At 38.3% G+C, this 51,788-nt stretch overlaps 7 protein-coding genes across 9 annotated transcripts; 3 read left to right on the top strand and 4 right to left on the bottom strand.

Moving 5' to 3' along the window:
• Positions 1–6,902: 6,902 nt before the first annotated feature.
• Positions 6,903–8,869, top strand: LOC125205179 (xyloglucan endotransglucosylase protein 34-like). 2 transcript variants are annotated; one of them, XM_048104003.2, is made up of 5 exons: positions 6,913–7,020; positions 7,107–7,300; positions 7,403–7,503; positions 7,636–7,829; positions 8,214–8,869. In XM_048104003.2, the coding sequence occupies exons 1-5, from the start codon at positions 6,953–6,955 to the stop codon at positions 8,611–8,613; spliced, it is 957 nt and encodes a 318-aa protein (XP_047959960.1). In that variant the 5' UTR covers positions 6,913–6,952; the 3' UTR covers positions 8,614–8,869. The 2 variants fall into 2 exon arrangements, with proteins under 2 accessions (XP_088918112.1, XP_047959960.1); XM_089061986.1 differs by having other exon boundaries at positions 6,903–7,020; positions 7,403–7,829.
• A 3,213-nt stretch (positions 8,870–12,082) lies between these two features.
• On the top strand, positions 12,083–13,860 carry LOC125205178 (UPF0481 protein At3g47200-like). Its single transcript, XM_048104002.2, has 2 exons — positions 12,083–12,739; positions 12,896–13,860. The coding sequence occupies exons 1-2, from the start codon at positions 12,125–12,127 to the stop codon at positions 13,610–13,612; spliced, it is 1,332 nt and encodes a 443-aa protein (XP_047959959.1). The 5' UTR covers positions 12,083–12,124; the 3' UTR covers positions 13,613–13,860.
• Positions 13,760–18,421, bottom strand: LOC125205177 (heparan-alpha-glucosaminide N-acetyltransferase-like protein (DUF1624)). 2 transcript variants are annotated; one of them, XM_048104000.2, is made up of 14 exons: positions 17,612–18,421; positions 16,990–17,127; positions 16,819–16,900; positions 16,556–16,632; positions 16,295–16,401; positions 16,003–16,077; positions 15,451–15,565; positions 15,226–15,342; positions 15,052–15,143; positions 14,779–14,845; positions 14,605–14,683; positions 14,416–14,507; positions 14,192–14,335; positions 13,760–14,112 (listed from the first exon to the last, which is right to left on the bottom strand). In XM_048104000.2, the coding sequence occupies exons 1-14, from the start codon at positions 17,846–17,848 to the stop codon at positions 14,077–14,079; spliced, it is 1,458 nt and encodes a 485-aa protein (XP_047959957.2). In that variant the 5' UTR covers positions 17,849–18,421; the 3' UTR covers positions 13,760–14,076. The 2 variants fall into 2 exon arrangements, with proteins under 2 accessions (XP_047959957.2, XP_047959958.2); XM_048104001.2 differs by lacking the exon at positions 16,003–16,077 and having other exon boundaries at positions 17,612–18,419.
• A 3,628-nt stretch (positions 18,422–22,049) lies between these two features.
• Positions 22,050–25,781, top strand: LOC125207887 (ARM repeat superfamily protein). The gene is made up of 8 exons (XM_048107392.2): positions 22,050–22,414; positions 22,519–22,610; positions 23,254–23,404; positions 24,102–24,229; positions 24,381–24,539; positions 24,639–24,824; positions 25,112–25,318; positions 25,391–25,781. The coding sequence occupies exons 1-8, from the start codon at positions 22,177–22,179 to the stop codon at positions 25,436–25,438; spliced, it is 1,209 nt and encodes a 402-aa protein (XP_047963349.1). The 5' UTR covers positions 22,050–22,176; the 3' UTR covers positions 25,439–25,781.
• A 648-nt stretch (positions 25,782–26,429) lies between these two features.
• LOC125207889 (UPF0664 stress-induced protein C29B12.11c-like) lies at positions 26,430–28,737 on the bottom strand. Its single transcript, XM_048107393.2, has 5 exons — positions 28,517–28,737; positions 28,027–28,138; positions 27,098–27,169; positions 26,817–27,022; positions 26,430–26,723 (listed from the first exon to the last, which is right to left on the bottom strand). Exons 1-5 carry the CDS (start codon positions 28,624–28,626, stop codon positions 26,627–26,629), a joined length of 597 nt encoding a protein of 198 aa, XP_047963350.1. The 5' UTR covers positions 28,627–28,737; the 3' UTR covers positions 26,430–26,626.
• A 336-nt stretch (positions 28,738–29,073) lies between these two features.
• On the bottom strand, positions 29,074–31,725 carry LOC125207886 (G-type lectin S-receptor-like serine/threonine-protein kinase At1g34300). The gene has a single exon (XM_048107391.2). It carries the CDS (start codon positions 31,708–31,710, stop codon positions 29,257–29,259), a length of 2,454 nt encoding a protein of 817 aa, XP_047963348.1. The 5' UTR covers positions 31,711–31,725; the 3' UTR covers positions 29,074–29,256.
• Positions 31,726–32,474: 749 nt separating this feature from the next.
• NTMC2T5.2 (Calcium-dependent lipid-binding (CaLB domain) family protein) lies at positions 32,475–37,223 on the bottom strand. Its single transcript, XM_048106615.2, has 9 exons — positions 36,170–37,223; positions 35,220–35,461; positions 34,653–34,671; positions 34,360–34,565; positions 34,089–34,198; positions 33,893–33,991; positions 33,128–33,578; positions 32,903–33,028; positions 32,475–32,756 (listed from the first exon to the last, which is right to left on the bottom strand). The coding sequence occupies exons 1-8, from the start codon at positions 36,973–36,975 to the stop codon at positions 32,940–32,942; spliced, it is 2,022 nt and encodes a 673-aa protein (XP_047962572.1). The 5' UTR covers positions 36,976–37,223; the 3' UTR covers positions 32,475–32,756; positions 32,903–32,939.
• Between the last annotated feature and the right edge of the window lie 14,565 nt (positions 37,224–51,788).

A 51,788-nucleotide genomic window follows, 5' to 3' on the forward strand; every position in this document is an offset into this window, starting at 1 on the left:
GATCCATTGACTCTTGCTAAATCATTATTTTGATACGTTACATATTAATTTATTTGACAAGCATGCAGTGCCAATATTATTTTTAGACAAACTCCACTTAATTAGGCTGGAGTAGTGTGCTTAACACATCGAATTATTAAGAATTTAAGATTCTAATCCCTTGATTTATTTCCCAAATGCATAAATAGATTACTCTTGTTAAATCAACATATCGACCATATCAATAAAGAGATACACATGTAATACTGCAAATATGGTTTTTGACATGATTAATTAAATTTTTTACCCATAAAACTTTTGTAGCTGAATTTATTCCTTTTTGTTTACTCGAAATTAAAGAGAAAATAACAAATAAAGCTTTAATATTTAGATAATTTGTACGATTAATGATGCCATATGACAATTCCTGTGATATTAGAACTAAAATAAATACTCCATCCGTCCACCAAAAATAATCCCATAGATGAACGACACGAGCTTTAATGAGACATTGGTAAAGTAAGAAATACAAATAAAAAAATGGTTAAAGTATGAGGAAACAGGAGAAAAATGTGCATGATTAAAGTATGAGAGGGAAATAAAATGTTTGAGAATCCTTTCCATTTTTTGATGAGACTAATTTTTTTGGACGAGAGGAGTATATATGAAATAAAAAATATAATAAACATATACTGAACGTGAATTATGCTCAATGACGGATCCAGGTCGGGGCTCATCCGGCGGTCACATGACCGTGTGGTAGTACGTTTCACTTTGCCCATTTTCTTTCTTTTTACATGCAAAAATATAATTTCGACCATCTAAATTAACTTTTTATTATACTAAAAAAATGGCAATTTCGTCCATCCGTTCATAAAATACTTACTTGACATCACACTCCTCTGTCTTTTGATATGAAGTATGAATATGATTTTTAAACCAAAGTGAATCGATTAGGGTGGTGGGTTTAATTACACATGAAAAGTGAAGTGATATGTGCTGGTGAGGGGTTGGGTTGTGATTAATTAATGATAATAATAATGGAGGCGGCATTAATGAAAGACAGCTCAATAAACATCAAATAATGGGATTCGCCAGAAACTTTGAAGATTTGAGTTATGAGCACACAAAGAAGCACATGATATTTGGTTTTGAAATAGAGGTTTGCATGAGCATTTAATAAATCACCCCACATGACTCTTACCCAAACAACATCCCTTGTGTGTTATCATTCTTATAATCTACTTGGATATTTGTTGCATGTGTGCATGCATATGAACTTTCAATGTCAATTCTATACAATCAAATAAAATTTGTCCCTTCATCTATCATATTTCATCATGTTATACTTCTCATTTTACCCTTATCATCCTCAGTGCAAGTATTTGATTTCCATGCAATCATTAATTAAGGATCATCATGTTATACTTCTCATTTTACCCTTATCATCCTAAGTGCAATATACTGAAGTATTTGATTTTCATGCAATCATTAATTAAGGAAAAATAAAGAAAGGTATTCGCTTTACTAATACAGACCAAACAGGAGAACTCAGCCCAAAAGACTAGTCTAGCCTGTTAGGTGAGATAACTCATTTAGTCTATATACCCTACACCAGTTGTTCTCACAACCGATGTGGGAATTGAGTCCGTAACATTTACCGATATATGATTTATGCTAGTATGAAAAACTTATTTGATGGAAGTTATTTATATTTATGTTATTGTTTTCATTTTGGGTCTTTTAATAAAACGTGTTTGGATAATTCTAGCTCAGTTACATTCTAAACTGATCTAGAAAATTACAATTTACACATTCACACACATATATTGATAACTTTTTTAATAACAAAATATTAGTAAAGATGGTAGTCAGGTAGTTCACTGCTTGACATCAATTCGTCGATAGAGTATTATAGTTAAAATATACTCCAGATTTACTTGAATGAACCATCCATCGGTAATCAATGACCGTTGACAAATAACTGGCAAAGTGGTCGGAATTAATGTTAGTGGATTATGAAGCTCACTTTATAAGGGCGTAAAGATTTTCAAAAATAGAAAGTTTGAAAGTTGCTATTTTTCAGAAACAGACTAAAAACAAAGAGTTGTTATTTTTAATAAACGGAGGGAGTAGTGCAGTTTTCAACCCAGCTTGGAGATGTAGTCACCAACCCAGCTGAGGTTGACGCGTTCAATGTATACACCCAAAAGGCCATAGCATATATGGGCTGCGGGACCACTCTCCCCTTGCCCAGATCAGTTTTTTTATTTTAATTTTCTATCAAAAACTCCTAAATTTTTAATTCAAATCATACTCTTATAAATATAGTTATAGGGTCCGTAAACAATTATTTGAGCTGTCGATGTTATATTTTTCACTACAATAATACCAATACATCAATATCATCTATTATTGGTGTTGAAATAGGTCAACCGGCTGAATGAAGAAATTGTCATATACTACTGCCATTCTACTTCGTTATTTAAGGGAGATTTGCAATTCTATCACATCTTAATTATAATTAGAGAAACCATTAAGTTAAAAAAAACTAGGGAGAGATATAGGAGAGGGGGAAGACTGGAGAGAGTCACGTGAGATCATGTGAGAAAAATTGGTATGGCCTTATCTTTTACTAAAACTCAGTGTATTCAACTTTATCTTCCTCACTCCCTATGATACATGTCCCATCTTTTACTATTCTCTCGTACTAATAAAAACTACTTGTACTAGTATTTTTCTGCAATCTCGTTTTAAACATTATTTTTCTACTACTACAATTGGATTTATCAACAGCCATTTTCGTACACACTGGATTTTTAATTCAATCTTACAAGAATTCTATTGTATTTATGATATAGTTAAACGTCGTAATCAAATAAATTATACTCTTTGGGTCACCAAAAAGTGCAACATTGGAAATAAAAACGAGTATTAATAAAATGCTAGGTACATATTTTGTTAGTGTAGAAAATGTCACCTAAGTAAGGCAAAAAGATAGGTCATGTGTAGTATTTTTATAAAGAAGTATTATAAGAGTGAATTTTATTAAAAAATATTATGTAGCATATTTATTTGCGAACGTCTAATTGGATGTTAATAATTTTATTAAAAAAATAATCGTAATTGATCATTAATTACTTCTAGTTGATTGAGTACATAAGTTTGTCCATGAATCATGAATATTGTACTGTAGTACTAGTTCAGAGAGGAGAAATCTCACAATTGGTTTTATAGGGTGACCAATAAATTTGGATAAGTTTCAAGAAATGAAAAATACTCTCACACTTAATTTTTATTTTAGTAATCAATCACATATTTTATTATAAAATTAATGCTTCTTTCAAGTAATATACTCCTTCCGTCCCGGAGTATTAGACTTACTTCTTTTGGGCACATGATTTAAGGAATTGATATTTAAATAGTTAAAGTGGAGAGAGTAAAGTATGAGAGATGGAAAAAGTAGGGGAGAGAAGAGAGAAAAAAGTAGATGGAGAATAAAATAAGATAGATGCTTTTTGCTAAAAAAGGAAATGAGTCTAATATGTTGGGACATCCCAAAAGGAAAAGTTGGTCAAATACCTTGGGAAGGAGGGAGTATTTTTTTTTGGATTGTCTCACTTAACATTTTCAAAAGTAGAAATATCACTCTATCACTCTATCAGCTTTTTCTTTTTATATTATCTTCATCTAATTCACAAGATACCATTACTTAAATCTTATGTCAAAATAAAAATGCTCCACTTAAAATGGAACGAAGTGAATAAAAGTATGTATGATTCACATTTCATTAAATTTTTCAATTTACTTTCTAAGAGTATCACATTTGGTAAAATTCGCATGTGATGTTTAACTGCAGGTCAAAATGTGATATTTAAGGGTGAGCCAAAGATATATCTGTCATAGAAAACATTACTCATTTAAACCAACTAATCTGTCAGTCTGTCACTGTATTGAGCATAGATATGCAGCCCTCACCGGTGACACCTTGATCACAATTTAATACTCCAATTAATATTTCATTTCATAACTCATATACTCAAATTAATGCAAAATAAAAAAAATGATATCCGGATGGTGAACAAGTGGAAGTTTTGAAGAGAGAGCGGTACAGTAATAATTACGAGCAATAAATTAATTATAGTACTAGTATAAACCAACCCGGCCCGGCTGATTGCTTAATATAGCAAAAATAAGTTAGATTCGGGCCACCGTCGAATTTGACGGGTTGCGATTGGTCCCTCGAACCCGACAAACAGAGCATGGAATTAGGTGGTGCCGACTGCCGGTGCGGGCCCGGCCCGCTTTCCCATGCCTTTTTTTTCACCATACTGATTAACTGCTCCTGCCAAAAAGATAGAATTGGATAATTTGATTTTAAAGGATTTCTCCTTTTCAATAAGGACAAGGACAAGGAGGGTAATCCAATGAACCCAATCCAGTACAATTTTCTTTATAAAATAGACCTAATAAAATTATTATACTTCATACTTTTAAGAGTGAACTACACAAATGGTCCCTGGACTATGGGTTTATCTCGCCCATAGTCCCTGGACTTTAAAAATATCGCCAGTAGTCCCTGGACTAAGGGTTTATCTCGAAATTGATCCTTTTGGCTTTTTTTGGTACGAAAATACCCTTTGATATTATTTTGGGGGATTTGGGCAATTTGGTCTTTTTACACTTTTAACATTTTAAATCTGATATTATTTTAGTTATATACTAACTTTGATATTATTTCAAAATTATCATTCTTCTTCCATTTTGTTATCCTTCACTGAATTTGTTTTTTTTAATTTCAATATTAGATTTAATTTTACAAAATTTTAAATTTTATTTTTTAAATATCAATAAATTTTTTTAATTATAAAAATTATTAAATAGCAAAAATTAATAGTTATAATCAATATTTGATAGTGTATAGTACTATGTAATCAATAAGGTATGACAACGCCTTAGTTTTAATCAATATTTAAATAGCTTTAATCATAAATAGATTATATAACACAATTTATTCTGAAATAAATATGCATCTAATGTAAGACTAATATAATTTTTGTTTATTAATTTGAAAACAATCAAAATTTACTAGAAAATTTTAACAAAAATACTCCTATATAAAAATTTTAAGTAGGATCAAATTTTTGTCAACTTCATAATATTTAATCACAAGCAATTATAACAACCGCACGGAGGCTAAATAGAATAACTCTTATTTTTCCATCATGATTAATATTATTTTTCTGTACTTCTTCAATTCAATTGAATATTATATTAAATAACAAAAATTAATAGTTTTAATCAATATTTATAGTGTCCATGAATTAATAGTTTTCATTAAAAAATTTATTGATATTTAAAAATCTAAATATTAAATTTAATTTTATAAAATTAAATCTAATATTGAAATAAAAAAAAATTCAGTGAAGGATAACAAAATGAAAGAAGAATGATAATTTTGAAATAATATCAAAGTTAGTACATAACTAAAATAATATCAGATTTAAAATGTTAAAAGTGTAAAAAAGACCAAATTGTCCAAACCCCCCAAAATAATATCAAAGGGTATTTTCGTACCAAAAAAAGCCAAAAGGACCAATTTCGAGATAAACCCTTAGTCCAGGGACTACTGGCGATATTTTTAAAGTCCAGGGACTATGGGCGAGATAAATCCATAGTCCAGGGACCATTTGTGTAGTTCACTCTTACTTTTAATTATCTGTGAGTAAATGAAAGGCATTGTGATGTTAAAATGGTCTATGGATGCCTGCAAAGTGCAAACACGCCTGATAGCTGATATATATAGTTTTTAATTCCTTCACTGACATGTGTCTAGCTATCATTAGTTCAATAGAACAAATAAATTAGATTAAAGCCTAAGTTATTCACAATTCACAATTAGATTAAATACTACTCCTACAACACAGAAATATACATACAATTAGTCAATTACCACTCACAATTCACAATTCAAAAGGATATGCGTCTAGCTACATAGTCACGTACCTATCCTAAGTTATTCATTTATTGTACTGACAATAAATGTGATATTCTATAGATAAGAATTTAGAGTCGAGATGTGTCGATATTATTGAAAATAGGTCCAACAAGGCTCAACATTTTCGTGCCTCTTACTACTATTTTGTTACGATAAAAAGCTTCTTTAATTATTTATCTACATGCATAGGAAGTACTCCCGTACATGAAAACTTCTCTATACTAACATTGTCAAATTTATAAATGCTACTCCCTCCGTTCGGCATTTTTCTATTTTGGAAAATTTCAAGTTAATTGAATCATTTCTATTTTTGGCAAAAAGTAAATATCATTCTTACTTTATTCACCATCCACTTAAGACATAAATCTTAATCTCTGTGCCAAAAGAAAAGACGTCTCAACTCTCAATTAACAAGGAATGGAATGAGCAGTATAATCATAGTTTAGTTACTATTTTGCTCGTTTGTTTGAAGTTGAAGAGAAGAAAAGTTGATGTATTCAACTCAAATTTTATGTACTAACTTGTAGCTTAATGCTAGTAATAATTTATGAGGTATAGCACACAATATCTACTACAAACATAGTCAAAGAAATTATATCTGGATACTCTTCCAAAAGGACCAAAACTTATCCATATGCATATACACGCATGATTGTAATATTTACTAAAAGAAGTGATCCCTCAGTATTCACCATGTGGTGTAGTATAGCCATGTGACCTCTCTAAAAGTAAAAATTCAAATATTATAACTCTCCTTTTCCACTATTAGATGTTGCGATGCTGCCTAATAAAATCCCTCTAGCATGATGAGTGTGTGTGTGAGAAAGAGAAAGATTAAAATCTTATGTCCACAGGTAAACATGTTTTATAAAATTAAAACACTTTAGCCCACATATAGTTACCCAATTTCCTATTATATGTTGCACATTCTATTTTTTTAAAAAAAGGAAATACCAGTTGATTGATTAGTAGGCAATGGCCGTAGCCCTATATAAGGAGGCCTCCACTCTCTTCTTCCCAACACCATCTCATTCTATCCAAAGGTAAGCCAATCCTTGAACCTCGTTCCACTATTGTTTTGTTTTCCTTGGTACTCCTAATAGTACTAATAATAAGACACATTCTGCAGAAACATGGGTGATCAGTCCCTTTGGAGTCTGTCATTAGGGCTGCTGATGCTCTTCGGCGGAGCACTAGCGGCTGCACCTAGAAAAGCGGTGGATGTTCCCTTCGGCAGAAACTACGTCCCAACTTGGGCTTTTGACCACATCAAATACCTCAATGGTGGCTCTGAGATCCAGCTCGTTCTTGACAGAAACACTGGTATGTACTAGTATGCCTCCCTCTGTGTGTGTGTGTGTGTGTGTGTGTCAAAAAGAGAGAGAAAGAGACTAATAGTAATATTGTTTTGTTTGTTTGGCTTAGGCACTGGATTCCAATCTAAGGGCTCATACCTATTTGGGCATTTTAGTATGCATTTGAAGCTGGTTGGTGGGGATTCCGCTGGAACCGTTACTGCTTTCTATGTAAGTAAAGTTTCCCTTTTTACCATTTTTTTTCATTCTTCAACCTTCCATTGGATTGGAACCACATTGCAATCAATAAATATAAATGATACCCTTTTTTTTTGGAAATTAAAACAAATTATTGGATTGCAGCTATCTTCCCAAAACTCAGAGCATGATGAAATAGACTTTGAATTCCTGGGAAACAGAAGTGGGCAGCCCTACATATTGCAAACAAATGTGTACACTGGTGGCAAAGGAGACAAAGAGCAAAGAATTTATCTTTGGTTTGATCCAACCACATCATTCCACACCTACTCTGTTTTGTGGAATCTCTACCAGATTGTGTAAGTTCTGTTAAGCTTCTATGCATCAATCCATTTTCTACTATTTATTCAATGAACGAGTTAGATTTTCTTGGATAAGAAAACATGGTGACCAATCTTGAAATCTCCAAATTGCAAGACTCAAATATGTTGGGTACTTGATAATGGATATATAGCTGTCGAATGTGGTCATAAAATCAACATAATTTGACTTAAAGTCGGTTGGCACGTGAAATTAAGGGGACCAACATTATGAAATCTATTTAATTTCACATTTATAGATAGATAGCTCTCCATCCATGTGTCTGGTTGGATACAATTTACTATACTATTTATTCAGGACCATGTGTGAATCCATTTGAAAAATTCATCTTAAACATAGCAATGCATATGATTGTTGTGCAGATTCTTCGTGGATGATGTCCCGATCAGGGTGTTCAAGAACAGCAAGGATCTCGGGGTGAAGTTCCCGTTCAACCAGCCGATGAAGCTGTACTCTAGCCTGTGGAACGCGGACGACTGGGCCACTAGGGGAGGCTTGGAGAAGACTGACTGGTCCAAGGCCCCCTTCGTGGCCGCGTACCGAGGCTTCCACATTGACGGCTGCGAGGCCTCGGTGCAGGCCAAGTTCTGCGACACGCAGGGGAAGCGCTGGTGGGACCAGAAGGAGTTCCAGGACCTGGACGCCTACCAGTGGCGCCGCCTGCAGTGGGTCCGGAGCAAGTACACCATCTATAACTACTGCACCGACCGGACCCGCAACCAGACCCCGCCACCGGAGTGCAAGAGAGACAGGGACATATGATCCAATGCAATGCAATGCAATATATACTATATTTATATGAGTATGTTGTATATTTATATATGTTGGGGGAAGAGAGACAGAGGAAGCCTCAGCTCAACATCACATGATATCTCACTTTTGTGGCTGCTGATTTATTTCTATATACTCTCTATTTCTGATTTGTTTATGTATGAATATGGAGCAAGCATTGTCTTGATGTTGATTTTAGATTGTGAGCCCCATCATTATATGAAATTCCAAAATGTTGCTTGATTTCTTTCATGTGTCCTGACAAAAGTTTTTCTTATTTAATTTTGAGTGCTACACTTTTCACCTCAAATTAACAGTCGGTGCCGGGACCAGCTCGATGCCAGCAATTCACTGTCTTATGGTTAACAGAAGGTTATATTTTATTGATACTTTTAAAATAAAGAGGATTAAAATATGATATGTGTTGATTATCGGGCACTATTTATAGAAAGAAAGCACAAGTAAAGTCGCAATTGGTGACTAACGAGCCAACCCATGCAGCGGCAGGGCTACTGTGGTACAGCATGCAATATGCAATCAATATGCAACCACTTGCAATCAACCTACCATGAACTCGATTGGATACTAAAAAAGACAAATTGTTTGTTTGCCCTTATTATGTAAAATATGCACCTTTCCTACGTTATATGGACGGAGTACATATTTTGGACATAATAATTTTATTCTTGTTAAATAAAGTAACTAAAGTATTAAGAATAAATTTTTTACTGCTTTTCTTGCTATGTTGGGACCACCTATTTCCCAACCCGTCGAAATTTGACTTAACATAAATATGTTGTGGAACTTTTTATCAAACCTGGATTATGGTCGAGATACCTGGAAGAGACAACACACAAGTGAGATGGGGGGGGGGGGGGGGTGGTTTGATAAATTTACTTCTTTAGTACTACTAATTTTTTGTTATCAATTTTGTCAAAATTGTCCAAAATTATTTTTAGTCAATACTAAGCTGAAATTAGATATAAAAAAAGAACAAAACTTGCTGCAAATGATTGTTTGTTTTTTTTATCAATTTTGTCAAAATTGTCCAAAATTATTTTTAGTCGATACTAAGCTGAAATTAGATATAAAAAAAAGAACAAAACTTGCTGCAAATGATTGTTTTGAAAAAAATTGTTAAAAAAAGAAATACTAAAGTTTATAAAAGAAAATGTCTGACATAAATGCAAGTCGTGCGGATTGGGTTGTTATCGGGTCGGGTCAACCTGATAACGACCCAACCCAATAAGGCCTAACATGAACACGACCTGTTAAAGACACTGTAAATCCGAACACGAACCCGACCTGCTACCCTCAAACCTGAACATGACCCGAACCCGACACGAATCCGTTAATGACACGATAGATATGGGTTGACACGACACGATAACGACCCGAATCCGATAATACACCATTAAAACCTAATCTTACATGATTAAACCTAATATTACACGATTAAACCTATTTTTTAAATTTGGTTTACATGATACAAAGCGAAATGCATAACAACAACGAGTCTACTCCAGCGACGAGTAGGACTCAAACTCCCATTGTACCCGCGGGAGCTGGATGGGGGCCGATGGGCGGGTACTACAACATGTACCATTGGCAGCAGATGATGCCCGGGATGGCGGCCGGGGGTACTATGGCATCCGGGGGGATGCAGATGATGCCGCAGGGCGGCAGGTAGGGGGTACCGGGGATGCAACCCGGTATGCAGATGATGCCTGGGTGGGGTGCCGGGATGCAGATGATGCCGGGGTGGCAGGCGGGGGTGTAGCCCATGATGCAGGGAACACCGGGGGGGACAATGTCTATCGTCCCAGTCTTGATTTTTTTACTGCTTCTTCGCACACATCGACCCCATCGGAGACACAGTTCACTGGGGTAGAGATTTTCTCCTTAGGGGAGCTGAGGATAGATCTCGAGGAGGCGGACACTCCCGTCCCCGGGGGAGTAGGGCGGGGCCAGGGCGAATCGAAGAAGAAGAGGAAGGGCAAGAGGGTGGTCGGCGAGTCGTCGCAGCCGGCTGATGACGGCAGCCCGACACGGAGGAAGTGGACGGATGATGAGAACGTCGCGCTGTCCAAGGCTTGGGTGTCTGTTTGCGATGATCCCCTCGTTTTGAACAATCAGAGGATCGTCAACATATGGGCTAAAATTGCAGTATCCTACAAGAGAAATTGCTCGCATGGGAAGACATACAGCGTGGAGGAGTGTCGAAAGGGGTGGGAGCGAATCAGGGCTGCAGTCTCCCGATTTGCGGGCTTGTACACCAACGCCCTCCGCATGAAGACCAGTGGCCAAACTGACGAGGACTGCAGGAGGATAGCGGAGAAAGCCTTCCTCGTATCGGGGGCTGTATAAGGAATTCACCTACTGGAACTGCTATCTGGTGCTGATGGATTCCGAGAAGTTCCGGGCGGGTGTCGATGCTGGCTGGCCGAAGAAGCAGCGGCTGAACTATGGCGGTGATTACAGCGGCAACAGCAGCGGTTCCCACGACCTCCCCGAGGATGTTCAGGAGTTCCCGTCCCCTCCATCGTTTACTCGCCACACTCGTCCGGTTGGTCAAAGGCGGGCGCAACGGGCAGCGAGGGGAGTCGCCCAGGGTCCCAGGAGGTCCAGTCGGCATCCCCCTGCTGGCAAGTCGCCAACCGAGCTCGCCTTCTTCGCGCGTCAACAAACGCGTAAACAGATGCACAAGATTTTAGCTGAATGGAGGGAGGCAACTGACCCGTGGAGAAGAGGTTTCTTCACTCAATGCTCAAGAGTATGCGAGTCGATTTGGATGCTGCCGTGGCACAGTTGGGGGGATCAGACGCCGGCTCAAATGCCGCAGATTTGGGGGTCCCGGGGGCTCGTGTGTGGAAGCCCGTTTTTTTTTAATTATGTAATTTTTTTATGTAATGTACTTTTTTTAAAAAAAAATTAATGAAGTTTCCCGTATATGTGTCGTAAATTTAATTCCGTATTTTGTGTTTAATTTCGTAAATTTTTAGTTTTTTTTTTAATTTTGTTTGATATGGCTAGCCTATTGCTTGTCCAGTTACTTGTCCTGATGATGTGGTAGGAGGAATTTTAGTGCTAATGATGTGGCAGGAGGAGTTTGTAGCTAGCCTATGGCTGATCTATTACAATTGTGGATGCTCTAACACATACACGTAAACATGGATTTAACTTTTAAGTTAGATTAATAGGATATATTCGTTTTAAAATGTGTAGTATTATTTTTTAATTTGTATACTGATTTATTAACTATAAGAAAATAAGTTTATTAAACCGTGCAACTCGTGTGAAGCACACTAGATTATCTCTAAATGAGGGAAGCTAGAATGCGCAAGAGAATTGTTTAATCCTCGGATTTACGTAAGGAATGTGGAATCGGGCATGCAAAAGTGAAAAATTGCTGCAAATGTAAGCAAATGTTGAGATAAATAGAGGCACAAGTGAAGTGATGAGTAAATGGTCTCTCTATATTCCATTACCATAGGCATAGAGAATGGAAGAAAATCAATGGATGAAGATCGTCAACGAAGAGTTGGGAAGACTGCCCTACACTTCAGAAGAGTCGGCACATTGGAGCAAACAATCCATCTACAGAATCCCGGCCTCCGTCACCGCCATCAACCCCACAGCTTACACCCCATATCTCGTCTCAATCGGCCCCTATCACCATGGCTCTGACAACACCAAGCCTATGGAAAAGCACAAGCATCGCGCCTTCCTCCACTTCCTCGAGCGATCTAAGATGCCGATCCACGCTTTCTGGGATGCCTTGGCGCCAGTCGCCCAGGATCTCAAAGAGGCATATGATGAGTTGAGTCCGGAATGGCAAGACGACACACACAAGTTCCTACAGCTCATGATCATCGACGGTTGCTTCATCTTGGAAATACTCCGCTCCAGCACCACATTGACTAACGCCCCACCCCCGCCTTCCGAAGCCCAGCCGTCCATCGTTAGAGATTACGCGCCTAATGATCCCATATTCAGCCGCCACGGCAAGCTCTACTTTGTCCCTCATTTGAGGCGAGATATGATGATGCTCGAGAACCAGCTGCCCCTTCTGGTCCTCCAAAAGCTGCTCGCCGTTCAGACAGGCCAGCCTTTCGAGGTAAAAAACATAACACAAAATCCACACTCTGGATATAGAAGAAAGTGATTGCAATATTATTAGATAAAGACTAGTATATGAAATGAAAAAAACAGAATGACTAGTATTATTTTTACTACTCCATATCACATTAATCTCCATATGATATGTGTGCAGGAGTATGATCTGACGAAACTCATCCTGGGATTCTTTGGGAATTTCATTCCCACCAGGAACATGACCGAGTTCAACCACTGCAATCACATGCTAGAAATATTCAGGAAGAGATTTCTACTCGAGGAGCACAAGGTCAGGGGCCCCAGCAGCAGGCACATCCACGGTGTCGACATAATTCACCCCGTCAAGAATCTTGTCGCGGGCGGGATCAAAATCAAGAGGAACAAAACAAGCAGCATCAAGGATATATTCTTCGACAGTGTGTACCGCGTGCTGAAACTACCTCAGATCTCGTTGGATGAATCCTCAGAGTCGGTGTACCTCAACCAGATGGCCTTTGAGCGTTTCCACGTGGGAGCAGGCAATGAAGTGACTTCCTTCGTATTTTTCATGAACAACATGATCGGCAGCTCGAGCGACGTCACCATTCTGCAGAATTACGGCATCATTGAGAATTTTATCGGCAGCGAAGACGATGTGGCAAAGCTGTTCCAGTCATTGACCAAGGGCATCACGCCCGATCCGGAGAACAGCCTCGACGAGGTTCATAGGCAGATCGGTGAATACTGCAGTAAGCCATGGTCTCAGTTGAGAACTGAAATCATTAACACCTACTTCACCGATCCCTGGGCTATTACAGCCGCCGCCATCTTGCTCTTCGTCCTCACCATTCTTCAGACTATTTTCTCTGTCTTAGCTTACACCAATCCTCGCTAGTGATTCATCGTGTCACCTGCTCGTTTACAATATACTTATGTTTACTTGTTTTATTTTATCTTGATTTGATTATTCAATGAACATAATCGAGTCGAGCATTATTATAATATAAAATAGTACTATAATGCAAATACATAGGTGCAAGTATAACTTGAATTGGAGATTCAATATTAGCCCAAAGGCAGTATGTATGATTCAGCTTTGTATCTCATCTTCAGAGTAATTATCAGATCTAATTACCGATTTCTTTCTCTTAGATTACACTACAATATCAGTATGTATTAGAGTGTTTGAACATGAATCCGATACGTGCTTGCTGCATCCACAAAAATGGCTGCTGCTGCACTTGCCTCGAGTAGACCTCTCCCCAAGCCTCCCTCGTCTACTATGCCCAGTGAAAGAGATGATTGGCTGATGACTCAAATCTCCCTGGCGCAGTTGTATCACCAAAAATGCACAACTTCTCAATAATTATGTTTCCCGATTCCAATCAATGTTAGCTGTAACAAGAATGTAAACCTACTTGTCAGGAATAGAAGAGGAAATAATAAAGATAAAACCATGCAGACATGTACTTACTATGTTGTTACGAGGTTCCTTCCAGTAAAACCCCTGTAGAATAAGGGGTAAGATGTTGCACGCTACGAGAATATATATCAGTAGCGCGTTCTTTCCCATCCATTCAAGTACCATAGTGAACCGCCTCCATCCACGCACATCTACCTGCAAATGTTCACCCAGGATCAGTATTCTGCAGAGTTGTTTCACTTGATAATATGCCTTTGTTTGTATTATCAACTTACCACTAGATAAATTGTAGCTAGTAGAATCCCTGCAAGGCCAACCGTAACACACGTATAGCTGAAGGAGTAGAGAGCCTTGTTTATATGCATCCCTGGAACAATAACTCTATATAAGTAAAACAAGTCCTTCTAATCCTTTATTACACTCTATATTATTACACTCTATATATAATGAAGGGAAAATAATACCTAAGATATGACACAGCAATCCCAGGAGCATAAAGCCCGTTGATGGATACGACCACAGAGAAAGTCTTTTCTTGTGCTCCTGAGTAAGATCAAGACAGATGAACACAATCAGGCACTCATCATGAAAGAGAATTGAATATGAGGACAAAACCATGCCAAATAGCAGGTGTTTACCTTAAAGTGGACGATAACGTGTCCATACTGTAAACCTAACAAGCATGTGACAACTGCCATCACTGTACTACAAGATGATACAGAATATGGTTAGTGGTTAAAAATTACTATAAGATATGAACAAAGCTATGAAAGGATTGTCTTTTTTACATCACAGCCCTGTTCTATTGAATCAACTAAATAAGTATGGCAGAAAAGTTGTTTATCTGTAGGGTCCTGATCATGAGCGTAACTATTAACTATGTATCTATCCAAGCAGAGAGGCAAAGACACCTTAAAAGTCCTTCTGGGTCAAAGGGGGCTCGACACCATGAGGGAGCATCAGGAGGAAGTGGACCATAATCTGGTGAGTTGATACTGCATTGCTGCCAAAGAGATTTAACATTTAGAACCCAAATCAAATTATAACAAGAGAATGCGAGATCTTAAGTTTCTGAGAGAATTTACTTGTGTTCTGGCATATATTGGCTTGCGGTACAAGCGTTGAATACCCAAAACTGCACGATCAATCATTCCGGCAGCATTGCATGCAGGTCCTGTATTAGCTCGTACTCCACATTTCACCTTCAAAGCAATGGATATTGTAAACAATAAGATGAATACTATGACTGATAACCACAAAATGTAGGTTCCAGCCATAAGATTTTCTGGGTTCGCAAGTCAACAACCTACCTTGAATACCTCAGCTCTGAAAGATGCTTCTATGGGAATATGGTATTCCCAATCAGGAACATATAAGCCATATAACATCAGAAGATACACTGTACTAAGCACGAAAGCTGTGGCCCTGAAGTAATTAATGAAAAATATATACTTGAATTAAAACATCAGATGGTAGATATGTATGTGTATACAGAAATCAGAGAAAAAATCAACTTATAAGAACTTATTAAAATTAAAACATCAAATGATAGATATTTGTGTGTGTACCAAAATCCGAACCAGAAAAAAAAAAAAAAAACATATAAGAACTTTAAACATCAAATGATAGATATTAATGTGTTTACAGAGTGGATTTGAAATCAATTTATAAAAAAGGTAGTCTTGATAGCATTTGGGTTACACTCTTGCGAAGCATATTTTAAAGTCCAGCAACGAAACTGGCATTTAGTTGACATTTTGGGACGGATGTGGCTCTCAAGCATTTATTTCAACTGCATCATCCTAAGGAACAAGTATATTCCTACAAGAATGTGTCTCATCTCATTGCCTGTTTTATTTTACCTTGTATCGATATCGATTTGGGCCATTGGATAGGTGTAACATACAAATCTAATCATTGTGGTCAGCTTTGACGACCTGCTTCAAGCTAACACATGAGCTCATAGTATAAATGGCTCTGTTTCACGATTTTGGCTGCACATAATTCCTATGATAAAATTTAACTATGAGCTGGAAGGAAACAAAACATGGTCTAGTCCATTTTAAAACTTTCAACATGCAACCAACTTTTTGATCTACCTTTATCTGAATTGCTCTATGGGAAGCATGAACTTTGTAAGCAGACAGAACTTACCATTGCCATCTATATTTCTTCAGCAAAGATTTTCTGGAATCAACTATTTCATCATTTCTAAGCCATATCTCACACATTGCTGCAACCCAATATGCTACTGCAATTCTCTGCAAAAGACCCCCAAAAAGGCAAAAATGGAAAACTAAGCATGGCTTATGCACTTCAAAAATTTTACCTATATGCAGCATTAAAGAGTTACACGAGGAGCAACCAATACATTACTCATTTCAATAACATTGAGCAGCTTTCACATGTATATACCTGCAATATGCCCATCCATCTGATTTGTTCCAAGTCCACGCCATATGTCAGTTTACTAAGGCCATGGAAATAGCCACCTGATATATGAAATTAAATAATATATCAATGAGCACAGATAAAAGATCACTATTGAAACATGAGTGTGACACTTTGAAAACTTCCAACATTTCTTTCATAATATACACTTCCTCATACAAATCCTTTCCCAATTATTCATCATATAAAAACATTTATAAGATGAAGAAAATGGAGAAGAAGAACACCTTGTAGAAAAATCCCAAGTACTAAAAGCTTTCCTGCTCGGAGTATTGCTTTCTTGGTTGCAGCAACTCTACAACTCATATTCTGGTTCAAAACAATATAGTTAGTATATATACTATAGAGCCTAAACAAGTTTCAGAAAAGTAGGATCTAATTATGCAAATGATAAGTACCTTATATACAAGTCCGAGTGAAACACCAACCATGAATAGGAAAAATGGCATAACAAAATCTGCCAGGGTCAAACCGTTCCATGGCGAGTGATTGATAGATGGTATAAGTCTACCAGCATTATCAACAATGATCATCAACTGCAATAGAATGACTACATAGTTATTCTCCACTACATCAATTTGAGATAGCCAATCATTCTAGAAAACAAGTTAGACATTGCATTCCAATTTTCTTTCAAGTTATAAACATCCTACTCCAGTTAAATGCTGGGGTAAATTTTCCAATTTATTGATAGTTTTCATCTCCAGAGCAAAGGGATTATAAAGCAAAAAAACTTGAGTCTACTTTTATTTCAGCACAGTTTCTTGCTATGCTTTTAAAGACACATGCAAAACAAGGTAAAAGTCTACCTTAGAAGTTAGTGTAAGCAAGACCAAAAAAAATTACTCTTTCGGTAGTTTCATAGCCTTGAAATACTACTACCTACACTACACATCCATGATATGAAAAAAGGCTTCGCTTTAGAAACAAGCAATCACGATAAACACGTTTACCATAAACAAAGCAAACAATAACAAAAACTTTAAAAAGCGTGAGTAAAATAAGACAAAAAAAAAATACCACAACAGTGAGGCCGCGGAAAACGTCGAGCGAAATTAGGCGGCCAGACGGCGGAGTGCACTTAGCATTACCGCCGGCGCCGGCCAAAACCGGCGGCTTGAGACGAGAAGAAGGCGTATTGCTTTTCAAGTAAGCAGACTCAACATCGCCGTTATCAATGCGCAGAGCGCAATTTTTCGCCCGCAGATCCAATGTCCCTTCGTCGCCGCAATCTCTGATGAGTTTGTACGACGCCATGATCGACCTCGCGATCTCGATTCTGTCTCTCTCTCACACCAAAATCCAAACAAACATATCGTATTCCAATATTCCAATTTCCAATATTCGATTCGGATTCCGTTCGGCGATCAATCCAAATGCCCAATCCTTGTCTAACTCAAAAATCCTGTGTATGTAAACTAGGATTGTGTGTTGTTGCTGAAACTCCTGCCAACTTTGTGCAAATGCGACAGGCAAATGAAGGTAAAGAAAGAATTGAATAATTTATGGATGAATATGGAATTTAGGTAAATGAAGAGAGATAGAAAGGCCTGAAACGTAGGGGTTGGGTGGCTTTTTGAGATTGGCAGTGGACAGTGGCCTCTCTCTCTCTCTCTCCTCCCAATATCTCTCTGCAATCTGGTGCAAAAGAGATACGTTTACGGTACACTCAAATCGATCCACATCGAAATTCGATTAGTATTTGGCTTTTGATAATAACGATTAACGAATATTAGAGGTTTATATGCTTCTTCTATCCATCAACACACACTGACACACTTATGCTCATCTCTCTCTCAAAAAATACCAAATCCATTCCTCCTAAATATCTTTTCTCTCTTTTAATATCAGGAAAAAAAAAAAACATTATACTAGTATTTAATAACCTAAAAGCCGTTATAATCAGTTACGAGATGACAAATAAGCATTTACCTCAACTTCGTTATTAGAATTCAGTGTTTCAAAAACAAGATTTATGCAATTTTGATCACGTGACATGCCTGACTACTCTGGATTTTTTCATGAAAATAACTTTTTTTCTCTAATAATTTCGTAATTTTATAGTACTATTTTACAATGCTATACGCTTTATTTTATTTTAATGAAAATGTCTGCAATTGTATATTTTAATGAGAATCGTAACGGTGTAAAAATATTGCTTCAAATCCAAGATTTCTAAATTAGAGAAATAATTTAGTTAATTACGCAAAATACAAAATGAGATTACTTAATAAAGATGTGATAATCAAGTAGCAAGTTTGACTTTTTTTTCTAAGTATTTCCTTGAGAAGCAAAACAAATAATTGCATGCATATGTTTAGGTACACCTTTTTTAATCAGTATACCAAACTTTATCTTCTAAAAAATCTATACATGAATCCACCTCAATACCACAATATTAGTAGTTAATTGCCTCTTACTATATGAAAACGAAATATGAGTTGAAATAATCTAAACTATGTATATGCCCTACCTATGTTGAAAATACATTGAATATTATATGAATTTCAGATTTTCATTAAATTTATGGATGTGTTCTTTTTTACTACAGTACTATATTTAAATTATGGAAGGTAAGGAGTGATGTGGATGGTAAAGAATAGAGACTGTATGTTTAACATTTTGGAGGCTATATTTGTACATGTTTTGTTTTGGTTATGTTTTTAGTATATCCTTATTTGACATTTTTTTTATAAATATATATTTAATATAAATGTTAAATTTAAATAATGAGATATTGGGCCAAGATAAAGTTTGGACGGTTGTATTATAGTCGATGCAACAATATATAATAAATTGAAATCTACTACTACTATAATTTAGATAACAACATTAATGAATAGTAAAGATGCTCTGAAAAAAGGAAAATTATTACTAAAATTATAAATTTTGGTTGACTTATTGTCAGATTCATAATTTTTAAAATTAGCGAATTAAATTATAATTTTTTTTATCTTTTCCAATTATTCTATACTATTAAAATTTACATAAAATTTGTCATTTTCTAATTTGTTCTACATTAATTTGATCGATTGTTAGACCATTATTATGTATATGGTGAGAATAACAAATTGTATAAAGTCCTAATAAATTTTATTAGAATTTTATCGTATGAGACAATTACAATAGAAATTAACAAGTGTTAAAATTTGCGAACTCACTCTTTCTTAAAGTTTGAAATTGACCGAAAAATAATTAAAATTACTATGATTAAATAAATTTATTCTTTTAAATAAGGATATCTTGAATCCAATCCCATCTTGGCACTGCATATACAAAATAAAAGAAGGAAGATAATTTGCTACTATTTCACTATTTTTAAAAGTTTGAGATTGACCAAAAATTAGTTAAAAATTAAGTATGATTTAAACTTTTGTTTTAAATAAGGATATCTTGAATCATCACATCTTGGCATTGCATATATAAAATAAAAGGACATCTTGAAGAATAAAAACACATCTTGGCACTGCATATATAAATACAGTGTATAGTGGTGCAAATTTTAAAAAAGTGGAATATAATACTCTCTTCATCTTCTCATTTGAGCTCGGCATGAGTTTTAAGAAATATAAAGAAAGATTGATTAAAAAAGAAAGTTGAACGTGAGTGCTATTTTTATATATAAATTAGTAATATTTATGGAATATTTCAACCGGGACTTCTAAAGTGGAACACTAAAAAATGGTAAATCAGATTCCTAAAATCGGATGGAGTGAATACTTACGATGCAAGTACAAGCAATTAGCAAACCTCGTATATATAATAATTACAGTGTATAGTAGTGCATATTATATAAAAATTGGAAAATAAGAAGCAAACCTAATATGGCTATATGTATAGATTAACTCGATAGAATAAAAAGACAATCTTAAAGCGACCGCCATAGCTACATGAATGTAGACAGAATGTAGACAGATAAGAATATAATAAAAGCAAATGCTCTGATTTACGCCGAAAGAGTAACACATTCATCCATCACCTCAACCCTCTCTTTTTCCACTACACATATACGTGCCGAGTAAACAAATGTATACCTAATTTCCTTTTTTTAGTAAGGCTAATATAGATAATAAAACTAAAATGTCAAACAGACTCGAAAAAATATAAAGGCAGAAAAATACGTCAACTAAGAATACTGAATCCGAAATACGGAGTACTCCGTTCGTCTATCAATAAGTATTTCATTTTGTCATTTTCGTTCATCCATCAATACAAGTTCTGTTTATCTTTTATTATTTTTGGTAATGAAATCCACATTCCACTGCTCGATCATACTCATATATGACCTTATAATGGTGGACAGAGGGAGTATTAATTTATGATGATCATTTATTTTCGTTTAAACGTTCAATTGATTTTGCATTAATTTCAACGAAACCCCTTCATTAATTGGATTTGGTCAATTCATAATACTGAGAGGAAAATAACAAGAAAAAAGTAATAAAAAAAATTTAAAAATCTCTTATTCTGAATAATTAGCAAGCATCGATCTCATATTCTAAAAGTTCAGCGAAATTAATCACAAATTTCAAAAGATCACTGAATTAATTTTTTTTTTCTCTAAAATCTCTCTACTGCGTTCGACTTTATTTAGTAAGGATATTGTTACTCATTTAGGTATATATCAGCAAATTTAGATTTCAATTAATCAATAAATTGATAATCAAACTATCCTATATGATTTGTTAAACAATACTCCGGATGCAATGCAAATTGCTATTTCAAATACGAGTTGCTATTATTTTGTTAATTTTAAATACTCCGTAACAGTTTTGCTTGATTTTGAATCCGATAATTAAATAAATTAGATATAAAATGAACATGGTAAAGTAAAATTTATACTAATTTCAGTTATATCTGCATCTATTAAGTAACACTCAAAATATGGCGTCATTTTATTGTCACATCGTATTGTATTTTGTTATATTAGTTTCAATTTTGACCTTTGTGGGATAGAAAAAATAAATCATGATTTCATATTTTAGTTTTAAAACGTAGGAGACTCACACAAGTCAACAAAAGTTTACTCCTATAATATAAATGACAATTATTCTTAAAATAATTACTACTAAAATTTAGTATTCTTATCCTGTTTTATACGGAGAGATGGAAACCACATTGGGTATAAAATTTCCTATATTGTGATTTGAATGGAGCTGCCTAAATCACATTGTGTTCAGTTCCAAGGTTTAATTTAATGGAGTAACTATTACTCCTATATGTATTTTATTTTCTTTTTAATAGGAAAAGTAAAATTGGCTTAAAGCTTGTTGGGCTTCAGAGGGATACATTGATTGGGCTATAGACGAATACAAAGCCCATGATATCACCGCTAATTAGGGACAATTAATACAAAAATGAAGTAATACTCCACTACCATAAATGATCAAAGTATCTTAATTTACTTATTATTTTAATTTTAAATAAAAACTTAATTTTGTATTTTTTATAAGCAATTGTTCAATCCAAAAACCCCGAAGCTACACATAAACAGCGACGAAGACGAAGACGATTGCTGCATCTTCCTACTGAGAATTCAACAATCGCTGATTATTTGTAACTGAAGGGAGACAAAATTAGCAGAGATGAAGCGGCGAGCCATTTTTATCTCATCGATTGCAGCGGCGATGCTGGTGTTTATGGCGGCGGCGGTTGCTGGTGCTGAGCGCGAAAATAAGACGTCGTCGCTAGGGGCACTTTGGTCCAGCGCGAAAGAGGAAGGAGATGATTTAGGCGGTCCTCCTACTACTGTCCAGGAGGAGGAGGAACGCCATTTGGACGGCGGATTCTCTACCCTTGAAGGAATGTTACAGTGGTCTATTGGTATACTACATATCCTCTCTCTCTCTGCGTGCAATGATTTTAATGTAGTAGATTTTGGTTTAGCAGTATATTAGAATGATGTGGTATCTTTTAAATGGAGGCAGGCCATTCAGATCCGGAGAAGTTGAAGGAAGCAGCATTAGACATCGAGCGTCTTTCTTCTCAAGATCTAAAGCAACGCCAGGTGGAAATTAAGGTAAATTTGTAGTTCCTCATGAATTTCTTTTATTTCTTCTGGTTATAGAATTATATAGGTTGCTGTTTTAGCTACTCTCGAGAGGTTTCCACCAGCTATTCTGCAGTGATTCCTTCTGAAAATAGTACTACTTCTTTCCGATTCTAGTTCACATTTGCAATGATATTGTACAGCACATTATCAATACATTCATATCATATCTACACCTTACATTTACATGTATACCTTACCTATATAGTTATCAATGTATAGTTTCATAGTTTGTCAGTCAATGGTATTTAAGTTCGTATCGATATTTGAATTTTTGTATTGTGTGTTGGTAGCTACAGTTATTACTTTCATCAAGCATACCTTAAGGCATCTCCTTTTATTTCACTCCAATTATATTGTGTTTTATTCAAGGTAAAAATATCTTTGGCTTATTGAGATCCATTATGTGTCCAACTTGCATATCTGGTTTCCTCTTGTCTTGAGGACACTTAAGTTCTTAACCTATAACAGCGTCCCGTCAATCAAAATTATTATACTCGATGCTGTGTCATTTCTTCCTGTTGGAGAATATTAGTAATACCGATCGTCCAATTGTATGTTCTGTTTTTACATAGGGAAATTTAATCCTGTTGTTTATGGCATGCTTGCTTAGGAACTGATGGATAAATTGAAGACGCCATCAGATGCAGAGTTGATGAAGATTGCAATAAATGATCTTAACAACTTGTCTATATCATTGGACGACCGTCATCGTGCGCTTCAAGAACTCCTGATACTTGTGGAGCCAATAGATAATGCAAATGGTATGTGTTATTTACTACCTTCATAAAAGAAAATTGTCAATTTTACATAGCCACTATTGCAGAAATATTGGGTTAAGTGAGTTATTTGTGACAAATTTTTCTGTATTTGGTGTGTTTACTACGTAGTAAATAAATAATACTAGTATTGATAAGGAGTTAAAGACTACGGAATCATGAAATGGCTTAAATAGCGTGTTGTCTCCAATTACTGATTTTCTTAATGTGTTAAAAGTTAAAAATAATGAAGTATCAAGTGTACTAGGGAAATATATAAATATTCAACTGATCTGGGGCATATCTGCATATTAGTATGCTGGTGGAAGGTTAATAAGTCGTATAATTGCATTCTGTGGTTATAGAGTTAATACATAATATCTCCATAATTTTGATTGCAATGCATGATATACACCAAATTCATGTTTAAAATCAAATTTCTGAATAAAAAACTTATGCTTAGTATAGATTCTTCTTTGAAAATGTACATAAAAATGTGTATAATTACAAAGCCCCTGAACATAATCAGGACCACCGTTCACTTTCACTTACATGTTCTATTTTTGAACTTATGACCACCGATCACTTTTACTTACCTGTTCTACTTTTTGAACTGTTCTGTTTTTTAAAAAGTGAAATTGTAAAGAAGCATAATTGTTTTGTCCACAAGCTTAAGGCACAGAAAAACATGTTTTATTGCCAGAATTGCACAAGCTAGGGGGACTGACTGCAGTCATAAAGGACCTTAACCATTCAAACCCAGACATAAGAACTATTTCTGCATGGATTCTTGGGACAGCCAGCCAAAATAATCCCTTTGTTCAGAACCAGGTTTGTCATTTGCTTTTCCATTCAATGTCAAAGTTGATGATGTGTTTCTGGACCTATTAACTTTCCTCCAGAACCCCAGTCATACTTCTTTTTGGAGGGACTCACGTGACATGTACAGTGTAGAATTCATACTGAAATATGTGAATGTCAGATTTTGGAGCTTGGAGCACTGGCAAAGTTAATGGAGAGAGCACATTCTGAATTCGTTGAAGAGGCCATAAAAGCATTATATGCTATTTCAGCTTTGATTAGAAATAATCTTGAGGGGCAACAGTTATTTTATAAGGAAGCTGGAGATTTAATGCTTCAGGTGAAAACACTAAAGGATAATATAACATGTTGGGGCTCTGACACACACATCTTGTTGTCTCTCTAATTTGCAGTTATTACTTTTTATACAATCTTGCAGAAAATACTGAGCAACTCTAGCATTGATATCAGATTACACCGGAAATCAGTTTTCCTCTTGGCTGATCTTGTTGACTGTCAATTGCAAAGCAGAAGCGATACACAACTGCCTTTTTCCAGCAATCACATCTTGTTAAAATCTGTTGTTGATCTAACGGCATCAACAGACCTTGATCTCCAGGAAAAGGTCTTTGCTTGTCCTTTTATCAGTATATATGATGTGTGATTACCATTTTCTGCTATTTTGTGTTTTGTAGACAATATGTGACTCACCTCAACAGCAATGAGCCATACATATGGCATTCTTGGCGCAGTTGAATAAAAATAATATCTAGAGCTCTAGAGAATAATGACTTGGGTAGTGTCATACTGGTCAAATTAATTGAATGCATCAATCATGTTTGCTGAATTTGAAAAGTTTTTTGTGGTCATTTAATCATCTACAAAATATATTTTTTGTTCAACTTTTCGCAGGCCCTATATGCAGTAAAGAGTTTGTTGATGCTAAGGTCTACTGATGCTCTTGTCTTCAAAGACATCTGTGAACTGGATTTGGCACTAGGGAGAATGAAACAGCAGTTGCTGCAATTGATTCTCGATGATCAATATAAGGAGTATGCTTTGGATGTAGAAAATCTTCGAAAAGAAGTTGAGCTTATTTTCCTCAGAAAGCTTGAAAAGGTGTGTATGATAAGGGAATAGATTCTTGTGTAGTTTCCAAAATTTTATTTGTCTGAACTTAAAATATGACAGGGTAAGCCAACTTTTACACAACCATTGGGCTTGACGGCGCTTCAGTAACCGCACACAGTTTGATAAAGTTAGACCTTCCTTGAACTCATTCCCTTGTTAGAGTAAGTGAGTAACCATTTTGGCAATGCCTCTTCAACCAGGTGCTACAGTCCTTTCTGCACTTTCTTTCGAATTTTACTGAAAAATGGAAGTACCAATTCACGTGGAATGCACTGGAGGCTTTCTCAGATATTTATATAGTAAAAATTATCGTTTTATACAATTATCATAGTGAATTTGTTGTGTAGCTTAAACTCAATCATGGCACTTCTTCACTTCCCTTGCAATTCCAGTGGTTGTTCGTACAATGGAACAGCGGACTAGTGATGAAAGATATGATACATGTGTTGAACATGCCATCATGATATACTACCTTAGAAAGATTTTTTTTTCTAAAATATAAAGTTCAAAATTTTAAAAAACGGACTAAAATAAATACTAGTTCATAAAGAGACGAATGAAGTACTATATAGTTTATATAATGCTGGTTTGATTATACATCGATTAGTTGTATATAGGAAATGGTTGCAAAGTTCAAACATTCTGAAGTCCAAAATCGATTATCAATATTTACATTAAGTATCTTAATTTTTACTCCTAAACAATATATTTTGATCCATAGGTATAATCAATGTTGAACTAATTTCTAACACTTAACCCTTTATTTTTAGTTAGTATTAGTTCCATTCAGAACATTTTTAGTCCATTTTAGTCATATTATACACTATACAGAATTCATTTTAAAACCATTTTTTTTGTTCATTCTAAAATGAAGTAAAACTTGAACTATTTATTGATTCGACAGCAGCTCTATGAATCAGTTTTGCATATTACTATCCATATTTACAATTCTATTATAATTAAATACAATGGTATATTTTATTTGGACGGAGGTAGTATATAATTAAAATCAAATATGCCTACACTTAGTGCCGAGCCTGATATATTCATGATCGTCTGCTCGTTTTCAGAGCCAAACTCTTGATATAACAACAATATGTAAATGATAAAGACAATTTATACACAAATGCTGGTAATGCACATTTCTACTGCTATGAGGTGTTCAACACGAAAAATAAATTGGCAATATGTTTGCAACCAAATAAAACACAAAGGTTTATATTACATAGACTTCCAAGCATGAGCTCCACAAGTATATAGATGAGGGAAAAAACAGTAATGATTTACATTGGGTTTTCAGCCATCCATTGGCTGGTAAGTGCGGCGTCTCAGCTGAGACTCTGCATTTGGCTGCTGCAAGAAAATTCTAGTGGGGTCACTAGGATCAACGTATCTGCAAAATACAGAGTTCCTTCTCTCGTTAGCAGGCCGTGATGTAAAAAAAATGCAAACAAGAGTGAGAGACTGTAACAAAAACAACACATACGCATGTCTCATCATCTCATCGACAGGAGTTTGTGCTGCTTGAAGAGGATCCACTCGAGGCTGTGCTGCAAGGTGCTGGCTGTATTGTCTGACAGATCCAATCAAGTTAAAGAAGAGTGGGACGAATGTTCCACAACCGCCTTCCTTGAATAGAATCTTGAAAGAATGAGTTGAATAAAGAGCCAAATGCTCATCATCAGGCACAACCTGGAAATGGCACCAGAAACTTCAGACCCGCTCAAGTGAAACAATAGATCAGAAGCACAAGTTTTAAAAACTTACAGGTTCTACATAGCCAGCAATGTTGTTGCAGTAGAAAATTGGCTGGTGGAATTTCTCATCATGAACATGGAGCTGCATTGTAAATCCCAAGTTGAAATAAGTTCACTAATCTAATTAGACATTGAAACCAATAGAGAAATATATTGACAAAGTGCAAAGAATGTGTTGCACATGAGAAAGTGGTTAAACTGCTACGAAATCTATCCTTAGATTATTACCCAATCCTCCAGAAAACACAAATTTGCAGGAAGAACAATTCATTAAAAGATATTTCCACAACAGACAATTGAGCACTTCACTAAGTTCCTTGTTATTTGTTACAATCTTTTCTATCTCTCTCTCTCTACTCGTTTCAGTTCCAAGTTGATTGGATATCTCAGAGTTTTCAAAACCCATGACCTACTGATGTCTAGTGATCTGGCTTATTGACCCATATTAGAGAGGATTGTGTCTTTCCTGGAAAGTAGCTAAGCCATCCCCATAGCACAAAGTCGAATATGGACATCATACCCTCGAGTAGTGTTCAGGCATCATATGAAGTTATCTTATTATGCCACATTATTGTGAAACTCTGTCCCTTCCTAAGTGATAAAAAATTATCACTGATATATTTAGATAGTTGGAGCAACATCAGAACTGTCATTTTAGGTCGAAATAGCAAACGTAACAGTAATTCCCAGCAAAAAGTTGACGTTTTCCTTTTTTGGATTGTCCTATTAAAAATGAAACATTTCCCTGAATAGAAATCCCATCATCTTTACTTTTTCCCTCTCTCTCACCTTATTCTCCTTCATTACCTCACAAACAACACGAAATAAAATCTCGTGCCAAAAAACAAACTTTTCATATTTAATGGGACGGAGGAGGAAGTACTTCTTTCAGCAATTCCATTAAAGAAGGCAAACAAGTACTACTGTATTTATGCTTACCAGTGGCATATCAAATGCATAAAAATTCCCAACAGGTTTTTGTGCAACAAACACCATGCGTATATTTGACAAGTAAATGGTTCCCTTTGCTTTCACTGTTCCACCTTGAGCTCTGCGAGTTTAAAACGTGAGACATTCAGAAGCAAAGTTGGCATAAGAGCTGATCAAAATAGGCAAGATGCATTAACTACAAAAACCTTGTATCTGCATCTGCAACTAGCCTAACAAAGTGATGCAGGAATCAATATTGGGGTTATAAATCAGAAAGAGGCCGTTTCCGTAATAGACAAACGGAATTCAAATTAAATGAAGGAGAGAGCATGAGCATAGCCACACTAACGCGAATTAAACAGAAGAGTCTTAATATCAGCACAATTCAACTCGCAGCAATTAGTGCACGTGGAATTCTATCTGGTCAATCAATACAACGATCATGCCAAATTGATCCGAATTTGACAAAAATATTAGAAAAATGGGATAAGAAAGAAACCCGGGGATCTTGTCGATCTCAAATTCGACGCCGTCTCTACCCAAGACGAACATCTCGTTGTCGAAGGGCACCGGCATCCCATTGGGGAAAAGTTGAGGATTCAGAGCCATAACTTTTCTCCCTCTAGATTCAATCAAGAGCTTCTGCTTCTGCTGCGGAGAAGGAAGAGGAATTTTGGATATATGCAAATGCAATTAACAGATGATCTTCAACTATAAAACGCGTGCAAATTACTCTACGATTTTCTCGATTTTCTAGAATATGTTCCTTCGCCTTTTTTGGGCTTTAATAATTACTTAATTGTTAATCTTGGCCCAATAACAGACAACCAACCGACTTTAAAATATCATTTTTTTTTTAATTTCTTTTTCTCCATAAAATCGATTTCTTGAACATGGGATTACGAGCAATGCTAATTCAATTCGAATAAATTCCAATTTCTCGATATTTAAGAAAACCTATACATATATGTTGGCCGCTCCACCTATACAATTTACTCGTTTGATTTTTGTGAAAATATGGCTTTCTAAGCTTACGTCTTCTTTGCTATTACCACATTGTTGGTGTAAAATGAGATGCTTATAATGTGAATTTCAATCAATATTGTTGCAATATAATAGCATTGGTACATAAATATATGATTGTGTCGTGACATTTATAGTAAGTATATATGCAGAGAAGTAGTGAGATGTTGAAATTTTAGGTGATAGGAGAAGGAGAAGCAAGATTGAGGCTTCAGTTCAACCATCCAAGTAAAATATGTTGGGCTTGTTTGGCGGGGTGATCTCAACCGTCCCTTCGAGCATCTTCGCCACCTTCCCCATCGACGGCCTAGCCTCGGGCCTCTCCTGCAGGCACCACATCGCGGTCTTCACCATCCGATTCACCATATCAAAGTGCGCCCGGCTGTCGTAGCTATGCTTGATCCGCTGGTCCAGCACGTCCTCCACGCTCATCTCATTGAACACCTTGTCGTACGCCCACCCGGGCAGGAACCACTGGTCGCTCTCCACCTTCGAGTCCAGCTGCGCAAAGTTTCTAGAACCACTCACTATCTCCAGGAGCACCAATCCATAGCTGTACACGTCAGCTTTTGAGGTGATCTGGTCCCGCCGCGTCCACTCTGGCGCCATGTACCCTGGAGTCCCTCGGATCCTCGACATGCTGATCATGTCCTCCTTCTTCTTCAGCTTAGCTAGCCCGAAATCTGACACCTTCGGGCAGAAGTCATCTCCCAGCAATATGTTCTCCGGCTTGATGTCACAATGCAGCACCCACTCCAAGCATTCCTCGTGCAGGTATGCTATTGCCCTCGCCACCCCCAACGCAATCCTGTACCGTATGTTCCAGTCAAGAATCGGCTTCCCCTTCGAGCCTAGGGTTAGCGCGTCGCCCTCACTCTCCAACGGCCCATCCTCCTCCACAGTTTGGAACAAGAACTCGTCTAGTGATCCGTTAGGAACATACTCATACACCAAAATTCTACTCCCCTTTTCAGCACAGAATCCCCACAGCCTCACCAAGTTTAGGTGGTGCATCCTCGCTATGATGGTGACCTCGGCCCAGAAATCAGCATCGCCACCGGTGATGTTCTTGAGGGACTTGACAGCAACCACGCGCCCGTCACTCAGCTTCCCCATGTAGACAATGCCAAAACCGCCCTTCCCAATTGGATTGGAGAAGTTGTTTGTGGCAGCCTTCAGCTCAGCATAACTGAACCTCTTCGGCCCTCCAGCTGGCATGACCTCAAGCCCGAAGGTCCTAGCCATGTCCCTATACTTTATATACTTGTTGAGGAACGTCCTAAAGAAGAATGCACCAAAAAGCAGCTCGGCCACAAACAAAGCGCACACGAGGACAATGTTCCTAGTAATCGTCCTGGACTCCTGTGGGGGCTCAGGGAGGCGTATCCTCACCGGGCACATGGTCTGCATCAAGGACGTCATCCCAGTGAAGCTCGACACATCACTCTCCGACTCATCAACCCTCAAGAACATGGCCTTCTCCGTCCCTGGAGACCAGTATCCGTCAACCATCCTCCCCAGCTGCAGAACACAGAAATTCGAGCCATCGTACTTGAACATGAACCCTAAGCAATTAGGCCTGGACAAACACGAAGCCTCACACGTCGTGAAGTTGGTAGTCTCGATGTCATTTTGGTCCAATCCACCGGTGAAATTCACAAAATCCAACCTCAAGAACTTGGTCCTCCCTGAACTGCTCAACGGGATCTTCAACTGGCACGAGTCCCCGAGCCCCTTGGTGTACCCCGGAGGGCAAACGCAGGAAGTGGAGAAGTTGGAAGCATCATACATGCATATGGAGTTTGCACCACAAGTGCCATGGACCGTACATAACTGGAACAAAGCTTGCCATCTAACAATCCATTGACTCAACCTCACATCATAGCTATACAGCCTAAGGTTGCCATCATCGTCAAGGCTCAATTTTCTCAGCTTCTTAACTCCGAAATCGGAGGCGTAATACTTAGCACCATCACCATACACAATCACCCCCAAATCATCCATACTCATGAACGTCGCATTTTGATTAGTCCAATAATTAACGTTCCTACCAATGAAAACAAGCTGCCTAGAATCAAACATATACTTCCCATTGCTAGAAACTAGGGTTGTCCCGTTTATCTGTTGATTAGGGAGAATAGTATTGGAGGGAAAATCAAAGCTTTCAAAACTGCCATAAACGAGATTACCGGTGGGAAGCAGCGAGAGGCCGCTTCCGTTGACGCTCGCGACAGGACGAGAAGGCCATAGATTTGTGGAGTTACCAGGAGAGCCAACGAGGCGGAGCTCGCCGGAGCGGGAGATGGTCAGCGAGGCGGCGGCGGAAAGGGTGGAATTGGTGGCGGACCAGACGACGGCGTTTTGGGAGACGTTGCGGAACCAGACGGAGAAGGTGTAGAGGCCGGGGGAGCTGGGGACGGGGAGGAATCCGGCGGCGAAGGTGGAGTTGGGGGAGAGGAGAGTCTGGTTCTGGGCGGGGCGCCATGGGGAGTTGGAGGAGGAGAATACGGAGATGTTGGTGGCGGATTGTGGTTGGGAGATGGATGAATTGGGGATTGAGAGCGTGAAGAAGAAGAAGAAGAGAGGGAGGAGATGGTTGAGAGAAGACATTATAGAGATAGAGAGGATGGTTTGATGGTGGAATTGAAGAATTTTAATGGCGGATTTCATGTGCGTGTGGAAATGGGGGAAGGCGGTCAGCGTTGACTACTACTGGCAACTTGCATGTTGTAGTAGGAATTTTTTGCCAATTTTTAATAATAAATATTTGGTTTAATTTAATGAGATATGGATTATGTCTAATATTTTAGTATTTCATTTTGATTAACCAAATTTAATGACATCTGGATTATGTTGCGTCTAATGTTATATTATTTCATTTCGGTTTTCTAGATTCTTTAAATGGAGATTCCACTGTTTTTCCTTCAACTTTAATAAAAAAAATTAATATTCTAAATTTTTATTGGAACAATAATTCGAGGTATATCAGTATATAGAGGATGTGTACTTCAATAAAATATTATTTGGAAATTCCTACCGTTATTCAGATAGTAAGTACATAGAAGTTTATAATGGAATTCCACAAAAAAAACAAAATATTTTCCATGGTCGATTGTAAGGAATTCCACGAACAAAACAAAATGTTTTCCATGGTCGATTTTAAAGGTTGACTTATTGCTAACAAACAGAGCAGACCGCAGAGGGAGGTCTTTTCTATAGGTTTAATAATTAAATTTAGGTGTGTTTATTTTAATCTTGCAACTAATCCGCTATGTGCTTATGAGTTATGAATTGTGGAGAGGGGCATATATCAAAGGAGGTGATATGATCAACTGTTAACTAGAGTCTAGAGAAGAAAAAGGAGGTTAAGATTATATTTAGATTCCTATCACAACTATTTCAAAAACAAGATTACTTAGAGAGGATAAAGTATATAAAAAAAATTGCAGCTCTTTGGAACAGTGGTTTGAGCTATTTTGCATGCATTATTTGTTATGTGGTTGCTATCTACAGACAATTAATCAGTGGATATAAAGTGTCCATGTCCATTGCCTAAGCTATACTCCTTATATTTGGATGGACAAAAGAATATAACGCCGGAAAAACATTGCTCTACCCAACAACAATAGATTCACCAAAAGGACTTCTACTCTTCTCCTTCTCCTTCTCTGCCACCTTTCGTCGCCCTTCTCCGCCTTATTCAATCTCCACAACCCCTTCACACATAATGTATGGAGTCAACAACATCATCAATCACTAAATACTCCTAATTTAGACAAGTTCTCTCCAGTTTATTAAAAAGAAGTATATATACTACATAGGAACGAGGAAAATAGATAGGATCCTCGTATTAACGCCTTACCTCACAGAAAATTTACAAAACCGATGTGCCACTCGCATCAAGGATTGAACAAACCCGAGGTGCCCATGTTCAACGCTATAAGGACTGTGATACTTGTAACAATGGCAAGCCAGAATAAAGTTGATCCTGAAAAACAGAGACATTGGTTGCTTCTGAATTAACAACATATTCTGAAAAAGAAGATCAATTTAAGAAAACAAGCACCACGGAATCGGATATCCATACCTTGAGAACCACCAGAGTCATTAGCCGGAGCTTGCTGTCCAGAGACAGAAGTGCCGTTGTTTGGTTCGGAGACACCGTTGGTGGCTCCATCATCTGGAGGCTTGTTATTTGTGGTATCTGATGCTACTATACCTCGGAACTCCTCACTTACTAATAGAGCTGCTAGAACATTCATGAAAGAGTCGTTATCTGGTGCAATTACGTATTCCTCTGCACGTTTCTCAGGAATTGCAATGTCCGATTCATCAGAATCAGACAAGTCATCCTTGGATGCCTCTGTGTTTGCAAGTACTTTGTCAGACCTTTCATCTTCTTCATCCTCAACATATGCTTTGTATGTCAAACGCAGCAGAATTTCTCCAACTGATCCATTTCCAAATGGAGTCCAACCTCCTCGAAGTACAACTATCCTGTCTGCAGGAACTGTATCTTTCAGAGATCCAAGATCAATCTGCAGAAGGTATTCCAAACTTTGTTATGATGTTATGTTAGCAAAGCCTTAATGGGAGAATTGAATAATAACTTGTATAAAATTTTGTTATAATTGTGACTGCTCAAAAAGCAACTCCAGCGCTGTGTTTAAAATTCCTTGACAGTCTCGATTTTACTTAAGGAAAATCAAAAGACCACAACTATACACAAAGCTGAAGTGAATGTGGCAACGTACTAAAAGTCTTAAACCATACATGTTTATACATTTCCAACATCTGATACTATAATATAGTAACAAACAAATGCGTATGCCAGCAAATTTAAGAGCCTCACCTCTGCTGTACCTACAGTCAGGTCTGTGAATCCAAGAGAATCCTTTACTTCAATTGATAATTTATTCTTCTTAGGGTCGGAAACTAACATATCAAAATCCTGTAAGATGTAAAAACCTGAATATCAGTAATTGATCCAGAGCTTTCCCTCATGAAACCACGCATTACATCAGATCTAGAACAAGTAAAGAACTCACTTGATTCCAGATTGGCTCACCAGGAGGCCCAATGACTGTAGTTTGGCTGTTTCTTTTACTGCGTACAACTTGATCTCCCAATCTTAAAATAACATATGGATCTGTTTTGCCTGTAAAGTGTGGGACAAAAACTCGTGAGTATAAACAAAAATATACATGAGCCCAGAAGTAGAGCAACGATTAGCTGATCATTTAACTAAACGCTGACAATTTCAGCCTAAGAGAAGCATTAAATTATTCCACTTAGCATTGGAATGAGTAAGATTCATACCATAGAATACATAATTAAGTTTTCGAGCATCCAGAAGCGTCACGGACAATTCTCCTGCGAAGTTACTGTTACCCTCTTGAGTTTCTCCAGATTTGGAGTCCTTCGGAACAGGTCCAACAGCCTTTCCCTTCTGAAAATCTAGAACAATCTTATTGGGACGAACAAATAGCTTTGGTAAGTCCTCAGTGAGAAGTTTTGTCAAAAACCTGCATAAGTGTTTTATAGCTAAGACTGAAGAACAGAAATCAAGATATGGACAATAATGCAGAAAAAGCTTGAAGGACATCACTTACATTGAAAGTACTGGTATTGCTGAATATTTCCCCGAGCACCATCACAGAAAAATCATTAGAAACAAGTTAGAAGATCTGATATATGAAGTGAGCAGAGTTTCAGATGCAACACTTATGCATAGACATTATGTTTCTAAAACTTGGACCAGATGAGATCTAAGTAACTTAAGCAGAATATAGCTTTGCTAAACATGAAGACAGAAAGCAAGAAACTGGCAATTTTAGTACAAAACTGCTCTACTTTCATTACATAAAAACTAATTTATGCATATTTTTCTCTGTCAATGACCATTATAATAATAAACTAAGAAATTTTTACTTTCCTGGGTAGAGAGGGTGATTATGCAGAGAGATCAATCTAGCATTGAGTCTAAGAAACTGTATCTTTAATCTTTAATATCTCTGCAAACTCTAACAAGGTTCAACGCCAAGTTTCAATTGCTGCTCAAATATGACTTTTCATGACCTTCAGTTTTCATTAAATCATACTCGCAATTCACAATGCTTTATTGTAACAACATGCCATTACTAAGAGAAAAAGTCAATGGAGAAATTGAAATAACCTACCCATTAAATTAAACAAGCGAAATGGTGATAACTCAAACTTTATCTTCGGAAGAGAGACAAAAGCCCATGATACAGCTCCAACCCATGGCTCTGTTGGTATAAGTCGCAGTTTAACCCATAGTTCCCCATCAATGTCAAAGTCTCGCACACCAACAGGCACAACAATGGGAAGGATGCCAAAGTTAAGTGACAAAAGTAGAAGCATACGTGCACCACCAGTGTACCGGAGGCCTATCTGGTATCTTTTTACCAGGACAAAAAAAATAACATTCAATATGCATTCAGAGTTAAATATATTTGCATCATGCAAAATAACTACAGAGTACAGATTGTGGATAAAGATTAAAAGATTCTTCTCACTACTCCATTTCTTCCCAGACTGCACATGCAAAACTAATTAGAGTTTCCGTTACTTGTTAAAGTTGGTAGCTCTATGTCAAGCAAGCAAAATCCAACCAATATTAGCCCAGAAAATATGAGTTGTACAGAGTTGGTTCGAAAGAATAAAACAGCACACCTCTTGAATGTATCAATCAAGGAAATCTATTTTGGTGAGATCCACATATCAGTTCTTCTAAAAGTTTAGAACATCAGAAAGTTTTGTTTTGCATGAATTGGGTTATGATTGATATGAAATTGATTATTGAAAACTCAAAGATAATGATGGCAAAACATCGGAACTTCCAAATTAAAAAATTAACATCTGTTCTGGTTATCAGTTATATTAGGGGATGAGAGTATCGATATCATATGCAATCCATAAAGCAACATATTCATTCCCGTTGATATAACTCTTTTACAACCCTTGCTAGCTCGCAACAAGAGCTCTAAAAGACAAGAAACATTCATCCACCCATTCTCAATCACCTTACTACACACAGGATCAATCAAATGTGAAAATGATTTCATATAACTGAGAAGCAATATGTATTGCAGAATGAAAAACTCACTGCAAGTCATTAGCACGGCGTGAAGTTCTGCGCTCGACGCTCCTAACAGACAAGGGCTCATCCCCCAAAGAGAACTGCTTGATCTCCACCCTCTGCACATAATCAGGCTTCTTCAGATTGTCAATGACAGGCTGCAGCAATCCAATCAGCCAATTCTCAAGCCCACCCCTATAAACCTTCCACAGCTTCCCCAACACCATATTCACCCATTCCACCGACTCCTTCCTCTGCAAGTCCTTCTCGAGGAACAACGACAGCCCCGTTGGCACCTTCTGCCGGCTCCCGGGCTTACTGCCGCCACTTCTCTCATCCGTCTTCCTCCAAGTCCAGACCTTGTCGAATACAACACCCACGAAAAAGAACAAAGCGAAAAGGCCGAAAACACTGCGATTGATGGGCGGAGATGGAATTGGATGGATGACCCCGAGCTGACTCCTCAGCTTATTTACAATAGGGTCCTCCCCAAAACTTGTGCTGTAATAGTTACCAGCGTTAATACTCGAATCAGATGTAGAGGGGCGGTTTAACTCCTCCTCCTCATCTGAAAACCGCTTCAGCACTATGTTTTTGGCGCCCCTACCCGCGGCTGCTGCGGCGCCGCCGAATTGGTGCGGGGGGTTTCCGCCATTGATGCAGGATTGGGCTTGAAACAGAGCCCATCCTACATTTTTAACGACTACGCTTGTCCTCCGGAAAAGGTGAGAATCTGAAGCGCAAGGGCATAAACCTAGAAGAGGCAATTGGGGTTTTCTCTGTGAGAAATCACAGCGAATAGGTGAGGTGTTTGTGGCCGAATGTAAAACCATTAATTTGCAGGCGGCCAATATGGAAAGCAGGCTGAGGAATCGCCGGAAAACATGAATGAATTGGAGAGAGTGAGCGAGTGGGGTATGTTATTGAGCTTGAGCAGTAGTGGTTGTTTTAATGGAGGTATGAGAAAGAGAGAAAAGTGAGTCGTGAGTTCGCAAATGGTGGTGGTGTTGATGAAGAAGAAGACAAAGATAGTAGGGTAAGGTTGCAATAAATTGAGGTTCACCAATTTGAGTTGAGTTGTGTTGTGATTTTGGGGTGGAAATATTATGAATTATGATCCAAGTCAATGACCGAGTTTCAATTCCTCCTAGATTGGAGAGGCCGGCGGTGAAATGTGATTCACCATTTCTTTTTTTTTTTTTTTTTTTGTCAAAGTGTTATTCACCGTATCGAAGCTCATGGTAATAATGATTAAATTAAATTTTAGGAGTATAATATTTTTAATAATAATAGTAATAGTAATAGTAATAGTAATAATGATTATTGAAATTCTCATAAACTACTAGTAATAATTGTGAATAGGTTATGGCAGGTCGGAAGCTACGTGACTATGTCCTCCATTTGAAAAAGTTTGGTGAGTCAATTAGGCATGTGGGATTATATCATTAACTAATAAGCTTCACATGGGTCGGAGCCGCCGTGCTTTAATTCATTAATGTTTCACAAAACGAAGTGATTGAAGATATTTTTTCGTTGTTCTAAACCTTGTTTCATCTAAATTAATCATACTTACGGTTGATAAATTATAATCATGACCTTGGATTGACGAGTTTGAAGTGAATTTGTTCAATTATAATTGACTTGTTATAGCTGAAATCTATACATATATAAAAGACGAGTTTTGGCCTTTTCTTAAAATATTTATATGTTTTGTCCTTATTATGAAATATTTATAAATTATGGACCAATTTAAATATTTTAAGTAACTCATGAATATTTATTTAGATATTTTAACGAGCATTTGACTAATTCTTAAAGCACTACAATGACTCATTGGTGGTTACAAATATTTAAATAGATTAATGAGTATTAAACAAATTTTGTAATCTATATTGTCTTGATTTTAAAATTATGATGTTTTAATTCCATGATCTCTCATTTACTAATTTTGTACCTATAAAAGGCATATAATTGTGGATGAAATACAATATACACACTAACAAAACATTCTTCATTCTCTCTCAAACTCTCAACATTTTATTGCACATTTTAGGAACATTGTTTTGCTCGATTTTGGAGCTCTGTCAAGTTTATAGGTGCCTAGCAGGTTTGAGATGTTATATACGTTAGGAGGAAGTCGTTTTCATCTCTGGGGAAAATATGTCAATCCGAGAGCACTAACCGTGATGTAATTTGTCTTGCGGAAAGATGGTTTTTCTTGACTAATTTTCATTGTAATTTCCATTTCATTTATTGTTGTTTTTTTCCTTTGATTACAAAAGTTAGAGTACCGGGTGTATATGGTTCCAGAATTTTATCCCAATATTTCTTACAGTTCTTAGAGAGAGAAGAATTGTAACATCCTTAACTCAAACATACATAGTATTTATCTTCATCTTTACACAATTTATTATTTTTAGTAGAGAAATATGAAGGATTGTTTTAAACATATTTTTCAAAAATGTCAACACTTAATGTAGTCTCTTTATCATTGTCCAAATAATTGTATTTGTCTCAATTCATTTTTAAATATGTTTAAGTTAATGTCTTTAGGTGTAAAATGAATTGAGGAGTATATATGTATTGATTTTTTATTACATAGTAGTATATTTTTCTATTTTAAATCGTATATAATTATATTGTTTCTTATTTTAATTAATCGATTAACAATTTAAAATTGTATGACAAAAAAATATTCCATCGTGCATCGCACGTGGGTTAAGACTAGTTTGATTAAAGATCGAATATGCTTCCTTACGGCATTAGCATTGGTGGCCCTTCTCCGGATCTCATCTTAGGGTCTATCTCTATTTTCTCATGTCATGTCAGTCGGCCCATCTCAGAGCCTATCTCCCTGCAATGAAAGTGTATCTCAAAACTCATCTCATTTCTACATCAACAATATTTTATTTTATTTTTTATATCAATCTCTAAATAATTTAATTAAGTTAAAATACATGAATAAATTAATTCTTCAGTGTATTACAATATTGGAAAAAAAAAGAATACAACGGAAGCAAATTAATTCTCCGCTACGCGTTCCCACATACGAGCAATGACTGGGTTGTTCTCGTCGGCGTCGGAATCGTAAAAAGAATTGAAAGACATTTCTAGTGAGAGAAAAATGTGAGTGGAGAAGGATGTGGTGTGGGAAATAAATGGGATTGTGAGGTATTTTTATAGGAGAATAAATTTAATAATAATAATAATAAATTATCGGACCAGGCTCCCCGCATTGGGAGCCGATGGCAGGGCCTATAAAGAGTCGATCACCCATCAGCTGAGGCCCTAGGCGGAGGCAATTGGAGGTGTTCATCGGCTCCCACTCCACAATGGGAGCCGGTGGGAGCCGATATGGTGATCGATTGCTCGGCCCTTGCGATCGGTCACCACTGCTAGTGCTCTTATAGTCTGATATAGTAGTAGTAGATAGTATATCAATAGACCTCTCTTATTACAAAAGGTTTTTTATCATTAAGATACTAGTATTCCAACTTAAGTAGACGTAAACAGTCTAAAGTGAATGGTTACCAAAACCGAAGTTATTCTCATTTTGAAAAGTTTGTATAGTAGTAATCATTGATCATAAATAGATAAATACTTCTCGGCAAACTTGCAAAACACCACAATGAGCCCAAGGCAACAAGGCGGGAGGACGGAAGGCAAGCCGGTGAGGAAGTCGGGGTGGTGGGCGGCAAGGTGAGGCAAGCGAGATGACGCCATCCAAGCAAATTGTGTGTTTTGTGATTCATTTCAACCGTTTCCATTTAATTTCGAGCAAATTGAAAATTTTCTTAAATCTTTTGTTTTGTAGCCATCAAATTACTAACATATAATGTCGATGTTGTATAGATCTCAAACACATTGAATTTCTTACTAAAGTTAATAACATGATGTGAATATTCCTTAACGAATAACGTGATATGAATTTGAAATTCATACTACATGTTTAGTCAATTCACAATATCTCAATTCAATTTCAAATTAAGTAAACTAGAGCATCCACAATGGCTTTAGGCCAGCCATAGGCTAGCCACTCTCTCTCTCCCTGCCACGTCATCAGCACTAAAAATCCACATGTCACATCATCATTTTATTCAAATAGGCTAGCCGCAATAAAAAATAATTCAAAAACAACTACATGAATTAAATTTACGAGACATATACGGGAAAATTCATTAATTTCATTTTTAAAAAGTACATTCATTAAAAAAAATTACATAATAAAGAAAAAAGCTATCGTCGTGCAGTCTTCCGTGCCCACAACTCTTCAATTAAATCCTTTTGGAGTTGAATATGAGCATCAACTTGGCGCATGTCGGCATATGCCTGGAGACGGCCGGCTTCATCGTGAGGTACCCCCTTCGTATGTTGGGGGTGGCCACGCCGTGGCTTGGACCGACTGCATCAGTATCGTCATTGGCCCAATTAGTCAGTTGTACGCCTTCGTCTTCGATGATCATGTTGTGCATGATAATGCGGGCGTACATTATATCAGCAATGCATTTAACATCCCACAAACGCGTTGGACCCTTAATTGCCGCCCATCGAGACTGGAGCACACCAAATGCGCGTTCCACGTCCTTGCGTGCCGACTCCTGCCGTTCCGCAAAGTAGGCCTTCCTGTCATCATTTGCGTGCCTGATCGTCTTCACAAAGACAGGCCACCTAGGGTATATCCCATCCGCCAAGTAGTAGCCCATATCATGTCGGTTGTCGTTGGCCACAAATGAGACGGCCGGACCGATGCCCTGACACTTCTCGTTGAAGAGGGGCGACGAGTTGAGGACGTTGAGGTCGTTGTTCGCCCCGGCTACCCCAAAATACGCATGTCAGATCCACAGCCAGTAATCAGCTACGGCCTCGAGGATCATCGTGGGATTCTTTCCCTTGTAGCCGGTCGTGTAGGCCCCCTTCCAGGCAGTTGGACAGTTCTTCCACTCCCAATGCATACAATCTATGCTGCCTAACATCCCGGGGGACCCATGCTGCTCCCCGTGCATCCGCATCAGATCCTGACAATCTTTGGGGGTAGGGCTTCGAAGGTACTGATCACGGAAAATTGTAATCACGCCCTGACTAAAAAACTTCAGACATTCCAGAGTAGTCGTCTCACCGATGTGGAGGTACTCATCCCATATGTCAGTCGCGCCTCCGTAGGCCAACTGCCTGATTGCCGCCGTGCACTTTTGAATAGGGGTATGGCCGGGTCTGCCAGCCGCATCGTGCCTGAAGCGGAGGCACATATATAGACGCTCCAAAGCGTCAACGATACGCATAAACAACTCCCTGCGCATTCTAAAATGCCGCCTGAACATGTTTGCGTTAAACCCCGGGTTCAGAGCGAAGTAGTCGTCATATAGCCGCTGAGGTGCAGCTACGTGATCCCGATCAATCACTGTTCGGCGGTGGACAACGGGTCAAGGGCGAGGTACCGCCTGCTGTTCGACCCTTTGCATGTACCGCTCTATCTCGCGGTTCATGTAGGCCTCCATAGCCTCGTTCATCCGTCGTTCGTACTCCTCAACATACCCACCACTACCACCACTGCTACCGTCCGCGTTACTCATCGCTCGATGTTACTCTTGTACGGAAATTTAGAGAGAGATAACTCGTTAAAATAAGTGGTGCAAATGAAAAAGAAACTAAAATCGCGTATATATAATGTTTCAAAAAAATTTAAAAATAAAAAATAAAAAATTGCGCTGGCCGATCGCTCGCCGATCGGCACGCCACAATGGCGGCCAGCGCATCGACGAGCACATCGGCCAGCGCCTGGAAATCGGCGTGCGCTCGCCTGTTTTTTCGCCGAAATGCCGCTGGCCGGTTCCAATGGTTCGGCTAGCCAACCGGCTAGCGACGCGAATCGGCTAGCCGGTGCGCTAGCCGCCATTGTGGATTCTCTAAGCGACCACTAATCATGGCAGTGTACATAGAATCGAAGTCAGTTGGTCAGTCATATGGTACTTGTCTTAAAAATAGTACTAGTATTCAATTTTACATTGGCGAAGTAGGAGTATTAATTTAGTAAAATATTAACATTAATTAATACGGAATATTATGCATGTAATTTAAATAAGTAATTTGATATGTCACTGTTATTATTCAATAGAACTTAATAAAATTTTAAATTAACCATAATTCATTTAATTTATGTTGGAATCTATGCCCGGTCAATGAACTTTGACCAATTATAATTTCAACGAGATATTTAATTTTTGTGAAATTAAATAATATAGTGTCGATCTACGTTCGGAGTAGATGACCGTGGTATATTTATTTTCTCAAATCTGATTTCCGGTGAGTGAGAAATAATGGATTAAAGTTGTGCAAAATTGCAAACTTAATGAGCTATGAGAGAAGCTTAGAGAATAATTAAGAGAGTTAATTATCCCACATTGGAAGTTACGACCTTATTAAACTAGTATTTAATAAGAAGGATTATTACATGTAATAATTATAGTGGACTAAGATGGGCTGTAAGAGCCCACACGCGCGCGCCGCCCGCCCCGCCGCGAGCCGCGTGCCGCGAGCCCGTGCCCGTGTCCTTGTCCTTGTCCTTGTCCTTGGACTTGGCAATTGGTCTTTGGGTGGTGTTTGGGCTGTTCTTTGGGCCTAGTTGCGGGCTTGGCCCAAGTCTAGTGGGTCTAGTTCTTTTTAGACCACCACCGTCTCCACGTCAGCGAGCCAAGCGGGATGCCACCTCGTCAGTATGACGCGATAAGCCAACGTGGCTGACACGTGATAGTCCACGTCGTGAACGAATGTAGAAGCTTCTAGACTCAGCCTCTCTAGCTCTGAGCGTGTAACGGCTCGTAACGCCCGAACGTTACAGCTCGTAACCGACGACCGTTACGGTCTGGCATTGATGACAGCCATCAAGGCTGCGTTAACCCCTACAGTGGACTGAGCCTATAAATAGGCTAGCCATTCTAGCATTCTCTACACAGAAAACTAGAATCCACTCTGCATCATACACTCTCTCCTCCCTCTGCATTGTTCTTCTGTCGAAGCTCTGCCCTCTCCTCCATCCAGTTCGCCGGAGCTCTGTTGATAGCGGTGCTGCTTCACTAGAGACGCAGCCGTTTTATCTGTGGGGACGAAATGCCAATCCGAAGAGCACTACCGGGGCGTATCTCGTCTTGCGGAAAGAGGCCTCCTCGACTCGGCTATTTCCTTTTCAGTTTATTTGTTTCGAATCTTCTTTGTAATTTCGATTCAGTTATCTCTTTGTATTCCTTCTTGTAAGTCCAGAAACCAACAATCGCAAGACGAGATATAACTTGCTTTTGAAGGAATTTGGACATAACTGAACCTAAAATTTTCGAAACATAATCACCTTTGCTGGAGATGTCGACTGAATCAAACACTGTCGCTTCCACCACTCCGGCCACCACCGCCGCCATCATTTCCTCCACCATGGCATCCACCACGATGATGCCAACTCCCGGGCTCTATCCATCTTCATCAACAACCCCTTGGGTGCATATTAATACCCAGGGGCTCACTGGTGGATCCACCTCGAGTGGGTCGGTTGGTTCCACATTTAGTGGTTCCTTAGGATCCTTTAATGGATCGAGTGTTGGGGCCTTCGGGTCTCACACGAATGCGGGGACCTTCAAGTCTCACGCGACTGCTGGGGCCTTCGGGTCTCATGCGAGTGTTGGAACCTTCGGGTTCAACACGGGCTTTGGCTCCTTCGGGACCAATGCGACCATGGCGGGCTCTACGCCCAACATGAATGGTGAGGGCCCTATGCCCAACCATGTTGTTGGCTCCTTCGGGGGCAACATGAACTGTTCATTCCAAGGACCAAGTGCGGCATCGTTGGCACCTAGAATGATGCCCCCCGCCGAAAAACCACCTAAATTTGGAGGAGCTGACTTCAAGAGGTGGTACCAAAAGATGTTGTTCTACTTGACAACATTGGGCATCGCCAACTTCCTCACGGAGAACGAGCCGCCCGCGCCAAGTGATCAAGAGACAAGTGTTGAGGTCATGGCGGACTATGAAGCATGGCGCAAAGGAGATTATCTTTGTAAAAATTTTATTCTAAGTGCATTAGATGATAGTTTGTACAATGTGTACTCCCTTGTAACCACATCCAAAGAAATGTGGGAAAGCCTAGAATAGAAGTATAGTATAGACAATGCTGCCGGTACGGAACATGTTGTAGTATCCAAGTTCATGGACTACAAAATGGTCGACTCTAGACCGGTCATGGAACAAGTTCAAGAGTTCCAAATGATCATCCACGGACTCGCGGCTGAAGGGATGAATTTGCCCGACAACTTTGTTCGGTGCATACTTATTGAGAAACTCCCTCCTAGTTGGAAGGACTTCAAGCACTACCTCAAGCACAAGCGAAGGAAGATGAGTCTTGAAGACTTGATCGTGAAGTTGCGCATTGAAGCGGATGTGCGCAAGATCGATCAAAAGGCTAAGGGCTTTAGCCCACTTGATGCCAAAGCCAACTTGTTGGAGCGGGGCGGACCCTCCAACAAACGCCCCCTCCCAAATCAGAAAGACAAAGGGAAGGGCAAGCAGCCTGCAAAGAAATTTGAAGGCGAGTGCTACAAGTGTGGCAAAATTGGCCACTTTGCCAAAGACTGCCGCAGCAAGAAGAAGAAGCCAGCAGCCCACGTCGTTGAGAAAGAGTTCAAGGACTGGAATGAAGATGACCTTGTTGCCGTGGTCACTGAAGAAGTCAACATTGTTGACAACAAGGGCGGCTGGTACATGACACCGGCGCTACTGCTCATGTTTGCTCAGATAGGAGCAAGTTTTCCTCCTACACTGCTGTTGAAGGGAAGAAGATCAACATGGGGAATCAAGCATCGTCCGAGGTCCTCGGCATTGGCAACGTGATTTTCATTATGACGTCTGACGTCACTATCACTTTGAAGGATGTGCTGCATGTCCCGGACATCCGCAAGAACCTAGTGTCAGGATCAATACTAGTTAATAAGGGGTTTAAACTTGTATTCGAGTCTGATAGGTTTGCTTTGTACAAGTTTGGGAAGTCCCTCGGAAAAGGTTATGTAACCGACGGACTTTTCAAGCTTAGTGTGGCTACGCGCCTTATTTGACCGAGTCTTCAAATTTGTGGCATTGTAGATTGGGACATGTAAATTCAAAAGCCGTAAAAAGATTAGTAAATTTAGATTTATTAAAGGCAATTGAAGTGGATACCCAAGACAAATGTGAAATATGTCTTGAGGCAAAAATGACTAAGTTACCGTTTCACTCAATTGAACGGAAAACGAAACCCCTTGAATTAATTCACACGGATGTATGTGATTTAAGGATGGTGCAAACTAGAGGTGGTAAAAAGTACTTTATCACTTTTATAGATGATTGCACAAGATATTGCTATATTTATCTTTTAAGAAGTAAAGATGAAGCAATCAAAGAGATTTGGAGTGATAGAGGAGGCGAGTATGTAGCCCCGTTTGAGGAGTTATGCAACGCAAGTGGTATAATTCATCAAACAACTGCTCCATACTCACCACAATCTAATGGTGTAGCGGAACGCAAAAATCAAACTCTAAAAGAGATGATGAATGCGTTACTACTAAGTTCAGGATTACCCCAGAACATGTGGGGGAGGCTATTTTGACAGCCAACTATATCCTAAACAAAATTCCACTCAAAGGAAAAGACATCACTCCTTACGAGTTATGGAAAGGAAGGAAACCATCATACAAATACCTCAAAGTGTGGGGGTGTTTGGCGAAAGTGATGGTTCCCCTGGCCAAAGAAGTCACAATTGGACCTAAAACGATTGATTGTATCTTCATTGGATATGCACTTAACAGTAGTGCATATAGATTTGTTGTTCACAAGTCTGAAATATCGACTATCACATTAGGCACAACAATCGAGTCAAGGAATGCCGTATTTCTCGAAAATACATTTCCTTGCAAGGACAAAGAAGAAGTCCCAAATAATTCTGAGACAAGAATTGAAGATAAGGCCACTAATTCTAAAACAGTGGATGAAACCACTAGTCCTAAATCCACGGATGAAGAGCCTAAATCGCGCAAGCGAGTGAGACCTGATCCAAGTGATGCAGTACTAAGACGTGGTAGTAGAGTCAGAACACCAAAAATATTTGGTCCTGACTACATTGCTTTTATGTTGGACGAAGAGCCAACGTCAATAAAAGTAGCCTTCGATGGCCCAGACGGGTTACATTGGAGAGAAGCTGTCCAAAGCGAAATTGATTCAATTTTGCTAAACCACACTTGGGTGTTGGTTGATTTGCCCGAAGGTGCGAAACCTTTAGGGTGCAAATGGGTGCTTAAAAGAAAATTTAAGGCCGATAGAACAGTGGATAAGTATAAAGCCCGACTAGTTGTAAAGGGTTTTAAACAAAAGGAAGGACATGACTTCTTCAATACCTATCCACCTGTAACGAGGATTACATCTATCCGAGTGCTTCTCGCGATTGCTGCATTGCAAAATCTTGAGATTCATCAAATGGATGTTAAGACTGCGTTTCTAAATGGTGAACTAGAGGATGAAATCTATATGGAACAACCCGAAGGGTTTGTAGTGCCCGGACAAGAGAAGAAGGTATTTAAACTGGTTAAGTCCCTCTATGGATTAAAACAAGCGCCGTTGCAATGGCACTTGAAGTCTGATAATGTGATGTTATCAAATGGGTTTAAAATCAACAAGTGTGCCAAATGTGTCTATATTAAGAGCACTAATAATGGGTACGTTATAGTATGTCTCTACGTTGATGACATGTTAATTATGGGGAGTAACACTCAAGTGATTAACGAGACAAAAGCCATGTTAAAGAGAAACTTTGACATGAAAGACATGGGTCTAGCCGATGTAATTCTTTGAATGAAAATTCTAAGAACATCCGATGGAATCATCTTAACCCAATCTCATTATGTTGAGAAGATATTGAAGAAATTCAATGCCTATGATGGCGTGCCGGTTAAGACTCTAATTGAACTCAATGTTCACTTGAGCAAAAACAAGGGTGAACCCGTTGCACAAGAAGAATATGCACGGGTCATTGGGTGCATTATGTACTTAACTAATTGCACTCGGCCGGACATTGCTTGTGTCGTGAACAAGTTGAGTCACTACACGAGTAATCCAAACAAAGAGCATTGGAGAGCTCTTGTAAGGGTTTTGAGATATCTAAAACATACTCAAAATCATGGGCTACACTTTTCGAGATACCTCCCGGTACTTGAAGGGTACTGTGATGCGAATTGGATATCCGACAATAAGGACTCACTTTCAACAAGTGGATGCGTCTTTACTATTGGGGGTGGTGCTGTCTCGTGGAAATCCACGAAACAGACATGTATATCCCGTTCAACTATGGAATCAGAATTCATAGCTTTAGATAAAGCTGGGGAAGAAGCCGAATGGCTTAAGAACTTTCTTGAGGATATTCCAGGTTGGTGTAAGCCAGTGCCTCCAGTGTTGATTCATTGTGATAGCCAAGCCGCTATCGGGAGGGCAAATAATGGCTTCTATAACGGTAAGTCTCGACATATTCGTCGACGACATAATACCGTAAGACATTTGATCACAACAGGCGTGATTACAATTGACTATGTGAAGTCAATAGATAATCTAGCGGATCCGCTAACCAAAGGGTTAAACCGTGATCAAATGAATAAGTTGATAGAGGGAATGGGTTTGAAATCCACAAACTAAAGAATTGTCATAGTAGTAACCCAACCATGATGACTGGGGATCCCAAGAACTTGGTTTAATGGGAAAACTAAGCTATGAGAGTTCACGAGAAACACTCATCGACATCTATTCCCTAGAGAGCAATAGAGTGTTTGAAAACTTGCCTTGTGGTGAGGATAAGTCTATGACTTTTAATGATTTCTAAGGATCTCAAGGAGATTGAGTTCTCAAAGAGACCGAGTAGGGCAAGATATTCGAGTAGGAATCACCTATGTGAGTGTAAGTGTGGCCGCTTCAAATTACACACTTATGAATCCAAAGTGGTGTCCAAGGCCGCAAAGGACACAAAACGTGAGAATGGATGAGGTCGAGGTGTTTAAGTGTTAACACCATTGTCTCGGTGCACGCCGTGTGGGACTAGTTCAAAGCATCGCGCTACTAGGCCGCCTGTGTATCCGATGGCGTTGACTATGGAAGGTTCAAAGCTAAAAGCTACCTATCCTTATGCTTATATACCTCTCGAGGGTTGAGCTTGTGTCTGCATGCATTTGCATTTGGCTATTTCCACTCATGTGGGGGATTGTTGGAATCTATGCCCGGCCAATGAACTTTGACCAATTATAATTTCAACGAGATATTTAATTTTTGTGAAATTAAATAATATAGTGTCGATCTACGTTCGAAGTAGATGACCGTGGTATATTTATTTTCTCAAATCCGATTCCCGGTGAGTGAGAAATAATGGATTAAAGTTGTGCAAAATTGCAAACTTAATGAGCTATGAGAGAAGCTTAGGGAATAATTAAGAGAGTTAATTATCCCACATTGGAAGTTACAACCTTATTAAACTAGTATTTAATAAGAAGGATTATTACATGTAATAATTATAGTGGACTAAGATGGGCTGTAAGAACCCACACGCGCGCGCCGCCCGCCCCGCCGTGAGCCGCGTGCCCGAGCCCGCGCCCGCGCCCGCGCCCGTGCTCGTGCTCGTGCTCGTGCCCGTGCCCGTGCCCGTGTCCTTGTCCTTGCCCGTGTCCTTGTCCTTGTCCTTGTCCTTGTCCTTGTCCTTGGACTTGGATCTTGACAATTGGTCTTTGGGCTGTTCTTTGGGCCTGGTCGTGGGCTTGATGTTTGGGCCTAGTTGCAGGCTTGGCCTAAGTCTAGTGGGTCTAGTTCTTTTTAGACCACCACCGTCACCACGTCAGCGAGCCAAGCGGGATGCCACCTCGTCAGTATGACGCGATAAGCCAACGTGGCTGACACGTGATAGTCCACGTCGTGAACGAATCTAGAAGCTTCTAGACTCAGCCTCTCTAGCTCTGAGCGTGTAACGACTCGTAACGCCCGAACGTTACAGCTCGTAACCGACGACTGACTCATGCTAAATTTGCAATAAATATGTCACCCACAAGTGTATGGGGTATGTAGCACGTGGCAAGTTGAAATTATCGATCCTCGAAGACTAAATGCCGGCTTGAGTATTACAATGCAACTTTGAACACTATCTAGACTAATAGAAGGGGTTTTTGGGTTTTTTCTTAACTAAGATCAAAGAACAAGTAAGTAAGTAAGAGCAAAAGGAAATTAAGACAAGAAAAAGGATAGTTTTCACTCAAGTTGGAAAGATAGGGATATTGATCCGTTGGTATGGATCACGGGTGTTCACCTAGGGATCATGCTCATCTAAATAGTCCTATGTGTGGATAGGAAGGTCGGGTTAGTTGGTTAGACCCCCTCTTGGGTGCACCTAACGCGTTGATCGGCCTCTAATGTCGGAGTCTCCTCCCTACACTTCGAAACCAACTCCTACAACCTACGGACCCAAGCCCTCTCTCTAGCTATGTCTCTCTCGAGCACATACAACGCACGGAGTTGTTGGTCATTTAACTATCTAATTAAGCATCTTTCAACGACAATAATTAGAATAAGACATATCAAACTGGTAGCTAATCAATTGGATAATGAAAAAGCACAACAACCAACAAAACCACCACATAAGACATAGATAAGCATAAGTCAAGATTTAGCCCATGAATTCCATACAAACTTCACCAATATCCCTAATAAGAACTTAGCTACTCATAATGGAAGCTAAGACAAAAGAAAATACAAAAACTTCAAAGGAAAACATAGTAAGAAAAGGTAATAGAACTCCCTAATGTAGACTTGATGTTGGGGAGGATCTTTCTTCTTCAATCTCTTGAAGATGGAAGCCTCCTTGCCTTCAATGACTTGTATCTCTCGATTTTTTCTCTCAATTTGTCGTGGGGAAGGTTAGGGTTCGAAAATGAAGAAGAACCCCTTTTATACTTGGAGAGAAAAAGGGCAAAAACGGATACTGCGTAAAAACGCCCGATCGGGCGTTAGGCAATAGGTAAAAACGCCCGATCGGGCAACACGGAATTGTCGCGCTGCCTGCCAAAACGCCCGGTCGGGTTTTTTCTCGGACGGGAAACGCCCGACCGGGTTTTCTCTCTGGAATCCAATGCTCTTCAAAACACCCGATCGGGCTTTTTGTCGGATGCGAAAAGCCCGATCGGGTTTTCTCTCTGGACTTCAATGCTGCGTCAAAACGCCCGATCGGGCGTTTCTTCGGATGAAAAATGCCCGATCGGGCGAAGTCTCTGGAATCGTCCATTTGCTCCATTTTGCTCCGTTTTAACCTGTTTTTACTTCAAAACTCCAACAAACTCATTATTTCATCTAATTAACGACTACATGGGTGAAAACCTATTATAAACACCTTAATTCAATAAAAACATGGGTTAAACACCTCTAAAACCATACGAAACTATGAGTTTGTCAACGACCGTTGTCATCAAGGCTGCGTTGACCCTTACAGTGGACTGAGCCTATAAATAGGCTAGCCATTCTAGCATTCTCTACACAGAAAACTAGAATCCACTCTGCATCATACACTCTCTCCTCCCTCTGCATTGTTCTTCTGTCGAAGCTCTGCCCTCTCCTCCATCCAGTTCGCCGGAGCTCTGTTGATAGCGGTGCTGCTTCACCAGAGACGCAACCGTTTTATCTTTGGGGACGAAACGCCAATCCGAAGAGCACTACCGGAGCGTATCTCGTCTTGCGGAAAGAGGCCTCCTCGACTCGGCTATTTCCTTTTCAGTTTATTTGTTTCGAATCTTCTTTGTAATTTCGATTCAGTTATCTCTTTGTATTCCTTCTTATAAGTCTAGAAACCAACAATTTCTATACATGGCACATATGGTATATGTAACAAACCAGTTCATCCTATCAAATGATTTTTCTATCATATACTTATAGTTACACATTAAAAGTAACTCGAACTCTTACTTTATTACTAGAAAATATCCTTACCAAAATTACGTCCTTCGTCAAATTCATCACACCAGATTTGAATAGAAGAAATTAAGTCAAAACTCAAAATTTAATTTAAAGTTTGTAAACCATTCTCCTTATAAATTGCAAATTACTAATAGCTTATTCAAAAAAAAAAAAAAAAATTCCAATTTTACTATTTTGGACCGTGCATTAAAATTAGACTAATACTAAAAATAGAAAAGTTTAAATCAATGTTAACTTTATACAAATCATTCTATATGTGGACCTCATAATTCACTAACATTATTGCCACACATTTTTACATCTGTCTTAATTTACCAATTACGCATATAAAATCCGTATCAATTTACAACTTTGTTTACTCCCCCGTCTCACAATAAGAGTCATAATTTACCATTATGGTTTGTCGGCCAATAAAAAGTCATATTTTACTGTTACAAAAAGGGTAAGTAGGCCTCACATTCCACCAAATTATTATACTCACATTTTATTAAAAAATTAATATATATAAATAAGACTCATAATACCCTAACTTATTCAATCCACTTTTCTTTACATTTCTTAAAATTCATGTCTTAATTAAATAAGACTCCTATTATAGGAGAGAGAAAATACATACTCCCTCTGTTCCGGGTTAAGAGTCACTTTTTGC

Source organism: Salvia hispanica, chromosome 6 (genome assembly GCF_029641045.1).
Source record: "Salvia hispanica isolate PSC_SH4W2 chromosome 6, Shi_PSC_v1, whole genome shotgun sequence".
NCBI classification, from domain to species: domain Eukaryota; kingdom Viridiplantae; phylum Streptophyta; class Magnoliopsida; order Lamiales; family Lamiaceae; genus Salvia; species Salvia hispanica.

What these genes read in the sequence shown, in the direction of transcription:
- LOC125205179 (XM_089061986.1), top strand. Translation starts at nt 6,953, where the DNA reads ATGGCCGTAGCCCTATATAAGGAGGCCTCCACTCTCTTCTTCCCAACA. An exon ending in CGTTCTTGACAGAAACACTG is followed by an intron (nt 7,301 to 7,402) that starts GTATGTACTAGT and finishes TGTTTGGCTTAG; the next exon opens with GCACTGGATTCCAATCTAAG. An exon ending in TGGAATCTCTACCAGATTGT is followed by an intron (nt 7,830 to 8,213) that starts GTAAGTTCTGTT and finishes ATTGTTGTGCAG; the next exon opens with ATTCTTCGTGGATGATGTCC.
- LOC125205178 (XM_048104002.2), top strand. Translation starts at nt 12,125, where the DNA reads ATGGAAGAAAATCAATGGATGAAGATCGTCAACGAAGAGTTGGGAAGA. An exon ending in AGACAGGCCAGCCTTTCGAG is followed by an intron (nt 12,740 to 12,895) that starts GTAAAAAACATA and finishes ATATGTGTGCAG; the next exon opens with GAGTATGATCTGACGAAACT.
- NTMC2T5.2 (XM_048106615.2), bottom strand. Translation starts at nt 36,975, where the DNA reads ATGGTTTTACATTCGGCCACAAACACCTCACCTATTCGCTGTGATTTC. An exon ending in ACTTAATTATGTATTCTATG is followed by an intron (nt 34,199 to 34,359) that starts GTATGAATCTTA and finishes CACACTTTACAG; the next exon opens with GCAAAACAGATCCATATGTT. An exon ending in TGACTCTGGTGGTTCTCAAG is followed by an intron (nt 33,029 to 33,127) that starts GTATGGATATCC and finishes TCTGTTTTTCAG; the next exon opens with GATCAACTTTATTCTGGCTT.
- LOC125205177 (XM_048104000.2), bottom strand. Translation starts at nt 17,848, where the DNA reads ATGGCGTCGTACAAACTCATCAGAGATTGCGGCGACGAAGGGACATTG. An exon ending in ACTTGGGATTTTTCTACAAG is followed by an intron (nt 16,633 to 16,818) that starts GTGTTCTTCTTC and finishes TTCATATATCAG; the next exon opens with GTGGCTATTTCCATGGCCTT. An exon ending in TAGCTACAATTTATCTAGTG is followed by an intron (nt 14,336 to 14,415) that starts GTAAGTTGATAA and finishes GAACATTTGCAG; the next exon opens with GTAGATGTGCGTGGATGGAG.
- LOC125207887 (XM_048107392.2), top strand. Translation starts at nt 22,177, where the DNA reads ATGAAGCGGCGAGCCATTTTTATCTCATCGATTGCAGCGGCGATGCTG. An exon ending in AACGCCAGGTGGAAATTAAG is followed by an intron (nt 22,611 to 23,253) that starts GTAAATTTGTAG and finishes ATGCTTGCTTAG; the next exon opens with GAACTGATGGATAAATTGAA. An exon ending in ACCTTGATCTCCAGGAAAAG is followed by an intron (nt 24,825 to 25,111) that starts GTCTTTGCTTGT and finishes AACTTTTCGCAG; the next exon opens with GCCCTATATGCAGTAAAGAG.
- LOC125207886 (XM_048107391.2), bottom strand. Translation starts at nt 31,710, where the DNA reads ATGAAATCCGCCATTAAAATTCTTCAATTCCACCATCAAACCATCCTC.
- LOC125207889 (XM_048107393.2), bottom strand. Translation starts at nt 28,626, where the DNA reads ATGGCTCTGAATCCTCAACTTTTCCCCAATGGGATGCCGGTGCCCTTC. An exon ending in TTGCTGGCTATGTAGAACCT is followed by an intron (nt 27,023 to 27,097) that starts GTAAGTTTTTAA and finishes TGCCATTTCCAG; the next exon opens with GTTGTGCCTGATGATGAGCA. An exon ending in GATGAGATGATGAGACATGC is followed by an intron (nt 26,724 to 26,816) that starts GTATGTGTTGTT and finishes TGTATTTTGCAG; the next exon opens with ATACGTTGATCCTAGTGACC.